Raw genomic sequence first — 72,089 nt, 5'->3', positions numbered from 1 at the left:
CCTTAGTGAACCTCTTTTATGAGCCAGGAGTACAGGAAGACTTGTGGGATCAAACCAGAATTATTCACCCTTCTGCCTGTTAAATTTGCAGTCTGTCTATAGGTGTTTTGGACAGAGCACAGTATAGAGGAGCAGATGGAGCTCTGATTGTTTTATGAACGTGATTATTTAACATGGCTGTTTAAAATAGCAGGGAACTAGATTAGACCTATTAGACTGGAAGACCTTACATTTTATATATAACTAGAAATAGCTTTATAAACCTTCTTCCTGAATGTAAACATTCCTGTTTGCTTTCAGTCTTCTATGCTCTAAGAATTTTTCCTTGCATAAATAGAAACATGCCACCCTCCAAGAAATACAATTCCTGAGGCCTCAATGTGCACTAAAATGACTAATTTAAACCAACCCAAAGTGCAGGTGGCTTCTGAAATACTTGGACCAGTCAGCAGCACAACTGCTCCAGGTCTTTCAGACTGGCTGGAAGCTAAATTGCCAGCAATGCTTGCAGTGAATTTATTTGAAAAGAAAGCCCTTAATGTCTTTCCCTGGAGAGACAGAGAATCCACACAACCAAAGGAGATGAATTTTCATACCTTGTTTGCCTGTGTTTATAGATACACATTGCAGGAGAAAGAGAGCAAAGTAAGAAGAGGTGTCTGGCAGGCCAGCGAACTTGGAGATACAGACAGGAAAGGATGCTTAGCTCCAGAACTCTTCTAGTGTGAGACAAGCAGGAGCATAGGCAGTGCCCTAACTCAGCTGAAATTCCCTGGCTGTTTCATTTTTGGGTTGAGTTCAGCAGTCTCCACCTTCTGTCCTCAGCCGTTGGCTGTTCCACCTTTATCTGTTCCCACCAGCAAAGTAGCGAAGGGATCTGAGACACTGAGGCTCTGATGCCACAAATGTGTGCTGCAAATGCTTGTGTCTTATACATGTAAATAATCTTGCTTTGCCTGGGGCTCTGCAAACACTGCCTTAGACAACAAGCAAGTGAAATTGGAACAGCCAAAATAAATTATCTGATGTTGACAAAGCCACCCACCATGGGCTGGTTCAGGTGGGCTGAATGATGCTGAGAACTTAACTGGCTATAAAACTAAACATCAGATAATTGAAGCTGCTTAAATTAATTTCAGAACAACAAAAAGATGAGCTTCCAAACAAAACGAGGGTGTTTCAATAACACTATTGCAGCTGATACACCCTCTAGTGGCAAACAATCTTTTCTCTTCCTGTAGTATCAGACCAGATGTAAGCTTTTGGTTTTTTTTCCTACAAACACCTCTGTGCCCCCGGGGATCCAGGTTACACTGTTCTAGGAGGAACCTTCCTAATGTACTGTAGCTCACATATTGCTTTTGTTATACTGCTGTATATTAGTTTGCTAGTGAATATCAACAGAAATGCAAGCAGGCAACTTGGAACAAAAAGTTCAAACTCAAAAATAAATGAAAAAGGATTACTTTGCTGCACCACACTGTACCTATTCCAGTCCAATAGTAAGTCACCCAGTAGGAGCCTTTTAACTAAGCTGTGCAATGTATTAAACTTGATCTCATTTTTAAATCTCCTGAACGATGCAAGAGCTGTATTTATTACTCTGTAACAGCTCAGTCAAGTGCCAAAGCAAAGGCAAACATCATATCCAGCTTGCTCAGTTCAAACAAATCCCTAACTTGCAGCCAGAACTCCTCTTCCTCCCCATTTAACCTTAATCTGTACACTGTGGCATCTCCCTTAAGCAAGTCCTGCTTGCTGTTTGAAGAATGAGGTCACTGGGTCTAGAAGTCAGTGGGAGTCTCTGATACATTCACTATTAACTACTACCAGCATTACTTTCCAAATGAATAGCCCAACCCTTCAGGCTAGTAACACTAATGCTTGTAAAAGTTTACCCCTTTTGTGAATTTAAGGCTTTATCTGCCACTTGGGATTTTATTCCTCTCTATCACGTCCATTCCATCTTCCATACAAGAATGTTTAAAATTTTATTATAAATAATATTCTAATAGAACCCTAGGAGATTTTCTTTTATAAAGAGCAATCTGCTTGCTGTGTGCTTCATACATTGATCACAGGAAGACAGCCTTTGCTGGGACAGTGGTAAAATCATTTTTGAAAGGAAGACAGTAGATTTCCACAGAGCCCACAACCCTGTGGTCCTTTACTCACTCTGCAGCTTGCTCAGCAAAGCTCACAGCAGAAATCAGTGCAGTACATCCAACTAAAGCCAGTCCCCACTTTCCTGCTTAGGAAAATGTCTCTCCTGCAACCTTCCTCTTATCCCCATCCCTGGCTGACCCTGCTTCTGGCCTCCAGGGCAGCCAAAGAAATTGCTCTTCAGGGTCCCAGTTTCCCAAAGCCTCTATTGTGACCCCTTACAAAAAAATCTAAGCCCCTGAAAGTCTGATGGTGCAGATATTTCTGGACAACCTCTCCACAAATGCTCATATGGTGCGATCTTTATATATCAGGGAGGTAATTTGTAACCTCAACATCCAGAATGACCAGGAGCCATTATACAGCCAGTCTGCTTAGCACAAAGTTACCCAGAGCTTCCCAGGAAGAAATGAATGTGCAGGGACAAATCTGAAATGCTACAGGATTCTGAAAAAGGAGAAGAAAAAAAATCTGTCAGCATTTCTTAAGATTCGCTGTCATGTCCAAGCGTTGGTTGCTCTTTCCTAGCCAGATCTTATCTTGCAAACCACATGCTCTCACTCAAGGCAAAGTCATAAAATGCCTGGCGAATGATGCATGCCTTGCATTGATGCTTGAAAGCCAAATCACTCTGGTTATCCGGGCTGCAGGATGATGACAGCTTCCAGAGAAGAGAATTGTCCTCTGTCCCGTGCTTAGTTATCAGAACAACAGAGCTGTGAACTTCAGCCCTCTATTTGATCAGAGCATCTTGACGTTAACGTACAAGGAGCCAGTTGGTCTCCAAGGAGTGCAAACCAAAACATAATGAGTTTTAAAGCTCAAACCACAAACTCCACCTGCATTTCATAAACAGGATTATGCGGGACTAGCCTATTTTGAAATATGACCACTTCTCACATGGCTGAGCTGCCCCAGTTCTGCCTCAGGCCTTGGATGTCTGCCTGCATGGACTCTTGTTAGTTTGTTCCACTTTCATCATTAACTCATGTAAAAGAATGGTCATTAGGCTCCTTGTGAGATTTCGCTCTGTTGTTCAGTAAGTATCACAGAGGGTTCTAATAGAGGTTTTTACCAGTATCAGTTTCTACTTTGGGTTTGGGAAAACATACTTGAGAAGGAAACCTCCTTCTCAATTGGGGTTTATTCCAGCCTGTAGGACATCGCTCATTTGAAGAAAACCTTTCCCATCTGGAACCATTATATACTTTCAGTCCTTCAGAGTTGGACACCATTTTGCCAGGTTACATTATTTGACCAAAATGGTCTGTGAAATGCTTGCTAATTGTTACAAGATTTAAAAAGGAAAAGAGCAGACCTGTTCAATAGCATTCCCCCTGAAGCACTTTTTTCACTCAGAATGGCACAGTGGTGGAACAATGCAAAATGTGCCCTGCTCACTGAACACCAAATTACTGGAATCATTTTCTAACAGTGAAAGGAAGAAAAATATGTAAAGGTAATTATGATGTTTTTTGCTGTTTTCAATAAATCTAAGCCTCTAATTACCAAAACTACTTATGGGAGGGTTTAGATGAAGTGTGTTAGCTCTCTCTTTCCTCAGGGCTCAACAGTTGTAGGGCTTGTTTCAGTAATCCCAGATTATTCTCTTATTTTACCTGTCCCCTTGCTCCATTATCCTGTTTGCATTCAGAGATCTATTTAAAGAAGTTTACAGTTTACACTGACATAGTGCTATTGATACAGAAATTACATGAGCCTGTTTCAGTCTGTTGGCTTGACAACAGAACAAAGTGTTGTGTTTTCAGAAGCAACCATTTATCATGCAGGATCCTTCTTAGATTCTTGATTTTTTAACATACTTCCCTCTCATTACCATTCATTTGAAGTCTGTTATGCAGTTGGTTTCCGTATCAGTTTAGTTACCAAACCAGGAACCAAATTCAAAGTGGGTCTAAACAAGATCCTGAGAGTGAACATCCTTAAATGCCTAAACTAGAAAGGATCCATTGGAAATTGGTTTTCTAGACAGATTTTTCTGCCTTAAGAGAGCTGAGACCAAACCCAGAGCTGGTATATGTCGGTTTCAGCTTTGGACTTCAGGTGCTTTCATGTGTCTCACCACCACACCAGATTGCAAGCACCTCATAAGTCCGTCTAGCTTCATTGTAAGGTGTGATGTATGGTTGGGAGTGAGGAGCAGTGCTACTGAGCAAGACCTTTACAGAGGCAGTGGTGAGAGTTATTTGTCTCATCTATTCACTTGTGCTAGACAACTCCTTTGGCATACAGGCAACAAGAACCCCCCCTGGTGTCACGCCAGAGGATCAAAGGAACTAGGTCTGGGTTACAGAAAGAAAAGGGCTCTCTACATTGATATGTTTCCCGTTTCTCATGGGTCTTTTGCCCCCAGAGTGTCCACACTACATGCAGGTTACTTTACATCCAGGTTCCTCTTTAGCAAACAGCTGTGGTGGGAGATGGACTAAGAAAGCCAGCACACACAAGTGTCCAGATCTTGCATGGATAACAGGCAACCTACATCAGCTGGCCTGGAGGCTACAGGGTGAAAATATGTAAAATACATGTGATATAAGAAAGGCAGATAAAAGGCTTAGGGTAGCTACTGGGCTGTGCCTCTGGTTAAAATACAAACTCCGTGTCATGGATTAGGCTCTAACCAGAATAAACCAGTAATCAGATTTTCAGAGATAGGGATCTATTTTATATAGTGCTAAGCATTCTGGCCTTGATCAAGCAGATTATTTCTGAACAACTTGAAATCAGTTGGAACAGTTCCTGGAAAGACCAAAACCTCATTTATATACATCTGAAAGTTTATTCCAATTGCATCAGCTGGTTTAATAAAAAACATTGGCTCTATGTATGAAGCCTGACTTGCTTATGTCCTTGGACCATTATGGCTACATTGCTGCTACCACTGTAATTACAGTAGGGCTTGTACATCTGCAAACATATGGAGCCAATTAGATGACTCATTGACCATTAACACCCATCATTTGGATAAACATACCTACATAATTCCATGATTTAAACTGTTGAAAGGACAACTCTGAGGGAAGAGAGCAAAGAGTTTATTCCCACCAGAAATACCATGTTTCTCCTTTGCTCATTCTGTAAGGATCTACTGGACTCCTGGTCCCTGCTCACAGCAAATCTATAGCAGGAAGCCAAGAAATTTCTCATCTCCTTCTAGTCCTCAGCCATGAAAAAGATGCTTAAATCCTACAGCTCTCAGTGATGCTGCTGGCTCAGGCCGCAGGGCCCAATGGATATCCCTCCCACTCAGATGAAGAGGACTGTTTTTCATGTATTTTCAGTTTACCTAGGAAATTAGCCAATACAAAATCAGCTCTGCTGCCCACATTCAAAGCTTTTTAAGGCTCAAAGTTGAACAGCCAGAATTAGGAAAACATAGTATTACAGTTTGTAGGAGCATTTTGAACTGCTCTCTGTGCACATGTACTATATATACAAGATCACAGGACACCTGCTTCATTGGTGCCCAAGATAGAATTGCTCTGGGGTTTCATCAGGGCTGAACATCAAAGCATGAAGATGCTTGTAAGATCTCTGCTTCATTTGCTGCAACTGGGGAAGCTCTCTAGTGAATGAAGCTAAATGTTAGAGAAAGAACAGCTTTGTGGACAAAAGCAGTTGGATACTATCCTGGAAAACTGATTCTACCCCTGTCACTGCAAATGATTCCCTCTGAGCGAAGCAATTTGCTTAAAACAAGCATTTTTTTTTAAGTGATCATCCATTATGTTGCTCCCTTTCAGAGACACATCACACAATCTGTATGCTAATTTGCAGAAGTGCCAAGCACTAATAAAGATAAAATCAGCAGCAATTGCATAAACAAAATGGTTAGTTGTAGCCCAGAGATATAGAGGAACTATTGTTTTAAGGAGATAGGTTGTTTCATACCTGTTCAAAGCTCTGGATAAGAGAAAAGAGATGCACAGAATCTTATGTCCAAGATCAACATTTTAGAAATTGTGTTTTTGTTCTTCAATGAAGACAAATTATGGTACTTGCAATGAATAGGAGCCATTGGTATATTGGTCTCCACCTGAGGAAACAGGAGTGCAAAACCCAAATATGGGGACATAGTGCATTAACTTCTGCTGCATTAGGCAAATACTTCTTTGAAAAAGTACTTTTCAAAAGTTAGAAGAAATTGTTAAATAACACCAAAGGCAAAGAAAAGAAAAAAATCAACAAATCTACTATTTTTTGCAAACTGAAAACCATTTGGTTTTATTTACTATGAAAAAAGTGCGTGTTCCTGGTTGGGTGGATGTATCTATCCTTAGAAAGGGTATCCTTCATATCAGAGAACCCAGGACTCAGAATTCTAACTAACTGCCATGCCTCAAAATAGGTATTGCATTTCTAAGATCTGGATCAGTCTGGGCTGGTTGAAGAACTGGTAACTGATTTTGCTTGGAACCAGGTCACTAAAAGACCTTTTGCCTGTGTGAAACGAATTCATTTTCATGGATCCTTTATTTTCTCTCTTTTCTGATCCAGTTTAAATCACTGCAGCCAAATTAAAAAGGTATAACTAGCTTATTGGGTTTGGCAAGGGTGATTGTTTAAGGTTTTAAAATCACATTTTATTTAGTCTAACTTATTTTAAGTTTGCATTTTTGTTTTGTTCATGGATTGAATTCTTGGCCAATCATTCAAAGTACACTTTTAAGTTATCACCATTTTTATTCTTGTTAATATAGATCAGCCTCAGGGGAAATAACAAGGCAGTCTCTTATGCAGAACTGTAAATGCAAATAGCATTCTGTTGAAATACACAAACCTTTTGTGTCTCACTATGATCTGAGAATTATTAGCAAGGGCATATCCTTTAATAACTCTGAAAAATGAACAAACTTTAAACAACTGGGAAAGGATTTAACATACAGCTGTTATGGGAAATTTGATGGAGTTCATGATTCACATCTGAATTTAGAGACTGCATGAGATTAAACATTTTCTGCAAGTATATGTGCATACTGAGGTATTTTGGACTCTGGAGTTTGAACAACTGTTAGACTGTTGTATATAATCTAAATGCTTTTAGTGGCAAATGAAAGGAAATTGTGAAATTACTTTTCATAAACTTTGTTTTAATTAGGCTTCCAGTTGCTCATTATAACAATAGATAGTCCCTAAAGATTTTAAAATTGGTATTTGTTTCCTTCACCTTCTGAATTCTTTCAGTCACCTCATGTTACTTCAAATCAGCTGATAGAAGCAAGAAGCCAAATACAGGCTGACAGAATCAGACTACCTTTACAGGTAAGTGTATACCTGGTTGAAGCTGTGTTCCCTTTGTGTAAATCTGGAATTTACATTATTGGAATTGCCCTCCAATTTACAGTCAAATTCATCACTAACTGTAAAATCCATACCACATGCAGCAAAATCAAGACCCTGAGGTCATCAATGAAGTCCTTTCCTTTTTCAAAGCTGTATGGAAAGGGGTTTGATGTGCTACCGAAGTCATAGCCATGAGTGAGGAGGTGGTAGAAGTGCAAAGCTGGAAAGGACACTGACACAAGCTCTTGCTCTCATTTTGTTCAGCTTCAGCCCTTGTCCTTCCAGATCCTCATCTTTCCTCCCTGTTTTCACAGTCCTGGGGCTCAATGATTGTCTGGTGGAGCCACAACAGTGACAAACGGAGGAGCCATGACAGTAAGGGGAAAAGAAGAAAACTTTTCAAAAGGGAAATGTAAATGACAAGCAAATAAATAAGGATGTACTTTTTTAGTGACAAACTTGCTGATGTACTACAGATAAGAGAAGTTGCTGCAAACTGCTCTGTGAAGCATTTTGCTGACATTAGATCGTGATTCTCCTCCTTCCCTCCTTATTTTTACAGGGAGAGTAAAGAAACTTGCACGTTGCCTCAACTTATGGCCCCAGAAGCAATCAAAACTACAGTGCCTTCTATGTTGGCTCAGAGCAATGATACAAAGCTCCCCATGGCCCACAGACATACACATGCTCTAACCTTGGCTGAACCCTTCTAACATTAGTCTTGATAATTGATGGAACCCAAGGAGAAATGACTGCAGTTTAATAACATTCAATGGTTTCTGGGTGACTAGTGGTGTGTGACTAAAGCAACATTTAGGTTAGGTATTACCCAATGCTTTTCAAAGGAGGCCACAAGGGTAAAGAAAAGCAGGAAATGGGGAGGAAGAAGGTCTCCAAAAAGGGGAAAATAATTTCTCCATACTCCTATTTTGAGTGTCTTCCTTACTAACATGCCATTTTCTGACCTGCTGATGTGGCGGATGACGGGCTTTGGAGAGTGTTCCTCAGGTATGAAATCATTGATTAAAACTTGCATAAATAAACAAAGCAATATTACATCTGTTTCCCAGGTACAGCAGGACTTAAATCTTCTTGTGTCATTTTCTGCTGACATAAGAGCAAGAGTACATCCAACAATAATTATGGAAAATCTTAAGGAAACAGATTTATTAAGATCCATTATGCTGGTGACCTGTTTGTAACATCTTGCAGGACCACAGCTCAATCACATTAAAAACCCACCCATGCACCCCAAAACCTCAAATATTCCTAAGCAAAATGGATGATACCACTTTTTAACTTCGCACTGTCATCATTCACATCTGCCATATGTAGATATAAGCGCAACATTCTGCGTGAGCACACATTTCAGTCATATCACATAGAGATTATAAATTTTTAGTGATCTGGATACTCTTCCTTTGGCCTACTAATATTACCAGCATTTCATTGCTATCTTTCAGCAGCACAGAGAAAGGCAGGACAGGTCTGTACTAGAAAAGGTTTTTCACTCTAGCTGTAGTTGTGAGGTTTCTAGAATAAATGTTGCTCACACTGGCTACTAAACTGTTTAACCAGTATAGTACGCAGCAAGTTAAATAAGCTATTTGTGTTGGGTTTTTTTTCTGGAATAACAATATACTAACAGTATAGTAACAAACCCCCTCTACATTTTCAATTGATAAATCTCCGAAAGATGCTCCCTATATGGGCAAATTTCCATGCTATCACAAATTATCTGTTTCCAAAAGGGAGTACCAAAGACACCACACCCTAGAATTTTGTAATATGAAAAAAATACAGCTAAATATTCTGCATCAAATATACAAGTTCTGTATCTTTTCACCTAAAGGAAAATCACTAATGACTGGCAGTTGTTAAAGACTATTAACATACGGATAATGAGTACTGCTAGCCAACAGCATAAGGTGATGATACCTACATGATTTAAAGCAGTCTACTGCAAAAGTTCAGTCATCTTCAGTCTCTTACATTATATTACTATATAATAAATGTTGGATTCAGCAAGTTGGTAGGACAACTTATATACTGGAAGCTATGAAATACATAGCTCACAACACCCAGAAAATATCTACATGAAACTTTTGGTAACAGAGATCATAACTACTTAGCTCATAAGAACAGAACAGAAGATGCTACCAGATTCCTAGTTCCCTGCAATACTGCAGGATGTTTTTGCCCTTTCAACCTGAAGAAATATGTCTTCGTGAAAAGCAAAATATAGGATCATAAGAAATGTCAGAATATCTCATGATCAATATATTACCATGAGCTATAGTGAGGGGAGTGGTAGAATAGAATAGTACTCATGGCCAAATTTTCAGGAGCTCAGCATGCAAAGTACCAAGTTACTTTAAAAATTAGACTGCTTCTTCTGGAGTCTAGCTGGGAGATGATTTCTTTTCAAAACCTGGCTGCAATAATGCACAATGTTCTTCTAGTAAAAGAGTCACTGTTGGCTGCATGTTTAATTTATGTGCATTTAATCATCCATGATAATACAGTAAGTCTTGTTGAGTACAAGATGTGAGATCAGACTGCTGCCCATATGTAGAGAACAAATTCATATTAACCACAGCAACACATATGCCTAACTTGGCCAAACCTTTTAGCCAAAATCTGGGACTTGCTAATGTATCAATATGGAAGACATATGTTCTTCAAGACATAAATTATGATGCTTTTCATCGTATTACTTGTACAGTCCAGTTTATGAAGTGAAGCAGCTTAGCAGAGCTTGTTTGGATGGATGGAAAAAGCATGAATCATAAGTGAAATAGCTCTTGTTTTATAGACACCTAGCTACTCTGGGCAATGTGGGTTAATAGAGCTAAACTAATAGTCCAGATGAGCAAGCCTTTCCATACTGTGTCCCATCTGGAAACACAGGTGACACAACTTGTCTGTTACACATTTGCTGTCTTTACTACACTCTATTTAACCAGAGAAATCAGAGCTTCTATAAAATAGCTGTTATAAAAAACTTGTATATATTTCACTAGACAGTTTTGAGCATTCTGTACATTATTCCAATGGCTGTGGCAAGTATTTCTCAGGCAGGCACAACAATTAATTAAATTAGTGGTTTAAAACACACAGGTGCTGTGCCTTCACTTTTGAAATTCCTTCTTTAAACTATTTTTATGCTGAATATTATAGTTCTGGGACAACTGATTCCCTCAATACTACTGGGAATGCTCATTTCCAGGAAATTGCTAACATCTCTTCCTTTAACTGGTATTACTTTGCCAACCTCAAATCCAAAAGACCATTCCTTAGAAAAAGCTGTTAATTCTGAAGTACTTACAGATACCATCTGTAATCCCTATTACCTTAGCTGAGTAAGGCCACCTTATACAGTTAAAACACATTCCATGTCACATTTATGATTTCAGAAAAACAAGGAGTGCAAAGCTTTAATTTGGTATTAACTTGAAGAGAAAAATAAAATTGACACTGTGGGTGCTGCCGACTGCACTTTGTTAAGGAAGGTGGGAGATTAGAGTTTACCCACCTGAGCACTCTGGACTTTATGCTCATTGTGCAGGATTTGCAGCATAAAATTTAAAGGCCAGATGGGTAGTCCAGAACTCCAGCCTGTATTCAACAGGAATGTGTCCATCAAATGTCCTTCTTGAAAGGCACAGAGAGATAAAAACGTTGATTATTCAGTATCCTTCACTATAAATGCTCAGCAGATGTGTGGGTTAAGACTGGATGGGATACTAGACAGTGTTACTTGTGCTCTCCTCACCACAGGTATCTTGGCAGGAGGGGTTGCAGGCAAATTACAATCCATCCTCCAGCACCAGCCCAAGAACTGAATATGTGGGGCAGCTCAGAGCAAAGACCCAGGCACATCGGATGTTACAAGTCAGATTTTGGTCTGGATGCAGTGTGGTTTTGTTAACATGGCATTAATAGGAATTATAATCCAGAAACTTCTAGCTCAGACAATGGCTTTCCCTGTGTGCTAATGAGATTTGCTGAGGGTCAGAGCTATACTGCAGCTGAGCCAACAAATCTATATGGTGCAGGTTCATAACCTCTTATCTCTGCTGCTTTGGACAGTGCTGTGCAATTCCTAGCTTTCCAGAACTCCTGTGCCCTTGAAAACTGACATGTCTCCTCATGCTGCACAGCATTTCTTGTTGGAGATTCAATGCAGTGAGCTTTGAGGCTTGAGAAGTTTCCTGGTGCAGCAGAGAGGAATAGCCTTACAGCCATGAAAATGTCTGGCATTTGCTTTAGTGTCCAGCCCACCTTCAGCTCCTTAGTTGAGGTAGGAGACATCCTGAACACAACAGGGTTAAAACCAATCTGACAAATGAGGCAAAGCATGGAAAATATGAAGACAGCTATTTGGTAGCACAACTGAACCCTAGCACAGCAATACCATCTGCAATCACTTAGAGGTGCCCCAGTAAAGCGTAGCCCGGAATGCCTGGCTAATAAAGTGTCAGCAGCAGGGGGATTACGAGGGAGATTTACAAGAGTGCATGAGTTAGTTGCTGCTGGAGACATCTGATACATTCTGTGTTTGATTCCAGGCTTTGAGACAGCAATGAAATAAGCCCGCAGACTAGTGTCGAGAAGCATTTAAAGTGAACACTTCTATCCTGTGTACCTGCAGCAGGCCTGGCAAAGCTGCATCTCAGCACCTTGCTTGCCAGATGATTCTGAGGCAGGGCACTGCTTGCAACTTGCTTTCTAAACAGCAGCAGAGGTAGGCAAAAGTCAAAATACCTGGTTCCCTGGCTCCTGTGATGACAGTTCTAAGGAAGACCTAGGGTTAATGCCCTGATGTGAAATTTAGCTTTCTCCTTTTCCCACTCCTCCCCCTTAAAGCTTGTGTGCTTTATAACCATTAAATTTGGGCCAAAACTTGCAAGAGGTATGGGGAATGTTTTTCAGGCTCATTTCTAATTTTCAAATAATGGTCTTAAATAAAATCTAAATTAAATGAAGCATGACTAAATATACTGTAGTGAACCCATCAACCCTGGAAAGCTTGATTAGAGGAATAAATGTTGCTTTTTCAATCTATAAGTGATGAACTTCCCAGCTACACTTTTATATGTTTTCCTTTCATGTAGTGGACTTTCCAGGAGGCAATTAGGGCAAATGATCTGGGCAAAAACAAAGAGCAAAGTATTTTCCCTTCATTGTCTAAGGCAACATAAATAAGTACTTTATTCCCTTCCTTATTAAATGAAAAGACGAAACATTTTGTGCTTTGTTTCTGCATCTGACACATAGATGTAAAATGGGTAATAACCTCAGCCACAGCTATGTCACTTATGACAAAGCTGCCTATGGCTCCAGTGGAATCACCTATATGATAAAGCTTTGTACGTGCTGAAGTGTTTGCAGGATGAAGCTCCTCACCACCCATATATCAGACTTTCTCTTGGCATTTCATCAGGCTGACGGTCCAGCAGCCCAAGTGCCCCATTGAAGATGTGAGGGACTATGAAAGGAGAAAAGGAATGGGAACAAGGAATGCACTTGCCCAACCTAAGAAAGTAATTGGAGATATTGTTCACTCTGGATATTCATCAAGCCTGGAGGCTAAATTCTGGCCCCATGGGAGCTGGTGGCAAACCTCCATTGATTTCTGTAAGGTCAGGATTTCACTAGTGATTTATGGAATGAGCTAACATGACATTTTAACAATCAGTTTTAGTAGCTGGAAGTGTTATTCATTGCAGAGGTAAAGCATTGTTTGATTTTATGTGACAGTGTACCTTTAAAAACAGGCAACCTGCAAAGCAACAATATAAAATGCAGCACTTAAATTACATTATGATGAGGAATGACACCAGGGAATGAAACCAAGGAAATGTTCCTTTTTATTCTCTCATACTTTCAAAAGTCAACAGTTACGAAGACAGTGTTACTGGTAAATTTAGATCACCTTTCCTCAGCTTTAGAGCTGGCTGACTGCAGTTTCTATCACTTCTGGCAAAACACAAGGGCTTGTTTTTCAACATGAGCTATGGATTTTTCTGAGCAAGTATGACAATCTACCAACGCACGTGAGTTGTTCATGGGGTGTTACAGGACAAAGAAGAAAAACCAGGTCTCCTATCCAAACACGTCTGGCTGAATATATACATTAATAATAACTATAATAATATCTTTGTAAATGCTGCTGTTAACTATGCTCTTCATAATAATTTCCATTTTCAACTCCAAGCTAAAACACCACCAGGAAAAGTCTTGGGACAACGTCACAGATTTTCAGACCTTTATAAACAAATCATTTTCTTGTAAAAACCAGATCTCTGTGGTCTGAGATTTTCTGTTATCATGAACAAAAAAACATTTACTCTAAGCAAGAGTACAAAGGCATACTTACAAATAGACAGTTGCTGGGTTTATTATAATAGCATGTTTTGATTTCTGATTTGATTTTCCTTTGCTCTGTTTAATTTTGGTTTGGGGTTTTTTTGTGGTTGTTGTTGTTTTTTAACAGCATATATGTAATTAAAAATGTGACCATAGGGACAAGACTGGAAGGTAGCTCCATTTTGCTTCCCCATCTCTGGGTCAGGACCAGAACACATTTATTCCATAATAATAGATAAAATTGCCCATTATTCCTCCATTCTCAGGGTAGGTGCTGGTTTGATTTTGAGGCTTTTCAGCAGACCTGCTTTCTGAACACCCTCAGCCATGCTGAGCTCTGGATGTTCTGTGCCTTCCAGTCTCAGCCCTCACTCTTCAGAGGAACGCTTGCATGACTACAGCAGCAAGACAGAGCAGCACAGACCCAACCAGCTCACAGAAGTCCAAAACCAGTTTTCCCTTGCCTCATAAAAATCACTGTTTTAAATCAAAGAACTTGGTCTGAAGCCCACAGAGAATAATAGAGTTGATAAATGAGACAGTCCAGTGGTGTTGGTGGGTTTTGAAGGGGTTCTGTCAGTGCTGTGTGTGATGCTTTCTTGGAGATTTTTGGTTTGAGGATTCTAAGTTGCAGTTCTGGGGAAAAAAAAACTATCACAATAGCAGGGGGTTTTCACATTTCTAAAGTGAATGTTTTGGTGAATTAACTTCTAACGAAACTTAATCAGGAAAGCCCTTTATTCTGCCTTAATTTTAAGAAGTCATTAGCAGTGTTCCCAGTTTTCCTTTTGCATGCCTGTTAGCTTTGTTTTTGTAACCCCGCTGTCACGCTTCTGCATGTTAAGCCATTCCCGATCATCTACGCTGCATTTTGTATTAACATAAAACAAAGGATCCAGCCCTGGCAGAGGCTCAGGGCTTCCTCACTCTCAATAAGCTCTCTCCAGCCCAATTTGGCTGTTAGTTGCTACTAAAAGCAGTCAATGACTCAGAGGATAAAACCTTGCAAGCTTGTTGATCTTTAAAATTGTTCCTTTCTACCAAAGCAGCAGCGACTCAAAGCAGTCACAGGTATGCCTGGATCCATTCAACAGACCCGTTCTTCCAGTCCTTTCGAACTGTCATTTTGTAATTGTCTAGGAAAATTTATTGTTTCTTTCAAAACAATGAGGAAAATAAAAGCCTCCTTCAAAATCCAATGTATTTTAATAGCCAGCTTTGCAGCAAGGTAAACTGCAGCCCAATCCTGCCATCTTGACTCAAGCCCTGGGTTTGCATTAAAAAAACCCCAACTCTGTTAGTGGTTAAGTGACTCTGCCATAGCTTAGAAAATTTGAGCTGGTTGAAATTTTCCAGTTAAAATGTTTTTCTTTCTATTTAAAATGACCCTTTGGAAAACAGCCCAAATATCCTCTGAAGACTGGGGGTTTCTCACTCAAAATCTAACCTGCACAATTATTTTGGGGGTGGTGGGGGTGGGAAGTGTTACCAATATCAGGAGAGAAAGTAATCTTACTTATTTCCTGAGTTTATTTGCTTGGCCATTCTCTAACTTTTCAAAAATGGCCAAAGTTTAGCACATTCACCAAATATGAAACAGGAAAAGGAAAATTATCTAAATGTCATCTATTTTGTGATGTAGAATAACAAAACAGAAGAAATTCCCAATGCAGAAAACTTTTTTAAATATTAAAAACTTTTTTTTTTTCACCATAAAATTCAGTGTTTAACAACTGCTGGGATCTTCATAGTAATGTAATTTCATGTCATCAATTATATGTTTAGAAAGAAAGAGACTTGTGTTTGAATGCATTATAAAGGTGGAAGGTTTCTTCTGTTAGACAGAAGGGGAGGGAAATGTTATCACAGAGGCTGCTTGTACTGGGACTAGGGCCTGTCTGGGATGCACAGCCTTTTATACCAGTCACTGGATCTGGTGGGGAGACTTGTGGCAGGGACCTAGGAGGGAGATGGAGCCACTTCGCGAATGGATTTTGAAGCTGTATGCCAAATAGCTAAGAAGTGCACCCCTTGCTTCCCCACATCCATCCCTGCTGCCTGACCCTCACCCAAAAACCTGTCCCCCGAGCTAATTTCTCACCTCTTCCTTTGCACTTTTGGTCAGGCTCACAAGCTTCTTCAGATCTCCTAGCTCATCCCCTGTCTGCTGTATTACTTGAAGGAAACATTTACATCATCTTTATAGCTCAGTCCCTTTGGAAGACCTTTATTCCCCCTTCATTTTTCTTATCATCAGGAGTGAAAATTAATCCAACAGCACCTCAGCACTGCTCAAAACGGACATTGACCAAGTGAGACATTTCCTACCCTGGGCTGGCAGACAGCCTTCACTGCCCTGTCACTCGGTCCCCACTGATAAGACCCACACCACTCAGGCCGGCGGGTAGCTCAATACTTTCACCTCTAACACCGCTAAGCAGTAGGGAAGCCCCTGCTTCCAGGCCCCTGGAGACTTTCTGACCACCCGAAGGCATTTAGGGAACATCTGTAAACTAATCCAGATTTGTCTGTAAAGTTTACTTCATAGTTCCCCTCCGGCCAAGGAAAGAGTGAAGGCAAACCCAGCTTGATGCCAGAACAAAGTGACTCAGATGAGCCCAGATTCCCAGCAGCACGAAGCATCAGCACCATCAGGAGATGACATGGCAGCTCGCTGTGACTTTCGCTATCTGATCAGACAATTTCTTAATCAGCAGAGACGGTGCTCGCTGTCAGAAAAAAGTTGTATGAATCAGCTTTCATCTGTAGGGAACAGGTTCTGCTTTTGCAAAACTAATGAGTGTCCAGTTGTTTTCCATATTCATTGTGTTGTACAGCACTTTCTTGCCGTTCTCAGGCTTTCCCGGCCCTGGTGGCTGCAGAGGCTCAGCACACAAATGAAAACGAGGTTTCAGCAAGGGAAATCAAAGCTAGCCAGGCCAAAGTTACTCTTAGAAGTGGAAGCTGGATATTCAAGCACAGTGGGAAGGTTGTGATTATAAGTATCTGAACCGGCCTTTTTTAGTACTTCAGTGATAGATGTGAAAAACACAGCCTCGTATTTAAGAGAACAAAGTTTTTAAAGTTTCAGATTTGGTTTTAGAAAAGTAATAGATGCCAGAAATTTCCACGATATACGTTCTCAATTTAGAATTAGGAATGGAAATTGTCTACTTAGTTAACATGATATTAAGACGTGATTTGTCAACTCATCACAAGCTTTATGTTTTGCTGAAGTAGTTTATGCACCACGTTTGCCTCTAATAAAGTAAATGTATTTGCATACCACGACCACAAGAGAGAGCTTTAGTGCTGGATGTCATGCACTGCTGTGCAAAGGACTCAGTCAGTTCAGTAGCCCAGTAATTTTAGCTGGCACTTTTTAAATATGATGAGGATACCAAAGCAAAACATCTAATAAAGACAGCAAAACAATTCCCCATTTTCTACAAGACAGGCAACCTCCCCCTGTCCTGAAGCACAAGAGTTTGAGAGGCAGGTTTTCACAACTGTGACATGTAGAAACTGACACATTTTGCCCTGCCTTGATCCTAAAACTTTAAGAGGAGCCTCAAGAAGATGCTATTTGATGGGATGTTTCCAAAAAGGTGGTGTTACATCTATTTTAGCTCTGTCTTTACAGACTGTGCTGGGTGATATAATCTTCTATACAACCTTATATATAAAATTTGTATATAGGCATATATAAGTATATATACATATATATATGCATATCCAATCTTTTCCCTACACCACCCTTCTCTGCTTAAACAGCCTCCCAGTTCTGGCCTGCTAAGCATCTAGTCTCATTCCATTCAAATCCTTACCTAAGACTAATTTCTCCCATGATATCCATAAGGACTTTAATAATAATGATTATCCTGCAGTCCAACCATCTCAAGCTCTCCACCCATCTCCTCCCTATTGTGTATTACCTTCCACTCATTTTCTTCCAGATAAAATAAACTCTTGAGGGCAGAGACCTGCTGGCTCTTCTAGTCTTCTCCTGGGTGTTGTAAAAGTAATAAGGCAATATCACACATAAAGCACAGTATTCAAATGATACTGAGTCAGATGTAAATGAGGAAAAGCAGGTCATTCAGTTACCTCACCATGAAGTGTCTAGATGCATTGCATTCCTGCATCTTCCCGGATATGGTATGTAATGAAAACGGTGAATAATCTTGTGTGTGTATTATACCTTTCCTCCTAAAGAGTACTCAATTACTTTACTAATTGACTGTGCAAAGTGTCTGCATGAGAACTTCTTTACTCATAAGCAAAATGCAGCCAGAGTGCTGGCAGGAACACAGGGCCAGCATGATTCCCAGAAAGCCCTGAGACAAAATCATGGGCTCTGAGGAAGGCAGAACAGAGGAGGAAAATGTGAGATTTGGAGATGACCTTTAACTTGATGTTTCTCTGCCTTTGCCCAGTTTCAGCAGAACAACCATTTGATTGTGTGAGAGACGTGCATTTGCATGCAGCAACCATCAAAGGGATGACATCTGCAGAAGCTGATGCGACACTGGGAATTGCTTCTTTTTTTTGCATGGAAATAAAAGTTTGGGATTAATCCTGAAACATGCAGAGCACTTGCAGTTCCCCTGGATTCAGCAGGACCAGCCCTAACTGTGCTCTTGAAATACCACACTATAGCAAGTATTGTCAAAGGCTGCTACTTGCTATAGCTATGTATTTGTTTGTTTTTAAAACATAGCCCCTGGATGTTTCTGAATTACTTTCATATATATATAGATATATCATTAACTACTTTTAACAAACACCACAGTAAGCTTCCTTAAACATGCAGTGGCCTATTACACATCCGGAAATATGAGAACATCAAAACCTTTCCCTAGAGAGAACAGGTTTTCAATACCAAAGCACTTGATGATGCATGTGATTTTGTTATCTGTATTAAAAACAGGGAAACTGAGGCACGGAAAGCAAAATGACATGTACAAAGCCAATCATCTGCTAAAAGCAGACCAGCCACCAAGAGCTGACACCAGCTTTTGGAAAAACGTGCTGCTTCTAAACCCATGGCATACCAGAAGCTGCTTCAGAAAGTGCCTCTGTCTGTTGTTCAAGTCCTACTTACAGTAATAGATTTGGAATAGTTAAAGGAATCTGTTCTAGCAGACCTGATTGTAAGCATGGAGCCAGATAGATCCTCTCATTTTATAACATGCATATGCATCTTCTAACAGGCATTGTCTATCTCTTCATCTATACCACACTCATCAGATTACACTATCTGAAACTTCTTTTTCCCCCAAGAGATCATAAAAGTTTCAGCATTTACTCAAAATGTTTTGTCGTGTTTTCAATTTGAGAGACCGTGCAGTGGCTCCAAAGATAACACGGCAGCTGCCAGTGCTTCTCATGTGTTGAGCTGAACTGTAGATGCCTGTCTACAATGGCATGCTTCCTCAGTAGTTTTAGATACTCTGAAACAGAATTTTCCAGTCTTCTCAAATATGTAAGATACGGCATGGCCAGCAGCTATTCATATTACACAACAGTGACATTTTTGAAAGCCAAGAAGAGGCAAAACAACAGTTCTTGCAGTGCACAGCCTCCAGGAGAGCCCTCCTCCAAAGTGCCTTTGGTTTCCTCACTTCTGTACTCTGCTCAAAGCCCTGAGTTAGCTATTTGTTGACCCCACTTACTGCTTTGCCTCCTTTCTTGCTCTCAAAGTGAGATTTGCTCACCTATATGGCTCTTGGTGCTGAGGTTTCAGAGGGAGACTTGTGGCCTAAGGCCAAGGCTCTCCAGCACAATCTCTTTCCAAAGGTGCCTGGGAGTGGGATGTTCAGAGGATGAGGTGTTAAGTCAGAACTGCCTGGGACATTTTCTCCTGCTTCCCATCCCAATATAATTTCCCTGTCATTTCTCCAGCTCCTGGAAGTCCTTCTGCCATCATATGGAAAGAGACTGTTTTCATTTATAAATCTCTGTTGCAGGCAGTTCAGCGCGGAGGCAGAGGGCAGGGTGCAACAGTAATTTACACACTATAAACTTTTGTAGGTTTTATTCACCTCATTGCTCTGGTATTAAACAGCATCGCGTGGCGACTGTGTAAGCTGGGAGCAATGGTGCTAGCTGCTGACTCCATGCATGCTCTGCCATGCAGGAGTTTCACACCTCCTGTCCCTGTCAGCTGTGGCAGGGCAGGAGGGAGAGACACTGAACAGAGAAGAGGTTTGTGCTGGAAAAGAGGTGGAAACAGCACATCCACCACATAATCAGTCTAACATATTTATTACTGTAATACTTAAAACTCTGCTAGGTGCTGTAAATATGTAACTATCCATGCACAAAGATGCAGCCCTTGCTGAAGAACAAAACTATGTAGAATCTGTCTGGAGTTGATGAAGGTAAGGGAACTACCTATTAGGAAGCATAGGACAGTGTCTTGTATGAAAAATATCTTAGCATAGGTCTTTCTTGATCAGTGCAAAACCACTTGGAAATAGCAGTATTTTGTCCTCTGAGGGCTGTAGAGTATGTTTGAAATGGAAGTCTAGAGAGGTGAAGAAAGTGTGATTCAGGCTGTTTATCCAAATCCCACAGGGTACATGGTGATTCACTTTCAGCGAATACGTGTATTGATTCTTTTGTCCCATGTCTGACACAGTCTAATAACAAGGCCAGAAAAATGAAAGCAGAAGCAAAATAAGCTTCATTAGGGTGCATCATCAGAGCAGCAAACCTCCAGGAGATGCAGAGCTTGACCATCCGCAAAAAACTGTGCAAAACTTCTGCTGGAAAGGCTCCTGCTCCAGCAACTGCAGTTCATGGTGGTGTCACTCCCCCCTAGCTCCCTCCCATTCCCATGGAACAAGGTCCCAAGAAACACTGTCCTGACGTAGCTGGTTAAGATTGCCTGTGTGCGCTGTAGATGATTTTATTTCAGCCAGTAGCATGGATACTGATTTAAGCCATCAACATAGCCTTTATGCTTTTTTTGCCTATTATATCCTAGCTAGGATCAGAGGGTTCTTTTGTGAAGCCTGAAGATATTCTTGCCTTGAAGAAATTGCACTGGATAAGTGTATTTTTTTCATTTTAGGCAAAGTAGATTATCAAATGATCATACACTGTTAACAGCTCAGCCTTTTCTGGACCAGAAAACAACTGTAACGTAGACCAGCTGCATCTGATACACACAGTGTTTTTAATGCTCCTGTATTGCCTCACCTGAATAATAGCATGCAGCGCTTTGTTTCAAGACTTAAGTTGTTATAGGAAGTTAAAAAAAAGACATGCATGCAAACAAACTTATGGAAACTTTTGCCTACAGTAAGTGTCAGGCAGAAGGAATGTTATTGATTGCAATAGATTTACACCCATAATGAATTTGGCCGGCTGGTCAAAAGTCTAGTGGGTGTGTAAAAGGGGAGGTGAAGTGGGGAATGACGTACGTAGCAGTTTATCTGGAGAGTGGAGCCGCAAAATGTTGTAGTTACACTTAAGTTTTATTAAAAATGCCATTCTAACGAGCCCTAGTGGCCCCAGCACATGGAAAGTGGCTTGCTGTGTTTTGAATGGCACTGAGTAACACCCCAGGGCCTTAAATCAGTTCAAGATGTGTTGGTGGCGTCTGATGTTAAGCATAGAAGGGAAATTCAAAGCAATATAGATTTAACCTAGGGACCCTTCTTTTGCCTGATGCTTATCAATAATGCAAGCGTAAGTAAGAGCCAGAAGAAATTTGGTACCAAGGCAGAGTATTATATGAATGTGTGATTTTATTAGTAATATTTTTACTGTGAGGTTTGGATAGCTGATCCAAGCAGTAAGACATTGAAATGTGGACAACAAAGAGATAAAGTCAGATATTCCATCCTGGGTATTTCTGCAGGCACTGCTTGATGTACTCTGCCCAGGGAAAATTAAACTGGGGTCAAAAAGGAACACCTTTTTTTTACAAGGCAAAGAGAGGAAGAAGAAATAGCCACAGTGCGAGTGAGCAGAGAAGTCCTGCTACACATCCCATGTAGGAGAGATTTTTAAGAGATTTGTTACATGGCAACAAGTGACCACAGAAGACACTAAGGGTAAGGAAAGAAAGGAAAATGAAAATTCTGCTAATCCCAACTATAAAGAACTCGCATATTTCTTTGTATTTATATTCAATGCCTTGCTAAGAAATTTAAATGGAGTGCCCATGTAACGAAGGGTGGATAAGAGGAGCTTTATGTCTTTAATCCAGGGCTGTGTTTCCAAACCTTGTCATAGCTAGGACACTTCTACAGGAATGTCTCAATGTCTCACCCATTTTGATGGGACAACGAAAATTATGATTTCAGAGGTATTACCAACACCAAGAAGGATTTGTCAGGTATTTGGATTTTATACAAGCAGTACATATTTGCCATCTGCCAGAATTAAACCTACACATTCCAGGCTCTGGGATGAAAGCCAGAAGACTGAGGTGCACCTCTAATGCCTGATAGATAGCCTGATGAGCTTGGGTGGTTTAATTTGTCAATGGCCATAATGGCAGCAGGAACTTGAAATCTGCTGAAACCCTGAATGTCCTTTACTGTCTATCTAATTGGTCTAGAGACAGACAACCACTGAATCATGAACAGCAATCACTAAGTTATGAAACGCAATTAGAAGGGAACCCCAACAACCACCTAATGAAATGCCAAGGACTTGGCACAAATACCTCTGGTGATACAGTGAAGAAGGAGCCCTAAACTCTTACCTTAAGCACTACTTGCTTCCTTCCCATACTGACAGCTTTAGCAACAACGTGACTTAGAGTGTCTAATTATAAGATAATTATTGTTGTTGCATTTGTAAAGGTCAGTCAGTAGAAGCTAGGACCCTAAGGGAATGGAGACAAGAAAGGCAAAGAAGGAAATGTAGCAAGGTTCGTGGGCTTTTTGACCAAGTAGAAACAGAGAGGAAGCTACAACCTTCCTCTGTAACTGGACCACAATCTGTAGTCATGCAACATTAATGGCTTGTGCTCACGATTAAAGGCAAATGCTCTCCTGGTAAAAGTGGGAGATAATATTCAGGCCATGCATGTCTCTGCCTTTCTCTATATCTGCGATGCCAAAGAATGAAGCCACTGTGGTAATACTGGCCAAGAATAACCCATACAGGTCACTGCATCTGAAACTGTCTACTCTCCTCTCCTGCTTCTATACTGCCTCAATACAAAGGAGGCAGTTTCTGGGCTGAAGATTGATTTTTGCTCCGAAGATTTAGGAGAAAGAACTGGTAAAGAGATGAAAGACAACTCCCAAGACAAGTGGCATAACAGCACAGAGAAGGTGGACTCAGAAACTGAATAGCATTAGTATTATTTCCATATTCAATGACCACCATCTAAGACAGCAGAGAACTTAGCTCAGCATAGTAAATTCTCCTTTCAAATCCACACAAAAGGAATCGGCCATACTACAGACACTGATGATCTTTTGTTGATCTTCTCCCCCTCCAAGCTTCCTGCCCATTTTTTGACACATTTTTTGACTGCCCTTGGTGGGGACCACCAGGCAGAGGATCACTCACACATTTCAGCACATTTGCATTTCAGTCCATGAAGAGAAGGCTAATATCTGTCACACAGGTACCGGGTGCATCCTGTAAGCTACAGTATATACTTAAACACTATTTTGTGGGAGGGAAGCATTCTGGGATACTAACCAATAAGTAAGTAAATAAATAAATCTGTGCAGAGACACTGATATATATCCATCTGGAAAGCTTCAGATTTCATTAGGAGAAAACATGAAGCAAGACTGCAACTAGCAGAAAGGAATACTTGGATTCAGATAATTATTGGAACAGAAGCAGGAGATATTCATTAACTGGACTTCTCTGTAGGAATAATTGCCTGATCCTAGAACAAAAATTAATTTATTTGGTGGCTATAGCAAAATCACAACTTGACAGCAACAGTATTGTCAGGAATCTTGAACTTGTCCTGTACAAATGGAACTGGCACACCTAATTTATTTTTTGTAAGACTTCAAAGAAAATAGGTCAGAATTCCTCACTGCAATTAGTTCAACTTAATATGTACATCTTTGATCTGTTAAAATATAATTATACTTTTCTAAATTATCCTCATTTCATTGAAACTGGCAAGATATGAAAGTATGGATGGATCTGAACCTAACTGAGGTTCTCCAAGGAATTGGTTTGTTATAAATGTGTGATGTGACAGCCAAGGTAAATTCATTGCCAATGAGCCAAGGCAACTTCTTCACTCCTGCAGTATTCATTTAGTATTTTTGGCACTTCCACACTAGTTGGATGAAAAGTTTTTCTAAAAAAGGAAGTATGTAGATTTTAATTTGTGAAAAATAGGTTGAACATTAGTTTAGCTTAAACCCATCTGTGTGATTTTAGCACCTTGTAGGATCTGTTTTCTAAACACAGAGCAAATTGCAAACATGGCAGCAGAATACTCATCTGAGTAGCTGATTTCAGAGCACAGTAAGAGTTGACATTAATAAGAATTATCAGATCAATCAGACATAAATCCTAGGCATGCTGTTGTCCTCTTCAGGCATCCTAAACTTTATACCTAATTCCAGCTGCATTTCTAAGGACATTTCTAACCTACAGCATTGGACTGTATTACGCAAGTAAAGAGAAGAAGTCATCACCATAAAATAAAGAGAAAACAAAGCTTTCAATGTAAAATTTAAAGGGTTAAAATGACTCAGTGGGACAAAAAACAGAAGAGTTCTGGATAGACTGGTTAACTCAAGGAGAGAAAAACTTGTTTTCAACTCTCATTATTCATGGGAAAGGTACAAGAATAAGACCTGGAATGGAGAAATAAACTGAATATATATGTATAAAGAAGATAAACAAAGGGGAGTAGAACTTGAGGTTAGATACAAGTATCCTCATTTTCAACCATCAGAAGTTTTTTGTCAAAAGATGACAAATTTTTATGGTTGGCAAAGGTTTTACAAGTAAAAGACATGATCTTACAGATAAAACTCTAGGGAAGGGAGATTGTAACTTATATTTGGCATTTCTGCATCCACTTCAGTATTTGCCCTTGGTACCCCCATGTGTGTGTCTAAGGAGGGAAAGGGAAAGAGTAAATGAACCAGGTAAACAAGCACATTGTGCAACACTGCATCTGGAAAACTGTGTCAGCCTTTAACTTGTTTAACTGGCCCTCCTATGGCAATAACACATCATTACCGCTTTCCGGTGTTTATTAATGTCATTTTTATGGTTTATTTGTAACAAGGTTCAAATTCCATGCAAATAGATGTTTAAAAAAAATCAGGGGTTTCATAGCTTTCATTACATACTGTAACAAGGAGATTGCATTGGATGTGGATAGGGCAGAGAAAGAGGCTAATGGAGCAGCATTTTGAATAGATTTGTGGTCTTATACAGGATTCCTACCTCACCAAATTCACTGAAATCCCATAGCTATCAAAATAAACATTCCAGTCAAACCTGTTATTTCAGACTAAAGATGCTCAGTTCTGCTGCACTAAGGATTTTTCATTATGACAAAAGGGTCAACACGCTCTGAAGAATATTGGTGGAGATTCATTCCCAAGTGTGGTCAAACGTCCAGGACTTCTCAGACTTAGTAGTCATCATTCCTTTAATAATAGCAACAAGGCAAGACTGTCATTCCCAAGCCACTCCTGGCCTCCTGGCACTGACAGACTGTAGCATGCAGTAATGTGACTCCTCTGTTCCCTCTGAGGGAAAGGATGTAGAAGACTCAAGCATCCCAAATGACTAAGCACCCACCAGAAAGCAAAACTAGATGGTTAGTCATGAAGCTGAGAGAGCAATCATTCACTGCATGGTAAGAAAACTGATTTCCTGAGCTCAAACTTAATTTCCAAGCTCTGTGAAGAGCCAAGAGAGATCTCTGTAATATTTTTCCTCTTTTTTTTCTTTTTCATTTTATGGAGTCTGAAATATGAATATATATATATCATCTTCTGCATGTAAATCAGTATGAAAAATTCACTCTAAGGATGCTTTTTCCTCTACAGGAATGCAAAATTAAGCATTTAGAGAGTACTATATTGGATTTAATTTGAACAACTGTATTCAGTGAGTACTCAAAATACCTAGGAGAGGACAGTGAGACTTTCCCCCTCCCCAGACAAGTTCCAACATAATTTCAGTGATAATTTCTCAGTCCATAGGTTGACCATGGTATGGTTTCATAAATAAAATACAAGCCTCAAAATGGGAATAGGTTACAAGAGCATTAAACAAGTGACACTTGTTACTGATTAGAGCATTCATCATTGCATCTCAAGGGGATGCTGCAAATGTTGTTTCTCCTTTTATTCTTCCCATTGCAGTTAAAGGAGGGACAATGAATTTACAGTTTTCTTTACAACTAAGCAGTCTGTAGTACCAGCTCTTGGCAGTGAGACTTAGTTGGTACAGGTATGGCAAAATCTGCTGGGGAGGACAGCACTAGGACTATGCACTGATTTCCAGGGAACCATCTTCTTTCTGCTTTCATAGCTCAGTTCGGTCAGAAGACTCAAACTACTGGAACACTCAAAATTAGGTGTTTACTGTGGGATAGGGTTTTCAACATAGTTTAGAGCACAACTTGAAAATTCATCAGAGAAGTTTGCAATGTCCAAAAAACTTGGATGGGTGGGAATTTTGGTTTAGAAATTCTAGCCATCCATTTCAGAACTTCTTTTATAAGTTTACTTCATGTTTAAAAGCCCATTTTACCCTCAGGACCTGTATATAGGAAAGGAGCTAATTTTAGGCTAGACACAAATACTGATAAAGATCTGTTAAGATGACTGTGAGAGACACATCCTTGGACTGGAAGCTATCAACTTTGGCAAGTGAAACTATTTTATTTTGTTATAACGTTTTCAGTGAAAATACTCAGTTTCCCTTTTGGGGTTACCTGAGATATCTTTGAGCCTGCAGATCTTCACATACCACTTTCACTCTGTCTTCAGGGCAAGATGTGCTCTCAGCTGCCAGAGAGAATATGCACTTTGACCTCATGGTAGCTGTATATATCACTTAGGGTCAGGTTTCTCCTATTACTTCTAATTAAGAAATCACATTTCTGTTCCTATCAATATTCTTTGTGCCTTTTCCCAGTTACTTGCCAGATCACTCATCAGAATACTTGAGTGTAGCAAGCAAAAAGGACTTGAATGTGGACAATGGAAAGAGGCTGAGGATTTTCAGTCATGACTCTCAGTTACATTATGCTCACCTGGTATGATTGAAGCCTGCATTGTTCTGAAAGCAGAGATCTGTAAATGCCTGTTTGCTCACAGACAAGCACATAAGGTTCACAAAAGCTATGCTAGCAGGACTAAGACAGTGAAAGAAAACAAGTATACTGTAAGGCACAGTCCTGGCTGTGAAGGCAAGATGACCTATACATGTTTCTTTCCACTTAGAATGAAATAGTGCTAGACCTCCTCCCAGATCGTGCTTCATTTCATCAGCAGCCCTGCTGACTTCACTGTGACTATTCAGGCTGGTTAGAATACTTACAGTCTGGCCCCAGTTTCTCTGCTTCTTAATTTAGGGATGGTAAAAAGACTTAGTCAAAATATCTAAAAGCCCTAGACAGTTACTACCAATTGCAACAGAAAAACTTCGAAAAAGTAGATCAAATCTGGCCCTGTTAGCCCTTGCCAGCCAATGTTTTGGCTTTGGGTATTTTTTTAGGTTCCTTTCTTGTCACTGTAAATCAGATGATTCACGCTGGTAACATGTTGTATCGCTTATCCAGTAATGCAACCTAATAAAACCCTGCTTAAAACCATTTTCCTTAAAGAACCAAAAGAATTTGTTCCTTGCAGAATCAAACCTGTGTTCTTAATAAAGGCAGATTGAATGAAACAAGCCCTGTGAAGTAAAGGGACTAATTTAACAGCTCGCTGATGTAAATCTGTGTCTAGCTTCCCCCTCCTTCACCCTTTGCATGAGAACAGATGGTTTAAGACAAGTTTTGAATGCAAAGTTAATTAAAAAAAAAAATCCATTCCTCTTACAATCCTTGGGCTAAGACTTTAAAAGTTCCCTGCTAAATCGGAATGCCAATGCTCTTATTTTGAGCTCTGTAATAAGGAAACAGACTCATTAATGTTCTGTAATTATTGAAGTAGAGTGATGGTCATGGATTAGCCCTTGAATTGAGCACGGCAGGCTCCTTTGGCAGCTAGGCATCAGAATGGAATTTGAAAACCTCTGTTTTGTCCCATTTTCTCCATTGTTCTTAATCTGGTGCTGGAAGCAGGTACAGTCACCTTGATGGCAATGTCTCCAGAGGGAAAGGAAAGGTATTCAAAATGCAAGATTATTTTGCATAACAAGATCAACAACAATTTACTGCGTGTTAGGATTTGATTTCAATGAACTCTGCAAAAAAAACACCTCAATTATTTCATCTTGGTCTGGGATGCATCTATTTCTGGGATAGAAGGTAATAGTTTGTTAATGACAGCAATATTGTATAAGAATCAGCACAGGACGTGAGAAAACTAATATTAAATTTGTTCCTGGTAGTGCTGCAAGCTCCTTCCCCAAAGAATTTCCAGTCTGAAAAGTTACTTTAAATTGCTGGGAGGAGTTTGGGGTAAGTGAAAAGTAATTGCCTGAATTAGGATCATCTTGGCTTAATGCATTTAATACTTTCACACGTCAAACATCAGATCTTTAAACAACCAAGTGCACCTGGAGGAGAGTTTTGTTTTACCTCTTATTTACAACTAAAGCATCTCCCAGCCTGTTCCTAGAGACTAACTCCAGAGGCAAAGTCACTCCCAAAGACTCAAAAATGTTTTCTTCTGTCATTTTCCACCCCTCACTTTCTACCAAAAAAACCTGATTCAGACCAAACATCCTTAATACCAGCTCTTAAGAAATGAGAAATTCCCAAGCCTGCAGGGATGCCTTCTGGTTATAAGACAAAATTTATGATGAATTTGAATAGGATCAGGTAATTCTGATCTTGTCAGAATCCTAATCACAATAGGACCAAAACAAGTAGTTAGTAAAGTCACTCTTCAGTCCTTGTTGAAACGTAACTTGGAGGGAAATCTAATTAACTACTGTGAGGCAGAAGCCTTCTAGTTACCTTATACGTTTTTGATCATATCTTTTACAAGCTCCAGCAGCAGCTCTCAGAAACTGAAACAGACACTGAGCATCTGTTTCACAAGTTGTACATATAAAACAGGAATATTCAGTCATCAGTATGTAGACTATGAACAGAACACATAACTCTCGAGTTGTGGCGGTTGTTGTCATTGAGCTGTTTGTTTTTTTCAAGTCAGTATTTGATTTTTGCACCACTACTTGATTATGGATTGCAAAACCCCAGGAGCAATTAATTACAGAGACAAACTCTTACCCTACTGCAGTCTAATTCCTTAATAGCATCCTTGAATCAAAGAGATGTCTAAACATTATCACACACACCTGTGATTAATAGCTCCCACAATCAATTACAGATGCAAACATGCAGGAGCAGACGTGGCCCATAATGTGAATGGATTGAAGGTACCATATGTGTGACCAAGTGTTCAGTCTATTTACTGCCTAGTGCTAGCATTTTATGGATCTAAAGTTTACACAGTTTACCCTGAACTGAGCAGCCTGGCAAACACCTTTAGAGAGGCTAAACATGATCTATAGATGATGGTATAAATATTGTTAAAAACATTACATCCCTCCAGCTCAGGTGTGGCTGATACTCTACCTGATGTTTTAATTGGCACAAGGGGTCAGGGTAATCATAGTTAATTGGAACCAAATGAAGTCTTTTGACTTCCAGTTTATTTTTTTCCTTCGTCACTGCTCCTCAAGTGACTTTTCACCATACAGTACTAACCGATAGGACTTCTGATGGACTGTGGTGAAGAACAAAGTGTTTATACAAAAATCCAATGACCATACAAAACATGCAGTAATTAGGGCTGAATTAGCAGCTGGAAAGCAAAATGGGGCAAAGCAGTGTAAATCTCTTTAATATGAGTAAAGAGTAACAGAGAGTCCTCTTTTCTTTCTCTGCTTTCTTCCACACTTGTACTCTCCTCATGATGTACTTTCCATGTTGTTGAGACCAAAATTCAACAATTTCCCACCAAACCCACAGAAACATCTGCCAGCCTCAGCAGATCACAGTGAACCTTTCAACCAATGCAGGCTTACTTAAAATTTGCAACAAACCCCAACACTAGTTGAGTTTCACATAATTAAATGCTTAGGGCAAAGGAGTTGCTCATGGCTCCAGTTACTGTAAAATGTCTTCTCTCTCCAGCTCCCTGACTAAACTGTTAGCCAAAGCACACAGCAGCAAGGTGCTACTGGGGAATAAACCTTTGCTATCTCTCTCCCTTCCCCCAGCCACCTTAACTGCTTAAGATCTGGTCTCGCATCATACAGTTGTTCTAAACTGCTTAATCATTTTCTGAATCACAGATGAATGCAAGGGGTTTTCCTTGCCACTAACATTGTGGATTTGTACATGACTCTCTTATTCTGGGCCTTGCATTGCTAATCCCATTTTCTAAAGGGCAAATTATTCCCATAAATGTTAGCTGTGGCCTGTGCCTCTTCTGCACTGACCTCCACTGCTGCTGTCTTAGGAAGAGTTGTACTTGGGGAGAATTGTGTCCTGCTTAAATACAACCCAAATATGATGTAGAATGTTTGCTCCAGCTCCGCATTCTTAAACAGCCAAAACTCAGGCAAAAGTAAGTCATATGCAGACACAATGTCTTCACATAAAAGAATTCATTCTTACTAAGGAAGTCATACATGATTGGTGGCTGTAGAGGCTCTCTAGGTTTTTTCTCCAGGCAGCTCTATTAATGATTGAACAATGTAAATGAAGGACTTTCTTCTCAGCAAGTTTTCTTTTCACTGATTCATTATTATTAGGGAAATGGGTGAATCAGCTAGAATAAAGTAGGGACTCATTGTGGATATTCATGTTTTATTAGACACCTCCTGACAAAGACTGACTGAAGCCACAAAACTAAGGTCTTCACCTGACCTTGCATCCTTCCCCCACCAGCCAAGAGCTGTTCAGAGCTTGGGTTCTTGTTTTGGCCTATGACAGAAGCTACACATAACACAGTGCAGCTGTGAAATACAGATCCCAAGCCAAATCTTGATTTATGAAAACCTCATTCAGAGCAGTTCGTACGTAATGCTTTGGGCTGGAGCCATCTTTACCCAGAATTGGCACCAAACACCTCTTAAAGGTTCCCTAAGAATATGGTTGATACTTTTTGTTGGGTTTTTTTTGCTTGTTTTGGTTTTGGTTTTCTTTTGATGACTTCCCGTATTTATTTTGTCTCTGCATATCCTTACTTTAACGGGAAATGGAAACGGAAATGCTGAAACATCCTCAGAAATACTTTGTTTTGATTTGATTGTTAAGGTGTTTCAAGCCCAACAAGAAGCAAAAACGATGAAAACTTTACAAAGAAGCTTAGAGGGCAAGACAAAGCCCCACTTTTTCCTCAGATCTATCTTCATTATGAATATAGTTCAGCTCCATGAAACATTAAAAATATGGAGCTTCCTAAATGTTAAATGTTCTATAAAATGCCCAGGTTTGATTGACACTCCAGTCAAAAGCCCCTGCATATGGGCTCAGGCACAGAATAAACCCACATTTATCACAGTCAAATCAGTATTTGCCTCTCCCAGAATGTGGTACCACCCTGTGCTTTGGCAAGGAGAGTTGAAGAGACTGGGCTACACAAACCCAAAACTATTTGTTGTTAATATTGTTATGGAGTGAAAGAAATGGTGAAGAAATTGTGAAGTTTCAGTGTTTGGAGGCAAGATCCTTCCTGGCCTCTAATTAGAGCCTACACACTAATTTTTCTCCACTTGTATATGGGCCACATAGAATCCTAGTCCTCTGCTGGGGAATGCAAAGCATTAGTGCACGTCTCATTATGCATATTTGTGGCATAATGTCAGTTTTATGCTAAGGGGTTGTGACCCACACATCCTAAAGAGACTCTGACTTTCCAAGCAGAGCAAGGTGCCTGGATCTTCTTGTGGGACAATATTGGTCTCCATCATTACAAAGGACAAGATTTTGAGTAACTTGGAAAATGTTTCCTTTCTCTCTACACCATTTTCCCAGACATATTATATGATCTCTGAGAATTCTGATGCTTGCTTAATTTTGTGTACCAGAAGACAAGTGGGGGCATCTTTTTCTTGGCATATGCAAAGAATTTGACCTGTTTCCTCCAAAACTCCTACCTGACAGCGAAGCATCTCTGCTCAGAGAAAACAGGCAGAATCTGAAAATAGGACTGAAAGCAAAAGTAACTGCAGAATTCTGCATGTGTGTATTAGCTCTCACACTTTTATAGTGCTGCCTTATATAGGCAAGACCATAATATCTGAAAAAACAGTTTCCGGCTTTCAGTGTATGTGTGCATGCAAGGTTAAAGCTCTACTACAGCACACTGTAGTGTTTGTCCCCTCCTTAACCCTTCCTAGAAAGTTGGTAATTTTGCTATAGCATATAGACTTTACAATAGCGTCAGTACAAAAGCTTTGTTTTCTCTTAAGGAAAGCTTATGTTGTAAACAATCATCAAAAGGAGCCAGGAACAAGCAAGAGTAGCTGTATGGAAAATATTTGTAATGCCCTTTGGTGTGTTCACTTCCCTAAGCACCTAGTGTTTTGCTGTCGTGGTTGGCCTGTAATTTTCAGACACTTCTGGGAATGATGATGAATCATAACATTTTCTAGATCTCAGAGAAAAAAAAAGCACAGTAAGAGCCTACAGTAGCATTTCCTGGTTAAATACACGTTTGTAGCACAACATCAAGTGCTGGGTTTAATGAACAGCTGCAATTTACTTATCTTTTGAATGGATCACTTTAAATGAATGTTGGAAAGTACCTTTCACCAAACTGCCCATTAGACATGAACTACAAAGTGAATGGATTGTATATGGAAAGCATTTCTTATCTCTGTGAGTGTGATACATTGCCTACAGAGACTTTTTTTTCAAATAGAGGATATTTAATGATGCCTTTTAAAATTCTGATAAAATTTAGCTGGTTTATTTTCTTCCTGATACAAGAAGATTGACTTACCCTTTAAACAATGGTAATCTGACAGGAACCACAGAGATGTACAAATTAGATGCTTAAAATAATAGGTGAGATTCCCAATTAAGTACCTCATCTTGTTCCACTCTTTTACTACAAGACAATTAATGCTATGTATTATGGGACAACTGGAAAAGAGTGTGTTCACTTACACTTGGTATGCCAGGTTAGCCTCTGGTACTTTCAAGGGAATACACTGAGTATTTGAAGATTTGGTAGGTTGCCTTTGCTTTTTGGTAGAGAAAGGGCAGGGTCTGGATCATATTTGTTAAAGTTTGCTCTTGCTGAGCACAGCACAGGCAGTCAGTATTTAGTTAGAAGTGCATTATGACAGTCCATTTTTTAGTGGTATTTTCCCAACATGAGATATTCTAATGGGCTGTTTCCCATTCAGCTCACCATAGTCATGGCTTTAATGTCACTAATGGTAATTGTTGAGGGGGCTGAACTACCTTTGGCGACTGAAAAGGTCATCTCCATATCCACTGCTCAGGGAGCCCACAGTTCCCACACAGCTGGAAATTGGTTTGATGTAAGGTATGGCTCAGGAGGTTTCTGGTCAGAAGTCTGAAAGACAGTGAATGCCTGGCCAACAGAGTATGCAGAAATAACTGCTGGGATTTTACTGGGCAATTCTGAGTTCCCATCTCAGAACTGTCTGCTCACATCATTTCTCCCAAGGTCCTTTCTGAAGACAGTAAGGGTGTTATCGAAGCTACCGCATCACTGTCATCATACCACTAAATGAAACAGAACAGGTTTTTTCATGTGCTTTATGCCTCTAATATGAGCTATTAATTTCAGGCTTCCTGCCTGCCCCAGATGGAGGTGTATGCATTTGGCTCTGTAACCAGTACAAATAAAACAAATAAAGAAAAGCAAATATTCTGATTTGCCCAATTACTTCTACAAAGCAGTTAGGTGTGCCACCATTAAAAGATCATACTCAAGCATTAGCCTGGTATCATCTTTGTGATGGCACCAGAAGCAGACACATACACCAGACAAGAACATCCTTTCCTCTCTGCACATTCTTTTCAAGCAATAGCTACTATTCCAGTGACTCACAGACAGTTAAACTGCTGTCATGGTCTTAAGGAACAGAGTAACAATATCTGTTGTTAGGCTTGGCAGCATCTATTAAATTCAAAATGATGCATCCTATTAAGTGATGACAGCCAAGTTCATCTCTCTGGAGGCTTCTCCAAACTTTATATGACCCTCTTGGCACTAAATCTCACAGAAGTGGTTTTCTTCATGAATTTTTTGTTACTGTTTTTGTTCTGGATGGAGCTGGATGTGAGAGTGAGCACAATCTTCCACTTCACACACTGGTGCTTCTGCTTCTAGAATCTTGAAAGGAAGCAAGAAGAGGAAAGCCACTGGACAACTTTGAGAAGAGGCAGAAGAACATACGTTTTGCTTCATGTTTTGGGTGAGAGATCATTTGGGGGGCAAAGGGAATGGCTGTCTTATTTTATTTGAGCTGACTTCTCATCTGCTACTTGAGCCTCTCTAGTTTTCCTCCTCACTAGGAAACAGCTTGGCTATGGCCATTGCCTGACTGGTGAAGTCAGGGTCAATTTTTTCCATCTGGACTGCATTAAGCATCTTCCATTTGCTCATCTCCCTCCCCCCAAACCATGCCTGCTCCTCTCAGCCTCCCTTCTAATGCTGATGTGCTGCCAGGCATGTTCCGTTTCACCTACAGCCAAAAGGCAGCTCCAGTAGGATCTCATTAATTCACACTAATGATGGGGAATTTGGCAAATTAGTGAACTGACTTGATCCTGCCACTATTAATAGCTTTCCCATTGACTTCAAGCACAACCAGATTGAGACTGAATTGATAGCTCTCCTCAGACACCAGAAAGAGATTATGTTTTATGAAACAGACTGGTTTTGTTTGGATTATTAGAATTTACTGTTATGCTGGTGCGTACTACAAGCAAAAGCAATGAACTCTAATGTGATGGCTCACAACAGCTTTTTAGCTATTCTATTTCTGTAGAAAGGAAATGAAAGCAAAAAGATAAGGTTTTCTTCCCAGTTAGTAGAATGCAGGAACTTGCACACTGAGAGTCACTGTATGTATGTTTGGCCATCAAAATATTTAGCCCAGCAAGGATTTAACTGATCAGACTCTGCCAGAGATTTCCACGTGACTGGGGTGAATTCCTTATTCTTTTAGTGTCTGAGCTGCTGTCTGGAAAAAGAAGATATTCTTTCCTTTCTATTGTGCTTATCTTGACTGATAATATATTAAAATCTTGGTTGATAATATCTTAAAACCTAGTCCAAAAGAATTCTGTTTAGGGTATGAGGATGCTTTTTAAGCAGTAACAAAAAGAAATCAGTGATCCTGGTCATTTCTACCACCAGTTCCCAGCTGTTACAGGTTGTGTCTGAGTTTCCAGTCCAACCATAAAACACGGTCACATCAGTCCAAGGAATGTCTAATGTTACTGTGCCAGTGCGAGCTTAGCAGCCCCAGTGACTCTTCCACTTTCGTGATATCACAAAGAAGCAAGCTCCAAGCATCAGCTGAAGGTCTGTAGGAGTAAATTTACTTTGCATTTCTCAAGGTTAATGTATTTTAATTTACAAAGAGCAAAGAAAATATACACACAAGTCTATTCTTTTAAAAGCACCAAAGGAGACAACTGAAGTCTCCCTTTGGTGCTTTCCTTCCTAGAGGCAATGCATAATCAGGTTTTGGTCTTCTCAACAGTTTAAGCTAATAAGCCAGACCACGAACTGGAGCAGCTGAAGCACAGACACGTTACCTTCTGCCAGCTTCTGGGAGCTGGGCGAGGCAGACAGCTGGAGGCCGTAACGTCTTAAAATCACCTCCATTGCGCAGAGCCGGGGTGTTATCAAGGGAGAAGTGAGGGTAGGGTGAGCCTAAGACTACATGTTTCTACCTCTCTCCAATAATAGACATTATTTCATAGGCTTGAGCAAGCCAGTGGGAACTGGAGCTGGAATCCACCTTGCTGTTATTGCAGCCACACAAGATGGGAAAGAACTGTCTGGTCCCTCAGACAGACTATCAATAAGTAATATCCCCAGGGCTTAGAGGAATACAAGAGGCTTAATTCCTCCTGACTTTATTCCAGGAGCAGCAAGGAGGTGGCTACTTAGACCCTAGGTTTCACAAAGGTAATTCTTAGATCCCAGAAGTAAATTGCATTCCTCAAAATCAGTGAATTGGTATTTCTAAGCAGACAGTTTTGACTCTATGGCAACATCATCACATGGCACTTCCCAGTAGCTGCTCTTCTTTATATTCTTGCTGCTATGGACAGAAAATTGCTTGTTGGGATTTAGCCTTATAAATGCTTTCTTGTATCCTACAACACACATAATCTTTCTGTTAAAAAACATATCACATAAAGCCAGCTCTTTGCAGACACCATATTCTCACAGTTCCCTGTTTAAGGTCAAGACTAGAGGGAGGACTGGGACTTACTTCATCACATGTCAATGAGGACATGGTACTGTTAGAACAAGTCCAGAGGAGGGCCACGGTGATGATCAGGGGGCTGGAGCACCTCTTGTGTGAAGATAGGCTGAGAAAGCTTGGGCTGTTCAGCCTGGGGAAGAGAAGGCTGCATGGAGACCTCATAGCAGCCTTCCAGTATCTGAAGGTGGCCTGTAAGGATGCTGGGGAGGGACTCTTCATTAGGGACTGTAGTGACAGGACAAGGAGTAATGAGTTAAAACGTAAACAGGGGAAGTTTAGATTGGATATAAGGAAGAAGTTCTTTACTGAGACACTGGAATGGGTTGCTCAGGGAAGCTGTGAATGCTCCATCCCTGGTGGTGTTCAAGGCCGGGTTGAACAGAGCCTTGGGTGACATGGTTTAGTGGGAGGTGTCCCTGCTCATGGCATGGGGATGGAGCTTGGTGATCTTAAGGTCCTTTCAACCCTAACTATTCTATGTGTGAAGTCCAAGTCAGAATGTATCAAAACTGATTCTAATGTGTTCAATATTTTTGTTCACATGGCTTGGAAGACAAAATTTAGGTATTGAATAAATAGACTACTTTGGATATTTAAGGGAATTTTTGTTTGAATTTCATGGGTGATTCCACCTCATGCTGTGTGATTTGAGTTTTGGCCTTTGCTGCTCCTTCACAAACTGGTTCCCACTCCAATTCCTGTATGTCCCACAGAGGCCAGCCCCTTGACTGACTCCATGTGACATTTCCACCTATCTCCTCCCATGCATTGCTCTGCATTTGCAATGCTTTTAGATTATTCCAGTTTTGCACACAACAGACTTTCACGGCATTCCCTGTTTTCATTCCTTCTCCTTCCCTTCCCCACTCACTTCAAAGAGCAAAAAGTCTTTAAAGAAGGGAAATGGTCAGATCTGGAAAAAAAATAAAAAAAGGAAATGTGCCAGTAGGAATTAGCTGGAGTACACGTAGGCAGCTGTATACTCTGGAAGGAATCTTGTCATATTTGTTTTCCCTTGTTCTGTATTTTGTAAGTTTTCCTTTAGTTTATCTCCAGTTTGGCTGTGCCTGATGCTAAACTTAGATGCCATTTAATGAGATTCTTCAAATCTCGAACTCCTGTGGGTAGTGAAACACTTGCTAGCTTGACTGCCTTCCTTAGGCTTCAGAGTTAATGGTCCAACAACAGAGTAAAAACCTCTCTCTCCCCAAGGAACTATAAGACATGGCATTTCTACAGGCTCAGAAAATCTCTTGCACCTTGTTCACATTGTATTAGTTTTCAGAACTGCCAGTGCTGGCAGTATTTTCAATAGCAAGAAAAACATTTGTGCTTTTATTTTTTCTATATGACAGCTCAGATCCTGAGACAGCCATGAGCTGGCAACCTGGCTAGCTGAGCTATTCCAACCTGGCCCAGTTTACTTGGCATCAGCAAGGAGGAAATGTCTCATTCTGCACTTGGCTTGCTAGGGAAGGTCTTGTTGCTTTCGTAGCAGTGTAGAATGACTGGCTGCTGCCCTTTGCTGCAGAGTTATGAATCGTACTCTCTCTGTACTAGGAAGAGTCTCACATGAATGGGTCTGTTTGCCTGTCTACAGTACCACCCACCTTCCTACTGGCACTATTGCCTAGACCTGAAGGGTGGCAGCACATACCAACCTCAAAAGCAAGTGCCATGTAGCATCCGGCTAAGTATTAATTGTACCAAACATGAATTAATAAAACTGCTTTTCAGGCTTAACTGAGAGTGCAAGAAACAACGATGCCTGCATACAGGCGAAACTTTCAGCTCACATTTCATAGACTTAATACAAGTGTTTGTTTGTTCCTTGATCTATTTTACTACTTAAATATATATATATTGCTTATATATATTATATATATATATATAAATATATATATATATATAATAATGTCAGGAACCTGCTCTGGGGCTTATCAAAGTGGCTGGGAGAATTTCCATTCTTCCTCTCCTCCTTGATACTAGACAGGAGTTATATCAATCTGTTAATGTGGCTTTCCACATGACTCTAAAAGACATAACACAGACAATAATGAGGGTAAAGCCTCTGTTGTACAAACTCGTGGACCACTCACACCCCCTGACCTCCTGGCCCACTACCAATCCTCAGGCTTCCTCCAAGGCAGCCCAGGGGGTGTTGTGCAGTTTGCTGCCCTGGATGATGCTGTTAACCACAGTGTAGGAACTGTCCCAGAAGACTCCGCCAGTGCCTCAATCTACCCTTTGATGTTCTGCTGCTCTCCTAGTCAGTTTGGTCTAGAAAGTGGCAAAGAGAGATGAATACAAGCATTAAGTATACCCTCGAGCAGCAAAACACATGAAACCTACTTTTTGGTAATTGTGCTTCATAACTGCTCTCTCTAGTAGCCAAGGCAGAAGCTGCTGTGATATTCGTAAGGTTGTGCTCTCTCTCATTTAGCTTCTCTTGTGTTTCTTAAGAGTTGAGCTCTGGTTACAGCCTTAGTGGGGATTTAACAGGATCTGTCTCTCTGCTATCCAGCAGTGTATTTTTGCGAAAATCACAGCAACCTGATTATTTCTGAGACCTCTGCCCCCTTGTCAATTCTGATTGCAGTTGGCCCAGGAGTTCAAAAGGCTGTAACAGTTTGATCATATAATCCCAGCTTCCTTAGGAAACCAAACTAAGGAGCAAACAAACAGAAGTCCTTACAGAAATACTCCCTTGACAGCTGAGGGGGGTTTTTAATCAACACCTTGACTTCTATGAAGATTTTTACCTTCACTTCCCACAAAGATTGTCTTACAGATCAGCCACTAAATGTGCAGAAGTAGCTCTGGAGAGGCACTCTTACAGCCAGGTTTGCTTTAGGGTTAGTCTGTGTTCCAGTGGGAGCCATGGGAAACCAGCACAGGACCCAGGTGTCCGGCCACCATCACCCCCTACACCTTGTGCAGAAAATGACCACTTGTGGAGTAATTAGCAGACATGTTTAACTGAAGCAAAGCTCGGAGCTGAGCTGGTCAGTGGATGGGGCATGAAGAGGGAGAGGAGTTCCCCAGATGGACAATCCCCTCTGACCTACTCAGCTACCTCAAATCCTGTCCCAGGCTGCTGTGCTGGGGTGGGGGGGAGATGGTACCAGCTCCAGCCCTGGAAGTTTGGGAGTAGGGATAAGAAATGACACCTGACCATGGTCCCAGACGGTTTCTCGCCCAGCTTGGAGGGTCACTTGCCCAGGGAGTGCAGGGAGCAATCTGAGTCACTAATAGCCCTGATTCAGGCACTGGAATTGGAGCTGAGGAAAACTCTCTGCAACTCACAACTCTGACACATGCACCTCTGTGCAGAGTGACTTCAGACAGCACCTTGCTTGGCTTTCTCCAGGGTAGCGGCCAGCTTCTCCTCCCTCTGCTTCCTTTTCCCTTGTTGCTCTTTCCATGAACACTGGCAGCAGATCTGCTGAAAGGGTGATTTTACAGCCTAATCCCAGTAAAAGACAGCAGCTGCTGATGTGGAAACCGTGGTCAAGAGCATGCCTGGATGGTCCAAAGTCATATGTTTTGGTATTAATTGCAAACGCTTTTGCATCTGTCAGTTTCAAAGCAGTTCTTTAAATAATAATGATGGAATGGCAAACATGCCAAAAGCTATTATTTATGCACCTTCAGTGTTATTTGATCTCAGTCAGTTACTACTGTGCTCCAAAGAAGAATCTGGAGAAGCAAATCTCCCTCCTTCTCTTTCTTTTTAAGGAGATGTGGACTAACATTTTCACGTCGTCAAAAAGATGACGCCTCAAGCCAAGGTGTTTAAACAGAAAACACTCTTGTGAGGGGAGAACTGGCTCCGTGGCGAAAGGCCCTGGGAGGGTGCGGCACTGCCTACATCTCCGGCCCTGACCCCGCACAGGGCTCCGGCTCTACCGGGCTGTAAATAACCTGATAAGTGATCGGGAACGGCCTCTAGGAAGGCAGAGCCCGCATTTCTCCTTTCCTCAGGCAAAGAGAACAAGATCTCTCTTTTTTTATCTCTTCTTTCCTTTCTCCCTTTTTTTTTTTTCTTTTCCAAACATAGCTTTCCCCTCTCTAAGAGGTGTACGTTTAATTATAAAGGGACCTTTTTCTGTTGTAATCTGTTTCCAGTTCAATTCCTTTGCTGGATAAATCCCTTAAACGTGTTGTCATTCCTTATTTATTGATTGCAGGTATTTGGGGTTTAATTGAGCAAGTCGGTCGTGGCCCAGGGCAGGAGTGGCGCTACATGAGCAATTAAATCTGATTAGCCCGAGCCCTTTAAGCCCCAGCTGGGTGATTGATAACCGAGACCTACATTCTTCAATTGACTCGCTACATCAAAAAGGAGAAAGGCTTAAGGAGAAAGGAGGAGAAACGCATGGGTCCAACATGAAAAATAGCAAAGGAGCTGAGCTAACGGCAAAGGGAGCAGAGAGAACAGTCCTGGGCAGACCATAAAATAAATCTGTAAGTGTCTCCTCCTTTAAAACTCAGCCAAGGCTGCTTTTCGGTGTTGGGTTTTTTTTTTTTTTCTTTCTTTCCTTCCCTATTCTCTCCAGCTTGGGCTGAAGTGACTTGAGCTGGAGCGAGAATGCGCAAAAGTGGCGGAGCTCGGATTTTAACACCCTTCAGCCCTCGGAGCTGAGCTCCATCCATAAAGCTGTCGTCTGTTTGTTAGTGTGTTTGTCCGCTCCGTCATTACACTTTTTGCCCAGTAGTTTAAGAAAATAAACTAGGAGGGAGAACAGGAGTGAGTAACCCCCATTTATCAAGCTGATGGATGTCCCGTGTCTCCCTTTTGCTGCGGAGGGGAGGAGCAGCGGACGCGGTGGGAAAAGAGAGGTCCCTCCTGCAGCATCCCCGCCAGTGCCGGGGAAGCGAGGTCTCACCGGCCGCTTCGGCGTTTTGGGGGACAGGGGTGGTCCGAGTCACCGGCTTGGGAGGGGTAGCAGCTCTGCTCGTCTAAACTGGCCGGTGCTCCGTGACAGTCTGATGAATTAGATCTGTTAACATCTCGGGAGCAGCGCCCCCAAGACACACACCACCCTAAGAAGCAGCCTAGTTTACTGCTCAGCACCAGAAGGGGGGATACAGGCAGCTCCCAGACCCGCCTCGCCTCCACGGTGCCAGACCCGGGGATCCCGCCTTTGCGCACGGAGCCATCGCGCCGGCACCGCCCGCCTCCTCCTAAATTACAGCGAAGGCGACTTGACGGGAGGAATCAAAGAGAGGGGAGTGGGGGAAAGCCTCGGGGGGGACGACACCGGGCGGGGGGGCAGCCGGTCCCGGCGGGCAGCGCCTCAGGCCGGGGCGGGCGCCGGGGATCGGCGGGGTGGGGGGGGTGCCGCCCCCCCGGGGCTCCGAGGGCGCTCCCCTCCTGCCCGCCGACTTTTCCCTCGGATCAAAACAGCTTGAAAGCAGCAGAAATCACTGGGGAGGGGAGGAGGACGTCAGCAGGAGCTGGACTTCTAAAAACCGTTCCGCCCCATAGGCTTTAATATTAAAAACCCCCTAGGAGTCTCAGACACTGTATTAATTAGTGCAACCACCCATGAAAAGTTGGGTTTGGAACAGCATTCTTTGCCCTGTGTGAAACAGCAACCCTAATAAACAATTGTTAACTTGGCCTATTGCCTCTGGTAAATTACACAGCATTAAAAAATAATGCTTTTCATATTAGGCAGTAATTAAAGGTTGGGACAGCTTTAAAACAAGAGGGGGAGGGGGAAGAATCAAAGAAAATATAAAAATGTTCTTTCAAGAGTTATGGGAGGCTAATAAAGTATGTCTGTTATAGTGCACCACTTTGCCCCCAGCTACAGCCAAACTGGAGCCACTGCAATTGCCTCTCAATAAGATAATGATATTCCTTTCTCTGCTATTAAAAGGCTCCCAGTGCAAACTTAAAATGATTTATTTAATTTAAGAAATTATGAGGTGTAACTTCAAAGCGTAAGCCGTTAGTAATGGAAAACACCAGGTTGTTTAAAATTATAATAATAATTGTTTGGAATACAGTGACATCAAAGTGCTTTCATCACCAAATAAAATATAGCACAGACCCCCAAATCCAGTGGAGTTTATTGAATAGACATTTTTTGGTGTGTTTTTATTATTTCCTTATCAAGAGACATTATTTTAGCAGCTCCTTTTCTCAGCTTTGATGTTTTGACAGTCTTAAATTAATTTTATTGCATTTTTTTGGCTCGGAGATGGGAGATTATTCTGACTGCTTATTTTTCATTATGACTTTTTTGTTTTCAAGAACCGGTTTGTTATTTAACACAGCACCTTGATAAGCGCGGTTGAAATGAATTGGCCATTACAGGTCATTAAAAAGCAAAAAATTCTGTTTTCAAGCAATCCATTACACGTCTGGGAAAATATTCCTACTTAAAACAAACTTCGAGCTGAACGCTGGCATAATCAGTTTAATGAAACGGGTAGCGCATACTTTTAAGGAACATGTTTTTTTCTTTACGAGATTCTTGCTTATTCAAAACACAGCAATCTAAGAAATACATATACAGAGCATTTTGCCAAAAAAGTCCTGCCTTTACAGTAAGACTATCACAGAATGTTTTTAATTTCCTTGAACAGTGTTATAAAACATTAATCGTGCGTACATTGCTTGAGACTTTTCCTTCCCAAGCAAAGCAGAATTATTCCAATCCCCTTTTAAAAAAATGGTAGCATTTTAAAATATACCGCAGTTGCAGCTTTATAGACCGGTATTTCCACTAAAACAGCAGGGACAGAATTGCTCTGGTGTTAAAAGACTGAAATATAATGGATGGAAAGATTTTTATTCCTTTCGTGCAGCTAGTTGGGAACTGCTGGTAGCACCCGCCAAATACCTTATGGATTACGGTGGGAAACACGCATCGAGAGACTAAAGAAGTCATAACCAACTCAAAACAAACCTAAAAATCTCAACAGCAAAACGAGCCCCGAAGTCACCCACTCGCCGAGCTGGCGGCCGGCACCGAAAGGGACCGTGAACCGCGTAACGCTTAGTTCCTGGGGTTCCCAGTGCAGGGATGAGCTTTTCCCTGAGATTCCTAATGTTTTTCACTGGAAAACATTCACCTCCTGCTCTGGAAAGGGGGGGGGGGGGGGGGGGGGGGGGGGGGGGGGGGGAAGGAATAAATCAGAATAACTACTTTGTTTTTGTTTTGAGAGACAGACTTTCTCTGCAAAGGATGTGGGCACTGCCGAAAGTGGGGGAACTTCAAAAACTGACCCATGCTGGTCACTGATCATGGGCACAAGAGAAATACTGTCACGCTATGGAGTGGTGTTTCATGTTTATCTGTGGATTTTTTTTCCTTTTAATGATTTTATATATATATATAAATATATATATGTGTATTTAAAGAGTAAGAAGCAGGAATTAGTCTGCGGGGCTATTAAACTGCAGATAAACAGAGGGGGAAATATGCTTTGGAGAAAGAAAACTGTAAAGTTCCCTATACATCCGAACAGCCCTGAGCTGAATCCGCTGCGGCTGCATCGCTGACCCTCCTTCTTGCGCGGGAGCTGCGCGCAGAAAGGAAGAGTGCGCGGCCTGGGGCCTCCTCCGTAGCCCTGGGGAGCTGTGCGCTTCTCGGGCGGGTTGCTCGTCTTGTGTCATGCACCCCATTCTGCCCTCCGTGTGCTCCCAGCTCACCCCATATATTCCTTCAAGCCCCTTCAAAAGATGTGCGCACATCGGGCACTTTTGTAGCTATGCATACAAGCACTGTATGGAAACTTGCGATGTTCAGCTCACCTCTATAGCGATGTGTGTGCGCGTACGCACAGCCCCGGTGAGGCTGTGCCCGCGTCCAGAAGAACGCACTGGGGCCGGGCCGGGGGGGTTACACATATACACGTTGCTACAGACTCCGTCAACCACCCAAACCTGACGGAGCGGAGCTGCGCCCCCCGGACCCATCCTGATCTCTCCGGGCTCTCCCCGGGTGGGGATCAGCGGAGCAGGTGCCCTCTGCTGCGCGGAGCTTTCCCCGGAGCCGGTGCCCGGTCGGGACGGCTCCATCCCCACGGTATAGCTCTTAAGGTCCCCGCTGCCTCCGGCTTCGCCGAGGGGCTCCCGGCGGAGATCAAACCCCTTCGCTTTCGGGGATGCGGCTGAGAGACGCGTCGCAGTCAGCGAGTTTTAACTCCTTCCTCGTAAAACGCAGGAATTCCGGGGTTTGACAAGGCAACGTGACAACATGAAATGCAGGCTCCGAGCGCCCGTGGCTTTAGGTAATGAGCGCTGGGCCGTAGCCGGTCAGAAAGCCCATTCCTAACTGTTTATGTCAACAAATCCATACCTCGTGAATTAAGGTCCCGGGAGAGCAGCTCTGTGCTCGGCTGGCCTGAGCCGCCGTTCAGCAAGTCGGGATTTTTAGGATCGGAATAATTTATCGTGTTGTTTTTAATGTTTATTATTTATTGCTCTAATTATTTTTCACTTTCTATTGGGAATTTAAAATATATAGATGTACCTGGAACAGATGCCAACTCCTTTCAGTCTCACTCAACTTCTAATCATCGCATCTGCTTTGTGTCAGAAAATACTTTGGAAACAATTTAACTTTGCATTAAAATAACTAATTAAAGCCACACCTCCACAGCCTCTTGCGAAAGTGGAGGAGGAATTTCGGTAAGTGCATCGCTTTTAATGATAGCATTCTGATTTCCCTGCCTTGCTGTAACTTATTCAGTTACAGATCTGCCTGAGGGGCAGCTCCCATTAGGCCGATGATGAAGTCTCATGAGTAAAGCTTGACACCTCCCTCCTCATAAAATATAATACTCAATTAACTCGGCCTTTCTGAAGGCTTTAATTGGAACAAGTTAATAATGGGCGCAGGGTGAATTGTCATGCCATCCGCAAGTTCGGGGATGGTGTCATGGATCCGTCCTACCTTTCCCATAACAGAGGTTGTAACTGAGATTTGGAAGCTTTTCCTTCAACACCCTTGTGTTCTGCAATAAATCTGTATCCATTTAAGGATCTATCATAACCCACACAAAGCTCCTGCGCTCAAAGAATTTCCAGCGAAAAGATTTAGCCGTAATCCCTGACACAGCTGATTTATGCCGAAGGTTAAAATGTACCGCTGGTTTATTTATAACCTGCCCAGCCCTCGGACAATCAGGCGGGGAGTGCAGGGAAGAGGGGTAACTACCCCTGCGCCAGAGCTGGGGTGACAGCTCTTCGAAGAAAGTGAGCCCGAGAAAGAAGCGGTTGTCTCCTGTTTTTACGCGGCAGTAAATGCTAATTTGAAAAGTCTGCGTGGCCATTAGATTCCCCCAGCTTTGTTCCCTACAGTTGCGAAGCGGGAAGGTTAACAGGGGTTTTATTTAGGAGCCAGGAGAGAGGTGAGCAGGGTATGATGAGCGATGCCCTAGGATCCCGAGCCGCAGCCCACTCCTTATAGCCCAGCTCGGGAGGCGTCCTCCCCCCTGCAGTTTTCCTCCCCGCACCCCACAGGCCGGAGCTGCCGGGCTCAGAGCGCGGCTGCCCAGCCCACCCGGGGAACAGGGTGCACCCTCGGGCCGCGGAGCTGCCCGCTGAGAGAGCGATCCGCTCTGGGATGCTGGGGGAAAGCTCTCCGCTGTGCACGGGAAGCGCATTCGAGTCCATGGGCTTCCACAGAGCAAACACAACTTTTTGTCCACCTGGGATGCCAAGCCTCACTCCAAGCCACCTACAACAAATTTACACTGGTGTAGCATGGGACTTGGGTGTAACATGGTAAACTACCCCTGACCTCCTTTGTACTCCTCTGATCCGAGCAACCCTCTCCAGCCCCTCTCACCAGAAAGGTCAGGGTGAGTGCTCTGGCACCTGCTCCCTGGGCAGCACATGAGGCTGCTCTCAAAACCGTGTGTTGGCAGCACAAGGGAGCCCCGCAGTGCCACTATACAGAAGTATTCATAGAATCATAAGACAGTTTGGGTTGGAAGAGACCTTCAAAGGTCACCTATTGCAGGGGCCTGATAGATGTTCTCTGTATCACAAGACCCACAAATGCCGTGGGGGTTGAGGCTAGCCATCCACTAAAGCACAAATTTGAAGACAATGGAAAGTCAAGTCAGAAGGAGAATCCTGAGCAAAAGAGAAAGGTACACGGGCTAAGAAAAGTGATGGAAACACCACCAGAGTATGATGCTGTAAAGAACAGAGGCGCCTAAAAGTGGTTGTTAAAAACAAGGAAACCTCATAAAAGGTTTGGCTTTAGACTTTGAATTGTTGACTTGCAATTCACCTTCATGTGCTGCAAATTTGGCTTTAATTCAGATTCAGAAAGGGGAAATAATCTTAAAGGCAACCCAAACATTCCTTTGAACTTGACCCAACAGTGCAAAACACACACAGAGAGAAGTTACCTTTTAAAGAACTCCAAATGCTAAGAGACTCACACACAATTAAACGTGTTTTTTCTTTTTTAATTTAATTTGAAATAAGAGATAAGAAATAATAAATCTTCAATAAAATATATAAAATTGTACAAGGCATCCCTTTCAAAGGGACTTTCCTATAATGGAAGATTCGGGTGAGGAGGAGAGAGAGGGAAAGTTCATCTATAGTGGGTCCCAGGCGATAATACTGCCTGGGTCAAAACAAACCAAAACCAGCAAAAGCTCGTGGCTTTTTTACTTTTTCTCTTTTTTTTTTTTTCCCCTGTTTTGTTGCTTTCTATCTTCCACCACAACATGCTTAGAAAACAAATCCAGGAGAAGCTCTGCCTTCAGTGCTCCACAGCCTTTGGAGTAACTTTCTCACAAAGTTTAGCAAAAGTAATACATATAATACAATAGTTATAAGGAGAAGCCTGGGGAAGACGCTGCCAGCGCTTGGGGAGCTCCCATGGGTACAGGCAGGTTACACAGTCTCTTGGCACCCCACCATTCTACCAGTAGAGTTGTTTGTTTGTCATACCTGGATCTCACCTGAGAGGGGCTTGAAAACATGACTCACATTGGCATCCTCAGCAAGGGAAGGAAAAGAAGACTCGGGGGTTCTTCTATTCAACACAGACTGTTGCAAACACTAACAAAAACCCCCAGACATCTCCCAGAAATGTTCCACAATCCTTTGCTCACCACCACTGTGGAAACAACCCACAATCATCTTTCCCCAGAAAGCTTCCTTCCTTCTCTCCTGGTTTTCAAAGAGCATTGCAGAGCCAAGATTACCTGGCTGTAGCCAAAAATTTCTAAGCATGCCAATAGGAAGAGATAAAGACCAGACTGCCTAATAACCCTCCCTCGCACTTTACATCCCCTCAGTGCTTTACAAACACTGAAGCTATTTATACAGATAAAGGCATTACAGGAGCCAATGGTGGATAAAGCTGCACCCTACATTTAGGGGCCCTGATGCTCATATTGTTGCAAACATTTGTCAAGGTTTGGGGGGTGAAAATTTTTCTTACCCCCAGAAATGCAGGAACTTGCTGGCTCTGAACTTCACTCAGGCTCTACTGGGTCTAGTTTCTATTTACACGGTGTCTCTAGCTAAGGGCTCTGCTTTCTTGAACAAAAAAAAACCAACCCAAAACAACAAATCCTTGATTATGCCTTTTTATTTCCCTCCCCCACTGCCCCCATATTAAGTGATGGCAACTTAGAGTGTGGGTTTAGGGTTTGCACCCCTCTTACTTTAAACATATGCTGGGCCCCATAAAGAAGGCATCAGGAAATATTTGCCTCAATAAGACGAGATTGCTTTTCGCCTGTACTTTTTTATTCTAGTTTTATGTGCACTGTATAAAACCCCTACATTTGCTCATTTTTTATCCTTTTTTTGTTTTTACATATTTTTTTCTTTGAGGATCAGACTCTGAGTGCTCAGAGCACTCTCAGAAGACACCCAACCCATAGCATACAGGATGCATTGCTTTGCTAGCGCAAACTCCCATACACTCAGGATGGCAGATTACGTGCAGAAAGAATGGCCAGTACTGGTTGGGGTACTGCCTTCTCAGGGTTGGACATGATCCAGCAGGAAGTCTGTCTCACTGTCACTTTGTCTTTCTGATCTTCTTAGGATAAGTGGTACATGCTATATCCAACAGGAGTAGCATAGAGTCCAACTGGTGGGATAGGAAGCACAGGTCTGTGAAAAGGATAGGATGTTCCATACAGTGAGGCAGCCTGAATGGGAGAGTTGATGGGAAAAGGGAGGCTGAACCCCGATGGCAACATGGGCTTTGCTGCCATTTTGAGCTTCTCTAGCTCAGCCTCCTGCAGTCTCTTGGCCTTGGCCCTCCGATTCTGGAACCAGATTTTGACCTGGGTCTCTGTGAGGTTGAGGGAGCTGGAGAACTCGGCTCTCTCGGCGATGGACAGATACTGCTTCTGGCGGAACTTGCGCTCCAGAGCCAGCAGCTGGGAAGTGGTGAATGGGGTTCGGGGCTTCCTATTCGTCTTGTGCTTCCTCAGGGTGCAGGCAGTGGGGCTCAGATGTCCTGCAAGGAAGGGAAAGGCCGGTTAACACAAAAGCAGGGAGATTTGAGTGCTCTGGAGAGATGCTGTGCTTGAGAGGGCTGGGATTAGGAGGGAGGGATATGTGAAGGGACTGTCTCGCCAGGGGATACCCTCAAAACAGGGGATCTTTCTGCAAGTGACTATGGAAAGCCTTTTTTCTGGCCAAACTTGTGTTCACAGGACTTGAGCCGATGTCCTGGGAAGTGGAATCTTTCCTCAGCAATTTCAAAATGACAGCTTGTACGCAAAGAGGGCACAAAGGATTCGCAGATACACACACAACCAGTCACTTTAGGAGTCACATCACAGGGGTCTAGAGCACACAATACAGCCGCCTTGGCAGCTGCAGAACTGGAAGAGTAACTCTAGCAAACCACGGGACAAACCTATCTGTAAAAGCAGGAGATTCACAAAAGTGAATCTCTTGCAGCAGTACAAAAGACAAGCTCAACTCCACTTCAGAATTTCTCCACCAAGAGCAACAAGTCAACCCTATATATTTTTCTGTCAGCTGAAGAAGTGGGTCTGATAATTTTTGTGGTTTAGGTAACTGGGCATTTTCCTCCCAATTTCTTCTTCGAGAGCAAGTTTTTCCTCTGCTTAATAACTTTTCAAGGAATGTTTTCTCATTTTCAACAAGTATAAATAAAAACTTAAATAAAAAAGCAATGCACATTTCAGTCAGCATTTTGCTATTACGACTTTTGCCAATCCAAAACCAAAACAAAACCCCCAGAACAAACCAATAACTGTACCATCTGTAGCCAATACAAGTCAGGAAACCTACTACCGTTTGTACTTGCCTTGTAACCCCAGCCAGGTTAGGCACATGTGCCCGGGATGGCACATCACTGACTTCTCTTTAGATTAACTTTTCATTTCACTAATAGTTTTGCAAGCTAAAGAATAATTAAAAAGCGTGTGGCTGACTTGAAAAGCGTGACTTATTTGCTGTGTTCCAAATCACTCTCAGGGCATATGACAAGTCACCCTGGCTCTCCAGCTTGATCCAGAAAAATGACACACAGGCCGCCCTTAAGAGGCTGCTAAATTTTACACATGCTGCAGTCTGCTTCAAATGCTCGTCAGTATTTGCACGTCTCGTTTTCTGGGCTCCATTCACTTTGCTCTTTTTAAAAATAGACAGCACCACGAAGCTGTTTAAGTGCTTATCATGCAATTAAAAATTAATCCCACGAGAAAAGTGTTCAAAGGTTCAGAAAGGGGAGGGAGAAAACAGCTACAGTGGGAAAAAGTTAAACCCTTCTTACTCTTCTTCTAGATACTGAAAGCGAAAAAAAAGTCCTCTTAGAAAACGAGTTGTCAAATACCATCCTTTGATCACAAAAAGTCATTTTAACAATTAAGGGGTTCACCATAATAATTGGTTCACTCCGAAAACTGCACTAAACTAAAACTACACTAAATCGACCCTAAACTCACTATCGGTCACCCCGTATTTCCATTCTCTTTGTAAGGGCAACCTTTTATCCAATAGAAGCTCTCTAAAGTCCCGGCTAAGAGGGGCTCCTGTTCATCCAGGCCGGAAGGAGTTTATTTACGAGACAGCTCATGGCTCCGGCAATCGCGCCCCGTCCCAACACTTTCCCGGCTCTGGGCTTTGCCCCGGCTGCTGCTGCCCAGGAACGGCAAAAACCCGCTTTTACATTAAATCCCGGACAAGAATTTCCCCATAATACACCCCGAGTCTTCATGGGCTTCTTGCCCCGCCGTCCCCAAGGGACAGCCAAACAATGACAAGAAGCAGGGACCGTCGTCGCGGCCGCAGACCCCGTAATTGCGTCTATCCCGTGCTAGTCTCCAAGCACTCGCCGCAGTGATTTGTTTCCCTGGGTTTTGTTGGGTTTTTTTGGTTTGGTTTGGGTTTTTTGTTGTTTTTTTTTTTCTTTCCCTGGATAAGCTCAGTTTCTAGCCAAAATCATCACTTTAGCTCCATCTCAGTATTGCTCAGCTCTTTGCTCAATTCATCCCACTCCTAATATTAATAATAATAAAATGTGGAACTGCTTCTAATATCAAACCCCCTACGGGCAGACGGGCTTCTCGCAGGGGAACCAGTCACTGCATCTCGCTGTCACACCGGCTCTGAAGGGCCCGAGGGCCGGGGAGGGGTGGGGGGGAAGAAGGAAAAATGGTTGAGGCCGAAGGACCTTCCCTTCCCTAATCGTCATTATTAACCCCAAATCCAGCTGAAAATACCGGACCTGAACTACCTAAGTTCTGTACAGAGCTGTTTTTCAGATCTCTGAACCACCGATCTGAATAAAGAAAAAGAAGGAATTCCGAAAGGGGAAAAAAGAAATGTACCAGGAGAAGACTAGGCCGTGTCTAAGTCTAGGGTTTCGAGCAGTTTAGTGAAGGGGTCAGGGTAAGAACACATGCTTCTTCACACAATTTCCAGCATATTGGGGGTAAAAATCCCAAACAGGAGCTACGCAGGGAATGACATGGGCAAGCTGCCTTCCTCCCGGGGCCTCTCCCGGGCTCTCTCCCAGCACGTTAGAAATCAAATTAATTCGGGGTTATCGCAAAGGAAAGGAAGTGGCTGAAAGCCAAATTGAAATGATTGTCAAAAAAAATAAAGGAGCTGTAATAGAACTAAATTTCCTTCCCGCAATATTAGTTTACAGGAACAAATTCTGCGAGATTGTCCGGCTCAACAGCGTCTGTAAAGTTACCAACTTAAATAAATACATTTAATTTACAGCGAATATGTTGGGGATGCAGAACAGAGTGAATCGATGTGCTAATACAGGTGTACAGCCGACAAGGATTTTGGCAGTGGGCAGAAAACTTAGTACCGCCGAGCTGTGGATGTCACCTTTTCCTGTAGGTAGTTTCGTGTATTTTTATTTTTAAAAGCAATTTATTTCTATTTTCCCCATGTTTTTTAAAGGTTTGTCACCGAAAGCAGAACGCAGCTCGGCACAGACCCAGCAGCGCGGCTCCAACAGCCCAAAGGCTGAAGGGGTGACCTGTCACCTACTGATTGCCTGTCCTTAAAGCAGTGGGAACACGGTCTGGAGATATCCAGGGATAAAGAGGTCGGGCCCAGCTCGGGGAACGCTTGACAGGCAGCATTCAAGGAGCAAGAGAAGCAACCACCGGTGCCAGAGGAGACCGCGGTAGGACCTGGCGCGCAGAAAGCGCGCAAGGTTAGAAGGAGCAATTCCCGACTTTAAGAGGTTGCTTTGCAACGTTTGAGTCGGAAGGAAAATTCCCAATTCTCGTGGCAAAGGATAACATAACTGGACGAATTGGCAGCCAGTGAGCCGCGTGTCAGGAAAGGGAGCTAGTCCCTGGTAGCTGCTAAACCTTCTATGGTTTTAAAAGCATTATATGCTTATATACATACATAGGTATATAAGTATATAACTGAATATATATAAATACAACATATAAATGAAGAAACACATAACATACGTATAAAAATCGCGTGCATAGCTATGAATACATACATGAAATAGTGTATACCTATAACTATATATGTCTAGCGTGCCACAGACGGGCTCGGCACCCCTGCAGCCGCGCTGCCTGAGCCCGGTGCTCGGAGCTCCCGGCCGGAGCGGTGTCCGCCTGCCCTCCCTGGCCGCCCGCTAGCCCCCGACACCACTTCCCCAGCCACTCACTTGGCGGTGGGGAGTATCTCCCCGCTTCTTGGATCCAGGATGTGCCGTCCTCCGAGTTCTCCGATTTAACCGAGGCGGTGTCAAAGGTTTTTGTAAGTGCCCCAGGAGGGGTGTGCGCGTCCCGGGAGCCGTGGCCCGGCAGCAGCAGGTTTCTGGAGGTACCCACGGCCGCCCCGTCGGCGCTGCTCCCCGCCGCTGGCAGCGGCAGCTCTTTGGGGGGTTTCTTGTCGGACATGAGAGCTTCCACGCTGAACGGCAAGCTGGACACCTTGACTTTGTGGTGCTCCTCGGTGCCGGCCGACGGGCCCTCCTCGTCGGAGGAGAAAACCTCCTTCGCCTTGGAAGGAGAAGCCATCACGGGAGCGGAGGGAGGCTGGAGCGAGGCCGCCCGGGGAGCTACGCTGCGCCTCTGCCGGGCCCTGCGCGGGGACTGCGCGAGTGAGGCTCTGCGGAGCCACCCCCCTTTTCCCCCCTCTGGGCTCCCCGGCTCTTTCCTCCTTTGGGAAGTAGTGCAGACGCCCCACGGACCAATCGGAACCCGCGCTGGGGCCTGACGTCACGGGGTGACTCATGCCATTGGCTCGGGAGCGGGGGGGGCGGGGCCAAATAACTTTTTTTTTTTTTTCCTTTTTATTATTTTTTCTTCTCTTTTTTTTTTTTTTTCTGGGCAATTTTGTTTGGGGAGTTCCCCCCTTCCCCCGAAATGAATTAGGAGTTAATGACACGGGCAGCCAGCGGAGCTCTGCTATTAAGGAACCGTCCAGGGCTGTAATCACAGCAAGGCAAGGAACGAAAAAAAGCAAGAGAAAAAAAAAGCCGCGGGGGTAATTTCGGCTGATGATGATCATCAGGCAAGAGGAAACTTTAGAAGATCGCGGCTCTGCCTCCTCTCGCCGCCGGCCCGGTTCCTCCCGCCGCCCCGTCGGGTACCGCCGCGCCCCATCCCCGCCGCCCTCCCCAGAGCGGGGCTTGTCCCGGCTCCGCCGTGTCCCCCGAACCGGAGCTTTGCGTGGGGTGCTGCACCCCCGAGAGGAGACAGCCCCCGTGGGGGGACGCGGCCGCCTCTGCCGCGCTGCTCCATTTGCAGCCGAAGAAGGTTTTTTTGGGGGGAGGGGTGGGGGTGTTTGCGTTTCCTCGGCAGCAGGATTCAAGCCGGGCAAAACCACGCTGCAGAGGTTACACTGTAATTATTTGGGTTTTTATTCCAGCGTCAATTATACACGTGATGAATAGATGAGCTTTAATAAATTAGGGGCACGCAGCCCTTAATTAAGAGGCATATCTTGTACTATGAAAGCGATTCTCTCACTTTTTGACTTCCTACCAGTGGTATGAATAAAGATTATCCTTTATAAAGCATTTCTAATTAGCCCGCTGATAAAAGCATATACATATTTCTTTTTTCACAATAATTTTAGTCTTATGTCAGGCGTTATTTTATGCTGTGCCTGAAACTTTCTCTGGTTTATTTTTTCTTTTTTCTTTTTTTAACGTTCGGAAAAAGCAAAGTTTTGGAGCCGTTTTGGTGTTATAACTGAGGCTCCAAAGTCCAAACTACTCTGAGAAGGCAGCAGTACATCTGCCCAAGCCTGGGGTTATGCAGTGGAGCTCCTCTGCCCAAGCCCTGACTTGGGCGGCTCAAGCAAAGCTGTAGGCTCCATCCTGGATGGCTACAAGATTCTGCTTCCTGAGCAGTTTTGGTTATATACCTTCCAGAAAACGTAGGATTTCACTACCTCATCTTGTGTTCAGTTTGGACTCCTGACTTTCCTGCCAGCCCATGCAGCAGTCTTTGAAGTCCCAGGTCCTGCTAACACATATCACAACTTCTCACTCCCTCCACAGCCTGGGTGATTAAACCCTTTCATAGAGGGCAGTTTGGGAGCTGATTTTTGGGGAGGAATTGGTCTGGTGTGGACTTTCCCTGGGTCATGTTCCTCTGCCCAGGCCAGGCCAGATATTACCTCGATGATGGGGCTGTACTGAGTGCACTATACTGGGCCCAAGGGGTCCTTCCAACCCCTTGCATCCCCAGTCATCCAACTTCCTCCAGGTCTGTCAAAAAGTATCTGAGCCGCCCCAGCCCTGACAGCATCTCGCCTGGTGCCACGGATAGCAAATTGGGACCTGGGCATGCGATTGTGGTGTGGGAAGGAGTGTGGGAAGATGTGTACAAGAAACCATGTTACAAAATCCCACTCATCAGTGGGACTAATGGTAGGGTTTGCACACTCATTACTGATTGCTGGCAGTGTTACTGCAGACCTTGATGGGTTAACGATTAAAGGCAAGCAAGAGAACTGATGCCTTTCACTGCCTCAGCCCAACTAACCTGGCTGAGGAAGCCTGCAACATCTTAGGAAGCAGAACCCTGATTTGAGATTTTCTCTAGGGGTGAAAATAATTGATCCCACAAGCTGACACCTCTCCAGCTGCCCTTTCAATTCCCAGTTTGTCATTTCTCCTTCCCCACAGAGCTCATCTCTTTGCTGGGAGATACAGAGAGATGCAGGACTGCAGCTGGCCAGCCTGTGCCTTGCAAGCTCTGCAGCTGCGATGGGGTTGAGTTTGTCCTTCTTGTCTTCCCCCTCCCTTTCCTTTCCCTTCTCCATGCTTCCTGCACCATGACAAGTAAATGAGAATTGATGGACATGAAGGAACAATGCATGTGTGTCAAGAACAATGCACTGCCCATGGAAAGCCATTGTGGGGCTGCTGAAAATACTACAGATAATTAAACTGTGCTTCCAAAGTCAATGCCTGCTGAAAGGGCACCGGGGGAAGGAGAGCTCACAGGAGGGAGGGCAGGTCATGGCGACACTGATCATGTCCCTTGCTGCAGGTTCTGTCATAGAATCATAGAATAGTTAGGGTTGGAAAGGACCCCAAGATCACCCAGTTCCAACCCCCTGCCATGGGCAGGGACACCTCACACTAAAGCATGCCATGCAAGGCTTTGTCCAACCTGGCCTTGAACACCACCAGGGATGGAGCATTCACTACCTCCCTGGGCAGCCCATTCCAGTGCCTCACCACCCTAACAGGAAAAAATTACTTCCAATCTATTTCTATCCAATCTAAACCTTCCCTGTTTAAGTTTCAACCCGTTACCCCTTGTCCTGTCACTACAGTCCCTAATGAAAAGTCCCTCCTCAGTGTCCCTATAGGCCCCCTTCAGATACTGGAAGGCTGCTATGAGGTTTCCATGCAGCCTTCTCTCCTCCAGGCTGAACAGCCTCAACTCTGTCAGCCTGTCTTCATAAGGGAGGTGCTCCAGCCCCTGATCATCCTCGTGGCCCTCCTCTGCACTTGTTCTAACAGTTCCATGTCCTTTTTATGTTGAGGACACCAGAACTGCACACAATACTCCAGGCGAGGTCTCACGAGAGCAGAGCAGAGGGGCAGGATCAATTCCTTCGACCTGCTGGTCACACTCCTTTTGATGCAGCCCAGGATACGGTTGGCTTTCTGGCCTGCAAGCGCACACTGCTGGCTCACGTTCATTTTCACATCAACCAACTAGATGCCTCGTGGTGGCCTAGGTGTGCAAGCTCACACACTGTCCCCATGTGCCTGGGGAGGCTTCTGTGTGCTCCCATCTTTTGGGAGGCTGCAGGGGGACCAAAGTGCTTTCGGCACTGCAAAGCACAGAGCAGAATGAACTTATCCAGCCTGGTTTGGCTGGCTTTTGGGTGTCACAGGAGTGCCCTGGGTAGCAAAGCACGGCAGGATTTGCTCATAGCATTTGCCCTTTTCAGCATTAGGCTATCACGATATCGGTGCATTCTGTCCACAGTCGGAACCTGGGGGTTTCTCTCCCCCCTCACCCCTTCCCTCCTTCATCCTCTTCCTATCACTTAAACATCAGAGAATGAAACCCCACACGGTACTGAACGTCGGGACGGAAACTTTGCAGAGATGGACTTTAGAGACATTTCTAGGAATTTAAGCTTTCCCCCTACCAGGATCTCAGAACAGCAGGGAATTCTCTCTGTCCTGGGAACCGACGTGAGTCCGGGGGCTTCCCCCTGCGTCGGGCTCTCCGCTCGTGTCCCCGGAGAGACCCCACTCCCGGGGAGGACCTCCCCCCCGGGGCTGTTCCGCAGCCCCAAGCCCTGTGCCCCCAACCCCGGGCAGTCGCACGGTGCGCTGCCCGATCCCAAGGATGCCCAGAAAGCTCCTAACACCCCCTCCGTGGCCCTCATCTCCCCTCCGGCCTCTGGCAGCATCAGTTCTGATGAGCCGGGGCGGACTCTGGGCGCCCGGGTCCTGAGGCTCTCAGCTGGAGCAGGACTGGGAGGGAGGGAGCGCAGGGGGAGGAGAGACGTTGCAGACGAACTGAGGCTGTTTTGCAGGCGCCAGGAGCGGGGAGATGAAAGGGAAGCTCCTGGGGGAAGTGGCTGTGCAGTTTGACCGGCTCCAGCAGCGGCAGCAGCGACGGCCCGTCCCGGCCAGCTCCGCCTCCCGCCTCCCCTGCCCCCTGCTCTGGGCTGCCCTCGGCCCATCCCGGCCTCGCCTTTCCCAGTCGGGGGGGGCGCAGGGAGGTGGCGGACAGGCACTGCCACAGCACCATCGCTCCTGCGTCCATTTGGCCGCGGGCAGCATCCTCACCACGAAATGCCACAGTGTATTTAGTCTGTGATAGCTGGTGCTGCTGCATTTAGGAGGGGGTTTTGTCCTATTTCTCCCCCCCTCCCCCCTTATCTATGTAAATCAGGAGGGAACCCGAGCAGATCAATACACGAATGATGCCCTACATCCCCAGTCCACGCAAAGCATCAGCCTCTACAGTCAACTCGCTGGGACAAAACGCCAGCGGGCAGTGGGGAGTGCGTTTATTCTTCACGAGTGACAACCCCACGAGCACTTCCCGCTCCTTTTATGATGGATTTAGTTAATAAGCCGTTTTCTAAAGAGAGATTTTTTTTAAATTTATTTTTTTTTTAACGAGGCTGGCGTGTGGAAGTCCTTTAGGAAAGGAAGATAAGGCTACCGATCTGACTAAAAAGAAAGGCAGGGAAATGGGATCATAGTGTGCATCAAGCCTAAGTTTTGCCCTGAAACGAGGTGAACGCCGAGGTAATATTTGATGTGTCAGAGATCGGGATATTTTTGTCTCATCACCTTGCTCGAAATGAGACCTGGAGCTACGAGAAAGGCATTGTAATAACAGATATTTTACATTTACCCCCACAAGCTAAAAAGAAATTAAAAGGAGCTAAAGATCAGAGCTTCAGAGGGATCAAGGCTGGTTACCGGCGATTCCATCTAAATCATCCCCCGACTCTTTCGGACGCTGCTTCTGAAACCGTTTTGGCCAATGGCCACTGATGGCCATGGAGCCAGGTCCCGGGCGGGTTTCTGGGGGGATCCGACCCTCTCCCTAAGCACCCCAGGCCCCACCCGGGGATGTGCACCGTGGTCCGAGCGGCTGCACGATGGTTCGGGGGTGCTCTGCGCGCTCAGCGAAATGCCTGGTCCCGGTGCACGGGGAAGGTGAATGCGGTAACGCTAAGTTGCGCTGTATTCGGTGCGGGAAATGGGCAGTACGTGCAATCACGCGTTATAATTGTCCCCTGTGTCACTCGACAATGGTTCCTATTTATCGCACCGGTGTCGTCCGCTCTTTAAGACAGTGAGTGCACAATGAACCGTGATTATTGCCCAACACGAGCGTCTCTTTTCTCACCCGCCGAGCATTGTTCTCTCCCTCGCTCTATGCAGGTATTTCATTTAAGATCAGATATTTACGCTGTTTGGCAAGAAGTAGGGGATAGTTGTGAGAGATCAGATGTCTTCCAGCTCAAAACAGTTTACGGTTTTGCCCTTAAGGATAGAACACGATTCTTTTTTTCCACCGGAGGTAGTAACTTTTTAAATAAACCATGGAAAACTACAAGGGAGGAAAGCGTCGTTAGAGAGGTTATATTTACATGGAGAAAAGTCGCTATCGAGAGGATCGGGTGGAGACTTGGTTTTCGGGGGCGATGCACGGCCCCTCACTGTGAAGAAAAGAGGGGCTTCGGGAGTGCCGGTGGCCGTGACGGGGGGTCCCTCAGAAGAACCGGACCCTCGAGGGTCCCGCTTTGTCCTGGAGTCACGGGCCGAACCCTCCTCCCCCTAAAGCCAGCGCTGCTTCCCAGGAGGGCAGGATCGGGCCCCGAGGAGAGTAGCCCGGGCACCTGCTGACTCCGTGCCGCTCGGAGCCTTCCCCTGCTTGGTTCGCCGCAGGGCACCCCAAACCCACCGTAATAAGTAACGTGGGTAAAATACTTCAGGGGTTGGCCTCAGGCAAAAGCAGGGACGGGCGCCTAACTGCCAGACCCCCCGCCCCGTCAGGGGCCGCAGCGATGCGAAAACCCGGACTTCGGAGATACCTTTCTTTTATATATCTATACATACATATACATTTTAAGAGGGAGAGAAAGGGATAAAAAAATAAGAAATGGCACTCTATGACCTCAAAAATTTTTCCTCTGGCTCTTTCTGTTTGCGAACGGTTTCCATCGAACTTGCTGCAGTGAATCTTAATTATCGCACACACCTTCCTGCTTGTCTGCCTGATGAATACATCAAAATGATTCATCCCAGCGCGGAAAATAATGTGCGGGGAGATATAAACTAAAAACTTCTGCACTGACATAGGTGCCGTACCTGGTGATTCCCGGAGGCTGCTTGCGCACACCCATCTCTCCACATAAATAAGCGGCTGAATTAATTTTTATAGGCGTATTTTACTTTTATTTGTCAATTTTCACATACATTCGTTTTCAATGTTTTGTCTGCTTTCCTCCACCAACCTAGGAAATGCAGAGACGATGAGAAGTGGAAAATATACTGAATTACCCCTTCCTCAAAGAGAGCTTCTGTAAAAATCCTGTTATTTATGCTGTACACTGGCAGTGTGGAGACGTGTCCTGTGCTTGGTGCAATTCTCGAATTACAGTTATCTGCTGTCAGGTTTTTTTTCCATTTAACTTCCTGTGATTTTTTGTTTTGTTTTTGTTTGTCTTTTTATTTATTTTTTTTTGGTTTCCAAATCTATCTCAAGCCTCTCTGAACGATCGCAACTTTGCGAAGCGCCGTTTGCTTCCCGTAGCAGCTCATCTCTTTCTGATTATACAGGATGATATAATAAAGGAATCAATAAACTGCTTTTGGAGTTACAGGCTGAGATTTGGTACAACTTGATTGTAGTAGTGTCCCACTCTGAGACCAACTGGTTGGTTACTTCACTTCTCAGACACAATTTCTTTAAATAAAGCTTCTATTATCCTAATTTAAAAAAATTATTTAAAAGAAAAAATATTGAAATGAGATGCAGGACCTTTTTTGGTTTTATTTGGCAGAAAGAAGGGGAGGAACTGATTCACACAGCAATCTGGTAAAGCTACTTTGGGGTAGGTTTAGTTCTGCCCGATGACTGAGTGATGCTTTCGATGGGACCCAACCCCGTGCCTCAGGGAGCAGCGGGTTTAGCTCAGCCTCCCGCAGGGCGCCTCAGCCCCCACGCCCCGCTCCCCCACGCGTGATGTGCGCCGGAGTCCCCGCGGGTCGCTTTGGGTGTGAGTGAGCTCCCGGCTGGCTGCTGCCAAACCCACGGCGTTCCCGACAGGACTCTGGAGCGAGCTTAAATTCTCAGCCCACACGTGCTTTTACATCCAGCCCCGTTTAGCTCATTCCCGGCACTTTGTCACCCAGGGCGCTGGATGCGAGTGGGGTGGGCAGCGAGCTCCGGATCGAGCACATTCCACGCCGGATTCCAGCCAGCCTTCCACGGTTACAGGAATTCCCCCCCCCCCCCCCCCCCCCCCCCCCCCCTTATTTAATTACATTCAGGGTTCTTTCAAGGGGTTAGCAATACTCTGATTTCATTTTGAGATGATATTAGCTCTGCAGAGAATGCCGTCAGGGTCCCGGTGGTGTTACTCAGGGGTGGGGAATTTATTTGGATGCTCCTAATTCCTCTGTAGATTGTATCAGGTCCAAGTCTTTTTATGAAGGGCAACAATTTTTATTTGTGTATATATATGTATTTGCACAAAAAGCTGTAATAAGAAAAGTAGACAATACTTTACAATATAACAGATGTTGGAAGGATGTTCATTCAGCAAATGATGAAATTAAACCCATGCAACGAATTTTTACAGCTATATTTTGCACAGCCTCTTAGAAATCAGCTCGCAGTCCTTCCATCCCCATTAGCGTAGCTTTCCCTCTTTCTAGGCACGAATTGCTGCTCAGGTAAGGTACTTTGAAATTTCCCACACTGTCTTGTTTCCATAATTTCCCTCTGGAAAATAATCCTCTTTTCAATGTAAGCACTATCTTTGCCTATGCACTTACAAAATACATTTTAAACAACTGCATTTATAGTCTCTAAGGTAAAAAAAAAATTAAAATATACTTTAAGTCTAACTCTAGGTGGTTGCTTGCAGAGACTGTGGGAAGGGAGCAGTTTCAGGAAGGTTTCCCATCAGGACACTGTAATTCGTTGTATGAGCTTTTGCTTCATGTAACAGACTGACTCAGGTTTTGTTCGCTTTTTACTAGAAGTCTGTTTTTTTTTTCTGACTGCACAATCCCAATTTGCTCCACTGGAAAGTTCCTTGGATAGTAGCTCCCCACAGTTCCCCATCTACAAAAATCTCAGTTACTCTACAGTCAAATCAAATTGTTTTTTCAACACGTATTTGTTTGGGTTTTTTTTTTCAGTGGTGCTAACAAGACCGCTGTGCTCAGAGATGCTCTCTGTATCTAAGGATTTGTTTTGTAGCTGGACCCTGATCCTGTCAGTGGCTTGGCATTGGTCAACTTCGACAACTGTGCTACATAACAATGTGGTTCAAAATATTTCAGGATGAAGGCAACCAACTTAGTCTTGATTTCCTGAGCAGCAGTGACAATGCTAGCGAAACGTGGGAAAAAGAGATTTGTACCAAGGAAAGTAATTTTTTGCAATGTCAGGATGTTTGACCATGATAATGGTGAGCTCTGGATATTTAAGGTTCAGTTAATAGAGGTTTTGTTTCATTTGATTTACTCCAGATGCTTCTCAGCCACAACACAGAGACTTAGACAGCAACCAGAACTCCAGCATGCAGGAATATCTGAGTAATGAATTTTCATTTGGCCCACAACAGATAACAGCCTGGGCAATGCTTGGCTCTGTAGCATTTTGGATTCCACAGCCATACACTGCACAGGGGGAGAAGGAGCGGGTGAGGGAGGGGGCTCTTGCTCTTTCCAGCACAGTGAAAGCCAGATTCATGTAAGCCAAGAAAATAATCTTAAAATTATGTTAACAGTTTTCTACGTTGCAGAGAGATAAATCAACTACCAGGGATCAGAATAGTTTAGTCAGCCTTGATCTGCAGTGATTCTATTGGCTTTGCTTCTCCATCATTATCGGTCTAGGTCCAACAAAGCCAACCACATTATGACCTAACTCCACTTCAATTGCAACTGGCTTAATCAGCTCAAGGTCTAATATGTTAATAAAGGCTTTGCATGATCCAAAATTCCCATCAGATCTACTGGAGCATGACCAACACCAACTAAATTTGCAACACATCTCTATGCTAGCAAAGACTACAACAGAAATACAAAGTACCCTTTGTATCTTTTGCACTTCCCTTTGTGCTTTAAATACTACATTTTTTTTCCCTCTGTGTAAATCATTTGCAGGTATAAATTTGTAGCTTATTCAGTAACATTCTAATTTCTTTGCTCATGTTTCAAATAGGTCAAGATTAAGTATATCCATGATTACAGGAAAAGAGTGAAAATGCCTTTCTGTGAACACCTACCAGTTAGTAATAAAGGAGAAACTGGCAGGAAACCTTGGAGGTAATTGCTAATGGTACGATTAGAGTTATTGGTGTGGCAGAATTCAAAGAGGGTAATGCAAAAGCCAGATTATACTCAATAAATATGAAAGTTGCTGATGCCTTCTGGGAACTAGTATAAGCTTTTATCCTTAGCAACTATTTATGGCAAGTGTAACATTATTGTTAGTGATTATCCCTTTGCTTTTCTTTACTAGCAAAAAGGCTAGCATGTAAAATCAGATTTTGGTGTGTTTGTGTGTATTTTCCTTCTGCAAAACACAAAGTGTTCTCTTTCAAGGTGATGAATGCCAAGAAAAGCAGCTTCTGCAGGCTGAAAACAGCACAGAGCAAATCATGGGGCATAGGTGTCCTTGATTTACCTTTACCATTCCCACTGGTTCTTGGATTTAAATGCAGAACATCACTACAGGCATAGCTTGTGCTGCAGGGGCCAAAGGGTCTTAGAAATATCAAAGGACTCATTCTTGGATTTGCATTGGCCCTGGCATGGGAAGAAAACCAGATTAGAATAATGGTAGTAAATGCCCATATGGAATAGCACTTGTATGAAGTTGTGTCTGTGCCCCTTCCCTCTGATCATTGTCCGTGACCCCAGGAGGTTACTGGAGATGGCCTATGACTGGTTCTGACCATCCTTGTCTGCAGCATGGTCCTCTACCCAGAGCTGTGTCACGCCTTTACAGCCGGTTTTTCTCAACATGGCTTACGTGCCTGTAAGATGGGCAAGGCACAAGGAGGAATGGGACAGCATGAGGAGCACCAACTACACCTGAAAAAAAGACAGTTTCACCCTCTTTCCCTGGTGCTCAGGATCTCTTCCAAGCAGCCCATGGCCATGGAGCAGGCTGTCTCCCTGCTCACCTCCATTGCCCCCTCACTGGGTTTAAACCCTGCCTCCAGCCCCGGGCTTGATTCAGCAGATGCTGGAGTGCTGCCCAGGTGTGAAAGGAGAGGCTGTGAGGTGAGTGCCTTCCCTCCTGCTCCCCAGAGAAGCATCTGCCCTGTTTGTCTTCTCATGCCCTCATTGCAGCCTGGTTTTGTAGCTTGTGCTAGGTTGCTCTAACTAGGTTGAAGGAGCGGCTTCAAAATACAAGGAGCAGGAAGGTTGCCTCCAAGTCTTCAAACCTAATTTCACTTCTTCTCCCTCCAACAGTTTTCTTCAATCTTCCTACTAGGTGATAGGCTGGCTCTTAAGTAGCATATGTGTACTGTAGGCTGTCCAGTGTTGCAGGCAGAGGGATGACACTAGCACAGAACCCACAGAGATGAGGGAAGCACAGAATTTTCTGTCCACCAAGGAGTATGTGTTTCCTTCAGAAAGGTAAATCAGCTTTGTCTCCTTTTTTCCTTTTATTTTAATTTTTAAGTAAAGGTTTCCAACAACAATACAAGAAGGCAGGAGAACCATGAGATCATCCAGTGCTGGATTTGAGAGAGACAGACACTCCTTCATGTGTGTATTCTCCTGCATCTCTGTGCAATCTTTAGGGAGAAGCATAAATACTGAGTAATTTTATTAACTGGCTCTTCCATGGGCTTGTTCAGGCCAAATTTGGATTTTGTAAAACAAACAAACAACATCTTTCTTTTTTGAAATCAGGAATGTAAGAAAGTATAAACGGGGGATATTAAGCTTTCCAATTAAAAGAATTATCTTATATAATTAAAATCCTCACCACCACCTCCCAAATTCTGTGGTGCCAGGAATGAAGAAAAGTAGAAATGCAAATGACAGTAACCTTTTCATTTCCACAATCCAAGTAAAATTGGTGGCTTAGTACAAGGAAAAAAAAAGGCAGAAAAAGGACAAAAAATAAAAGAAGCGATGATTTAAATTCTGTTTTCTTGGTCGCAGGTGTTACTAATAGCTTAAGAAAGAATGTTTGTAGATTTTAGGGTGTTGTTCTACTGAAGTTCTGGACTGGCAAAATGGAGATGTAAAAAAAAAATCTGATCAACAATTAAATAGGAAAAAACATAATTAAGTTTAAAGGGGAACACCAGAAGCTGATTAACAACTTTTTACAGCCCTAAAATGTACTGCGGCTATCCAGAGTAATGCATTTTTGGTATCTCTGGAGTGATGTCTTGAAAACAGTTCATTGCGCTCTGAAAATGTTTGTTCTATTACCTATGCTCAAGATAGCTGATGATTTAAAAGAAGGACAGTGCCAGGGTTTCTTTGGTTACCTCCAAACAAACCCTGTATTCTCCAAAGTATATCTTCATCAAACAATAACATGCAAACTCTCCAGATCTGATCCTGAACTTCTTTTTAAGGAGTATGTATATACGCCTCTCTCTATACATGTATTTATAGCAACTGTATAGAAGAGAATCTTTGCTGCTAAGATCTCAAATAATTCCTAAAATTATTCAGTCTTAATTTAAAAGCTGGTTAACACAAAGACAAGAGCATAAAAAGATTGTTGTCTAATCTCAGTTTTATAAATCACTGGTTATAAACTAGTGGTTGAAACAGAAACTAAGCTGTGGAGCCCTGATTTCCATTTGATTGAATGACTTTTGAATCACATTTCCCACTTCCAAAGCTAGATCCATCTAAGTTAGTTGCAATTTGCCTTTTAAGTCAAAGGAAATGCAATATCCAGTCAAATATGTATTTCAGTTGAAGTTGGTTGATTCACTCTTGCCACTTGTAAGTGCTCTGAGCCAGCAGAATTCTCCAAGGAGTTTGCAGGAATGGTATTTAACCTGCATCGTATGTGGCAAATTGCTCTGTGCAATTTAAGCAATATTAACCTAAAGGGAAAAGAAAGGTCTGTCACTTAAATCTGGGCTGACTCCTGTGTACAACATCATAATTGGCAACTTTGCTTTTATCCTCCTCTCATTTGTTTTGTCAGGTTTGACAACGTACAGATTTGAAAATTAATGGGTTAATCACCTGCATAATGGCTTTATACCAACGCCAAAAGGATCTTCCTGAATTTTGTTTGCAAGTTTGAATAAGCATCTTCAAATGCACTGCTGGGAGAGCACCTTTAGGAAACAGGCAGGGTTGAGGAAGGAGAGTTGCTTCTTTCTTTTTCACATTCTGGAAATACTGAAAACAAGTTTCATGTTGGATTTTGCATTTCTTTTAACAACAAGGTCAGTCAGTACCCCTATGTCTGTTCATTTCACTGAGTCTGTTTTAATTTAAAAAGAAGATTTTTGCAGCAGTTAAGTTCTAGAGATGGATTCAAACACTCAATTTAACACACATTGTGCTTTTTATTTTATTTTATTTTTTTAGGTATCAAATATGACTTTCCAACACATTTCTAAACATATTTTTATTAAAAAGTGAGATTAAAACATCCAGAAAGTTTGGGAAAAAAACCCAATCAAACACAAAACCTGGTATTTGGATGAAAAGGGACATTCATTTTGAAAACTTCCCAGTAGCTCAGTGCAGAGTTTTTATGAAGTCTGTAGCACCTTGTGCTGACTGACAGGGCACAAGCTTCTGGAAACATCTAATTGTAGCTCTTCAGGCTCAGTAGCTTATCAACCATTTTAATAGTCACTCTTATACAAATACAGGAGTAATATGATACGCAGCCTTACACCCTCAAACCATAAAGTAAACTTGTTTTTCCATGAAGCAATTAAAAGGATACATTTAGACATATCCTTAAAATAAACAACATAAGCGTATCTGAAAACATTATTTAGTGTTGTAACTTGTGGGTTCTTAGAATGACAGTTTACAGTTACTGAAATCCTAGCGAAAATATTGATCAAGACATGCAGGGAACATACATGGGAAAGTCAAGATTGTGACGGCCAGCAACTTGTGCTGATAATGAAACCTGTCCCAGACACCTTTGGAGTTAAGGAAGCACAAGCCACTTATATTTTTCCAATGGCCTCTTAACCAGAATTAATTTGAGGTCCAGCCTTATACTGGTCAGTGTCTTCTTTAGAAGGTATCAGGTGTCCACACTGCAGCCTTGAGAACTGGGTGTAAAAATCCTGATAATCTGAACACAGGAACAGGAATAAACTATTGCTGCCTATGGAGCCCAGGGTCAGCAGACCTCAAGGTACAACTGTTTCTTGACTATATCAGCATCCCCCTCCATCCCTTCAGTGAAGGTCATGTCTGCTGTTCAAAGAAAGAAATGCAAAGGGGGTAAAATCTGCTTCAAAATTTGAAGATAAGCTTCAAAAAGGCAAAGAATCTCAGCCCATTTATTATAGCTCTCTAGCCAGTGATGCAGCATTTCCACCCCCTTAAACCACTGGTTTTTGCTTGCTTATTTGTCTTTTTTTGTCAAGAATTTTCAGATGCCAGTGTAACCGCAGTTTTCCTGTCAGAACTGCTACACTGAAACATCTTTCAGTGGCTCTGGTGTACTCTCTAGTTTCTGGAGTTTATAACACAGCCATAAAAAATTGCTCAAGGGTGAATCTTGGCCTATTAAGTGTCATCACAGAGGTAATTGCTTTTCTTTAAACACCTAGAAAAACAAAAAACCCAACTTCTGAAGTTGCCAAAAGGCCATCATGTCCAAACACCTACACTTCCACAGAAGGCTTTCTTGGCTTTTATTCTAGTCTTCCTTTGCATTTTTTTTTTCCTCTCAGCTGCTTTTGCAATTGAATGTAAGCATCAGAAAACAAGTGAGGTTATTAACCCACAAAAATGTGTCCAGTTAACAAAATGTTAGGAAACACAATGTCTAGGACAACGTGTCCTTATTACATTCTTTTCTAACACAACAGTCTCTCGGCTATTAGAGGAGTGAGTAAAGCATGGGACTGAGGTTTGAATATGGCTCTTTTATTAATCCATTGTCAGCTCTGACAACAGAAATACTCCAGTTTATTTCTTTAGTTTTTCAAACTTTGTTACATGTCAGTAAACTCAGATTTACACAGATTGAGTCCTGAAATCAAATGAGGATGGAGCCATGCTGCATTATCAGTAGATTGTTCAGCAGATTCTTTCTCCTAGAAATCTGCAACAATTAGAGTATGATTCTCCCATGAAAACTGCTTTGGGATCATCATTCTGAAAAAGCTTTCTCTGCCACTGTCAGCTGGTCTGAGAGATCCTAACATTCACTTTGCAAATGGTACAAAAATATCTTCAATTTAAGGAGCTGCTTTGGCTATTCGGACATTTAGAAGCTGAAATTGGAGGACTGTGAATAAATAGAATACCCTTCCCAAGAAACAAAACAAACCCAAAACTGATGAATGAAATAGTACGTAAATAGTAACCAAGCCAATAATTTTTCTTGGGTGCATTTCTCGTGTGAATTTCACCATTTCCCATTAGCCTTTTGCTTATGGCTTTAGGCTTTTCAATTGTTTTGTGTTGGTTTTTTTTCAGGAACCAGCCAGTCTTTTCACAAACTGTTGTTGTGAAGCATTTCGAGCAGCTCAATGACCCCACTGTGCTCTCCGCAGCCTGCCTTAATCCGTCATGTTCTGGTTAATTTTGCGTAGCTGTCACTTTTCAAGTGTGTTTGGGGAATGCTACTGTGTAGTTGATCTTTCATTTAGTAATGTCTCAAGCTTGCCCTGTTTCTCCCATCCAAGCTGGAACTCTGGCTGTCCCAGTTGTGCCATTGCACTGCAATAGCCGTGAGCATTGTGCCAGTATTTCCCTCTTCTTGCTGATAGATATACTGTTGTCTTTAATTAATTTGTTTTAGTACGTAAGAGTTTCTGAGTTGAGTGATATGATGGTAGGAAAGAATGTGGATTTCTGTCCATAGCTTTTAGGCTGTGATTTCGAGCATGAAATTTGGGTGTTGTATGCAAAGAAGAGCATGACAGCTGTCAACTCCTTCTGGTGAGGGGTTCAGGGCACATTGTTCCTGCTCCTGGTGTTTCTTGCTCTGCTCTTGTTTTTCCTAGGACCTCCTACAAGCATAACAGCTCCCTTTAGGCCCCTTCTAATCCAGCCTGGGCCTCTCTAGCATTGCTCTTGCCACATTTGCCATGGTTGTTTGTCTTTTCCAATCCTTAAGAGATGGAGTCGTGGCTCAGGAATGAACACCACATCAAAAAGGTGCACATGAAACCAACACAGCTCTTTCCAAGAATGCTGCACGCTTGAATACAACCCTAAACAGTCATACCAATTAACATGCATATTCCAGCATTTCCCATAACTAAGTAAGAACGTCTTAGTCTGTCAGCACTTCAGGAAATTTCATCACCTCACTGTCCACTTCTTTCTGCAACTCGTTAAAAACCCAACACATTAAATCTTGCTGCTCTGCAGCTCTGACATGAGAACAATCCCTGGGTTTGTCTTTCCTTTGCTCTGGGGGTTGCAGTGTACTGACTGCTGCTTGGCAGTTTTAGGGCAAGAAGATACTTTCTCCCTTGTCCCAGAATGGAGATCTATTTTCTGTAGCTACCTGTTCTGGAGAAGCCATATATAAAGTCTTCTGAAAACCCACCAAATGCTGCTCAGCCCACAGATAAATGATCTCTATTCAGGTGCATTTTTTTACCATGACATTTGAATTTTCTGTGGAGAAATATTCATAGTTAATACACCCATTTGGCCAGGTACCAAGATTACACCACATCAAAGCTGTGTCCATGGTTCAGATAAATCAATGGTACAGATAGTGGAGCCAGGGTATTTACCACACAAGCACAGTGCAGAGGATGGGCAGATGCCTCATGAACTGCAAAGCAGAGGTCTTTGAGGAGAATTTTGTTGGAGGGCAGAAGACAAAAAAGAAACCATGCTGCGTTTCAGGAAACAATGAAGGATTTGACAACATGCTGTGCATTCATAAGCAGATAGGTAGGTAGAAAGGAAAGGTAATTTTGTGGTTAATGCTGCATACTCTCCTACAGGAAACGGGTAAATTTTTAAGCCCTCGACATTGTCCCTTTCTTTAAGTAAGTCCTATGACCTCTCTGGGCCTATGTTTGCCATGTATGAAATAGGAACAATTTTATTTATTTCCTTCTACTCTTTGTCTCCCGATCTCCTGCCTGTTTATTTTAGCCATGATATGTTTGTACAGTACTTAGCACAATGAGAACCTGTTCTTGTCAGAGACCTCAGAGAACTCTCTAACACAAAGGCTAAGTTAATGAGAGAGATAATAAACCTGACTGGAAGAAGAAAAGAAAATTCTTGTCATTTTTGTTGTAATTCTAATAACGACCAGTTCTGAGAGACTAAACTCCGGGTGACTCATAGAGCAAAGAAAATATGCAGCAAGTTTTTTACAGTTGGCTTCCAAACATGTTGCGCTTTTCTTTTTTAAACAGCAGCAGCAGCCCACTTCCCAAAGATCAGAAGTCCCTTGCTTCCTGAAAGGGGAAAATAAAAAGACACTCTCTTTAGTGTAATCTAACACTTCCAATTCTTGACATTAAACTCTTCTTCTTGTTGGGGTTATTTGACATTCTGCTAGTGCTTCTGAGATGAATAATGCAAGATAAGTGTTCTCATCTCATGACACAAAAGTCAGTGTTGCACCCTAGCAAAACATGACGTTTCTTGCAGGAACGAGTCTCCCACCCTATTGCATGGTTTGGAATTGGCCAGCCATTGGGATCCCCCTCCGGCAGGTTTTCTCATCCTTTGTTGGGAGCAAGTTTTGACAACAGCAATGCTAATTGATTAAACATTCTAATCAGAGATTACAGCTAAAAGAGAGATAACATTTTTATTTCATTGTCTCTCTGAGAACATTAGCCTGTAAGGATCTAGCCACTTTGGCTGTGGAACTATATCAAGTTATATTAATCGACTTGCTTCCCCCTTCCTTTTCTTGTACTGGTCAGGTATTCAAAATGCTCATTCAATATTTACAATACATCTTTTATGATACACTAGGATGCAGGTGGGTGAAGTCTCTTTCAAGAAGCTTTTCAGCTTTTGTAACTTTTATGTTCCGTCTTCCTTGGTAATTTTTACATTTAAAGCCAGCTGGCATTTACAGTAGGTGTTTGGAAGCGTAAACACTCTCCTTGAGGAAAATGACATAAGTTAAGCTACAGCTAAAGTATTAGTGGTGAATGGGGTATGTCTGGAGCTAGCGTTTTCACAATTATTTAAATTACATATGTACAGATTGGCAGAACACAAAAGTGAAATGAAAAGATCGTCCTGTGTTGAGACAGAGCAGAGTATTCTTAAGCAATGTATGGCAGTTACCTTGTCAATTTTTTTCCTTAAACCCTTTCCAAAGACTACAAAAATCAGGTGTGTTATAGGCTTCCAGTAACATTTACAGTAGGAGTAAGAGTTTTTTAAGATCAAATTAAATGGTGCAAAGGGTGAGTGAACGGATGAGTGCACAGGCTCTGAGAATACTTGCAATTTCAACCTGCTACTGAAACTAATTTCCTGTGGGCCTTGGGCACGTCACTTCTCTTGCTTGGATATCATCTATAAAATAGATGATATGTTTACTAATGGGCAGATCTAAAATCTTGACTTTGATTCATTTTCTCCTTTATGGGCCATGTTTGTGTGGTTGAGATCTTTCAGATTTCAAGGAGAAATTATTGCAGAAAGTTTCCAAATCATGTTTCCTAACAGGGCACTTGAAGAAATGACGAGTTGTTCTCTGCATCACCATTAACAAAAACAAGCAAAGAAAAATCCACTAAAAATACCCCCCCCCAACAATTATGATGTGAGGGTTTTTTTTATGCATGAAGAACTAACTGATCATTCAGATTTTGTGTTTTTATTATTCTTTTTTTGAAGGATAATGCCAAGTTTATTTCACATACACAGATTGATGTTACTGCTGGAAGTGCAGTTTGCAGATAGAACTGGTTTCCTCCCATCCTCTGGATAATTTATCTTTTTAGTTTCACAGTAAAACTTTAGAAGGATTTCATTAATATAATTAGATACTTAACCATGGCTGATACTCAGATTGGTTTTTAGATACTGATGCTGCTATCATATAATACTGTCATTTTTGTAATTTAACCCAGCAAACAGCTTTTTCCCTTCTCTTAAAAAGCAGCCAAGATCAGATGATTAGAGAAAGCCTTGTAGTCCAAATATGTTAGCAGGAAAACTCTTGAGGAATGTAAGAAGGCAGAAGATAACAGAAACATAAAAATATGCTTGTGAATAGGAAGGGTAATATTCAGGGCCAGATTTTGATCTTTATTAGACTAGTGTAAATCTGGAGTAGCTCCACAGACCTCAGTTCAGCTGCTTTGACCTTGCAGTAGATTAAAGATACACAACGTAAATCACAAGAGAGGGAGGTTTGTATCTTTATGGGAAGAGGTGGGTTATAAATATATACAGATATTTATGCAAACATATGTGGCATGAAAACATCCCAATGGTTGTTTTTATATGCACATGTCCAATGTTGTTTAATGCAACCACCAACTCTGATGCCTCTACACCGATATCTTCACCCCCTTGACCTCGGAGCCTGTAAAATATTACTGCTATGTTGATATTCAATTAAGAGTAAAGGGATTTTTGGCAGCTTTTTTGTTAATTTTCCTTTAACTGTGCTAGCAGCAAATGCTGTTTCACATAAGCAAAGCCTCAAGCAAAGCAGCAGATATATAAACTATATGTGAAACCAAGATGCTGGTATCAATTAATGAAGAATTACTTTATCTTTTCTTATTATAATTTTTCCTGCCATGTGATCCGAAGGAGCCAAGCCTGGCATCTGCTCTCTGTGCTCCCATG

At 42.7% G+C, this 72,089-nt stretch overlaps 1 protein-coding gene and 1 long non-coding RNA gene across 2 annotated transcripts; one reads left to right on the top strand and one right to left on the bottom strand.

Moving 5' to 3' along the window:
* Positions 1–25,545: 25,545 nt before the first annotated feature.
* On the top strand, positions 25,546–40,950 carry LOC115945436 (uncharacterized). Its single transcript, XR_004079767.2, has 3 exons — positions 25,546–25,663; positions 34,314–34,398; positions 40,620–40,950. It is a non-coding gene; the product is annotated as an uncharacterized lncRNA (long non-coding RNA).
* Positions 40,951–47,091: 6,141 nt separating this feature from the next.
* Positions 47,092–53,044, bottom strand: MSX2 (msh homeobox 2). Its single transcript, XM_005142677.3, has 2 exons — positions 52,566–53,044; positions 47,092–48,896 (listed from the first exon to the last, which is right to left on the bottom strand). Exons 1-2 carry the CDS (start codon positions 52,918–52,920, stop codon positions 48,472–48,474), a joined length of 780 nt encoding a protein of 259 aa, XP_005142734.3. The 5' UTR covers positions 52,921–53,044; the 3' UTR covers positions 47,092–48,471.
* Positions 53,045–72,089: the final 19,045 nt, after the last annotated feature.

The sequence above is a fragment of the Melopsittacus undulatus genome, chromosome 10 (genome assembly GCF_012275295.1).
Source record: "Melopsittacus undulatus isolate bMelUnd1 chromosome 10, bMelUnd1.mat.Z, whole genome shotgun sequence".
In the NCBI taxonomy this organism is placed as follows: domain Eukaryota; kingdom Metazoa; phylum Chordata; class Aves; order Psittaciformes; family Psittaculidae; genus Melopsittacus; species Melopsittacus undulatus.
Note: the sequence above shows the minus strand (reverse complement) of the source record. Positions and strands in the feature narration are given on the sequence as shown.

Bases quoted from the DNA above. Each gene is read 5' to 3' on its own strand.
- MSX2 (XM_005142677.3), bottom strand. From the start codon at position 52,920: ATGGCTTCTCCTTCCAAGGCGAAGGAGGTTTTCTCCTCCGACGAGGAG. The intron at 48,897-52,565 runs GTGAGTGGCTGG...CCTTCCTTGCAG, and splicing joins GAGATACTCCCCACCGCCAA to GACATCTGAGCCCCACTGCC.